The 71,544-nt window shown below is 47.5% G+C and overlaps 2 protein-coding genes across 4 annotated transcripts in view; one reads left to right on the top strand and one right to left on the bottom strand.

Moving 5' to 3' along the window:
• The first annotated feature begins 29,714 nt into the window (after positions 1-29,714).
• On the top strand, positions 29,715-59,231 carry LOC137443520 (fibrinogen-like protein 1). Its single transcript, XM_068143288.1, is given in 7 exon segments — positions 29,715-29,994; positions 30,892-31,110; positions 41,499-41,721; positions 51,928-52,065; positions 55,814-56,030; positions 57,765-57,960; positions 59,024-59,231. Coding segments are annotated over 7 exon segments (1,353 nt in total). The 5' UTR covers positions 29,715-29,781; the 3' UTR covers positions 59,171-59,231.
• Positions 59,232-69,993: 10,762 nt separating this feature from the next.
• Positions 69,994-71,544, bottom strand: part of STMN4 (stathmin 4) — a 6,306-nt gene continuing 4,755 nt past the window's right edge. For 2 of the 3 annotated variants that reach the window (XM_068143284.1, XM_068143286.1), the window contains exons 5-6: positions 71,299-71,490; positions 69,994-70,220 (exon numbers count right to left, since the gene is read on the bottom strand). In XM_068143284.1, the coding sequence (XP_067999385.1) occupies positions 70,161-70,220; positions 71,299-71,490 (252 nt within the window). In that variant the 3' untranslated portion in view covers positions 69,994-70,160. Of the gene's footprint in view, positions 70,221-70,298; positions 70,685-71,298; positions 71,491-71,544 lie in introns of those variants that run through there. The other variant, XM_068143287.1, reaches the window with a different exon arrangement.

Below are 71,544 nucleotides of genomic sequence, written 5' to 3'. Positions count from 1 at the left end.
TTCACCGAGCGAGTCATTCGTCATTGGTTGCCCAGGGAGGTGGTTGAGTCATCGACCCTGGAGGCGTTCAAGGGGAGATTGGACGTGGCACTTGGTGCCATGGTCTAGTCATGGGGTCTGTGTTGATAGGTTGGACTCGATGATCCTCAAGGTCCTTTCCAACCTAAGTGATACTGTGATACTGTGATACTGAGTATTCAGTATTCCTAAGGTTGGAAGGGACCTCAAAGATCATCAAGTCCAACCTGTCACCCCAGACCTCATGACTAGAGTAAGGAGGACACTACTGCCCACTGCAGGCCTTGAACTCACAACCTTCCCATTAAGGGTCTGATGCACTACCAACCGAGCCACTTGAAGGACCCTGAGTCATCGATTAAGGCAGACTCCACCCACCGATATCAATGGGTAGCCTGAAGGCATGCTTGAATCCTCAAGGCACTCTCTTCCCACTTAAATAGACTCATTGTGACATAGACTTGTGACATCTATAAGTCTATGGATGATATTCTGATTGCAACAAAAAGTTACATCGTAAGACAGTGCTGTCTGAGTTTCAGCAGCAAGCAGACTTGAAAGTCACACCGTCTTAGCCCTTGCAACTCCTCAATTAACTGACAATTCACCTGCAAATGCCTGAGAAGCCATGCCCCGGCAGCCAGCAGACTCTACGAGGTGTCACCATTAGCCATCTCGTTGGGGCGAGATCTTTGCCAGATCTTATCAGCAAATGCAGCTTCCTGAGAAGGCTTTGCAATTAAGTCAGGATGTAGTGATCAAAGGGTGGTCCACCATTCAGGACAATAACTCTGATCCTGTGTTTCTTATTACTGAGCAGGGTCTAACAGGGACACTTGGTTCCTTTGTCAATACCATCCCTTACATACGGCATTCAATACTAATTCAGACCTGACTCACGATATGAAGGTAGAAATGTGGATATTTTGGCATTTGACAATGCTAATGAAGAAACTAAACAGGTTCTCAGCATTTTATCAACAGGTGCCACTGCCTCATGACTGCAGGACCACAACGAATGAAGGCATCGACAAGCAGCAATGTATCTAGCTACGGCCATAGAAGCAGTCTTGAAATCATCATGCCTCTGAGAAACCTAGGTACCTTAAAGTGTCTGACTGCTGGACAGACTTGAAAGGGTCACAAATCTAATCATTTTACTCGAGATCGTCGCAGAAGCTCCTCCTGCAGCGTGAATATACCCCGCACGACGACACCCAACCAGGGTCCTTGGACCGCGCCCCCCCCCCCTTCCCCTCCCCCTCCCTCTACCCCCCCCCCCCCCCCCCCGGCAGCGCACAGCGGACCTGACAACAGCCGCATATCTCCTTTTGAATCCACAAAGCGTTGTCGAGTTTAACTGGCATGGTCCTTTGGGTCACAGACCCTCTGCTCTGTTAATTGGCAGACGACAGTCTATCTTTAGACAGGGCATTCTTGTAATTCCTGGTTCAATACATTCTGATTATGACTGGGCTATGAAAATTATGCTCGATACCATTGCCTCTCCTGTTAGCACTCTTGTTGGGACAGAAATTGCTTAGTTAATACCATCTGGGTCCCGAGTGCCTAAAACTTCTAACAGGATCCAAGGGCAAAAAAGCTCGGGTTCCACCGATATGCCTAATACCTTATTAGCCCTAAAAATCCAAAAGAGAAAACTGGAACACATTTTATCTGTCAGACACTCTTGTGGACAAATTATACAATTTTCAATTATTGTGGATACTGGAGACGATGTCATCATTATACCTAGTCATAAATGGAATGGTCACTAGTCATCGCTCATGGCAAATGTTGAAGTCATGTGTTTAAAAGGTATCCAAACAACCTGGGTTAGCAAAGAGCCAGTGCAATTAGCTTTTAACTACTGCAAATCAATCACTGTAAGACCGTACATGTTAACCCTTCCAGTTGCTCTATTGGGCTGATAAGCCTGAAGTCAACTAGGAGCAAAACTTGTTACCATTCCTTCTTTGTAGTGGCTACTAGTCAGCAACCAACCCTCAAATTAAAATGGAAAACACATAATCCAGTATGGGTGGAACAATGGTCGTTCAGACACGATAGGCTTCAAGTCGTTAAGACCCTAATACAGAAACAATAGCAACCGGGTCACACCTTGCTAGCCCCCTACCCCCACCCCCAAAAAAGGGAGGATTTTCTAGTACTACTCTTGCCAACCAAAGCTCTGCTTTGATTTAAAGTTACAGTGCTAATTTCTTAATTTCTGATTGCAATGTCCTTAAGAGATTTGTTATTTAGAGTTTTGCTAAGTTTTCCTGGTAAGCATAATGAATGGTAAGCATTTTATATTTACAGATACCTAGTACATAGTAATTGCAGTAAGGTGTAAGTACTTAGTAATGAGTTCACATTGTAAGATTTCTTTTGGTTTGAACCTTCTTAGTTGTGTGCCATGGCATTTCAAAGGAGCTCCATGTAATATAGTTAAGACTTGTAGTAAATAGGTATTAATTTTAAAAAGTATTCCTTAGCTAAGGTAATGTCTTTATATTTCCTTCTTAGACATAGACTAGAAAAAAAATACAAAAAATACAAAAAAATGAAAAAAAAAAAAGGTAAACAAAAAAAACATAGAAATATATAACGAAAGCACAAAAACTCTGGATACAAAAGATAGAGTGCTAAATAACAGAATAGTAATAAAAAAAAAAGAACAACAACAAAAATAAAATATTAAAAGCAAATATGACACATTGAAAAATCATAAAGATTACTGTTATAGATGACTCCAGGTAAAAGTTTTTGGTAACAGATTTATTGGCACTAAAAGATCATAAAAAGGCAATAAAAGCAATAAAAGCAAGCAAAGCAACCGGTTGGGCATGTGAGGGTACAAAACTTCACCCAAAAAGCAACCTTACAATAGTTTTCTTCATCTTATATAGTTACATCATCTACATAAGCAAACTTATGCTAAATAGAAGGCAGGCGTATGATAATTAGTCTTAGAATAGATGGTCAAATCCCTTCTCCCTACATTCAGTGTGGTAAGGGTCAAAGCATCCACTTTCACGCATGCCCAATTGTGCAGGCTTCTTATCTGAAGAAAACAAATTCCTAGTTCTGAATGTTTATCTTTAAGACAGCTCCTTCTCAGCCATGATGTCTCCAATTAACCAGACAGTATCCTTGCAAGTCTGCAAGATAGGTTTCTTTCCCTTTACCCTCTAAACAGGCCTCACAAGATCCTGACCCTTAATCCCAGTGCACTCTAAGTCTTACAATTTTAACACAAATCACCAATATATTCATAACAATCCCCCATTTTCTTTTTGTCACCATTGATTTGTGTTAAAATTTCCAGATATTTCAGAACCTTCTTAATTGGATCATAATTAAGTTCCTCTATTTTGATCACCTTCAGATCATAACCATCTGCTTGTAACTTATTGGCATAAACAATTTTACCTAAAGGTCTTACCATTTTAAACCAACAATTACAACGAATTACACAGATCAGTATTACAATTATTCCAACAGGTATTACAAACAATTTTTTAAAGCAACTTATATTCGATAAGCAAGAAGTTAACTTATCCCATATTTCTTTAAATCCAGAAGAAGTATCATCCAAAGAAATCTGATGTAATATTTGATTGTGATGTACAATCACTTAGCAAAACTACAGATTAACATAACTACAACAGCTTACATTTATGACCACACATACAACATGTAAGAAATCCAAAGCTAACCTGTTTTGAGAGACCATTGACTTCAAGCTATTGAGCTTTTATTGCATCTATGCTTGCATTCATCATAATTTCAGCTGTAGCAGAAAAATTTACCATCGCTTTTTCAAGTTCACTAACCCCAAGCCAAGGTAGAAAACTCCTAGCAAAACTATGAAACTTGTTATGCTTGGTTGGTAGTGGATTTGCTCCCCTCTTGGTTCTTCTTGCAAAGCTCCTGAGTAATTCCTGTGGCTGATTTACTATAAAGATATGAGGATAGGCCAGTCCCATAGCACATCTTCCTTACCAGCCTAAGGGTAATACCTTATAAGCATTTTTATCACATATCCAATACCATCCTGACCCAATAGGTATCAGCCATCCTTTAGGTATGTGTTCTTTCTTTCTGCTCTGATCATGGCTCCCCATATTTCCTTCTTCCTAACTAATAAATTGTGATCACTTTGATTACTGTCCTATAAAAATTACATTCCCACATCCAGGGTACAGGTATATTTACATCCAAGGGTTCTTCAAATTGTAATCTCCCCCTTAACTGAAATTGTGGAATCTTGGTACAATCCTCAAGTTGCTGGGCTTTTGGAATGCTTTTTGTATTTCTGTTACATCAGGAAAGACTGTCCCTATCAAAGGAAACCTGTATGCTGAATTCTCAGGGAGCTGGGAACATATCCAACAGTAAAAGGACACTACTGCCTGTCTGATGCAGGCTTGAACCCACGACCCTGAGATTAAGAGTCTCATGCTCTACCGACTGAGTTGACTGTGCTCCCTTTCAACAACTGCAGATAAGTGTTCTGTTCTCATACCTTTACTTCAGATGATGTTATAATCTTAGCTCCATAATGGCCTTTCAACCTACCTGTCATTACTAATATTAGAAGAGAATTTATCCACACATGGGAACATGGTCTTTGATTTTGATTGGACTCCTTATACAAAAATTGGGTTAGGATCAAGATTAGGCTCCACCAGTAGATGTTAACTCTGCCTCCTTAGCCTACTGGGTGCAACCAGCAGCCAGGTGTCATGTCTTCTTGGCAGCAGTTACATTCTTCAGGAGCCCCACAGATTCCTTAACCCACTTTAAGATTTCATTTGGAGTCTCTTCTCTGCTTCCTCAGTTAGCTTGTTTACCATTTCCCATTGTGCTTTTGTTATTTCAATTCCTCTTCCCTCAAAATCCTGTACAATACTTTTTCTTATGTCTTCCTTACTTTTTTTCCTTCTACTAACCCTTTCAATTTCAAAAACCTGATCTCCTCCTATGATCAGGTGACTGCCTGGTGGATGTGGGGAAGCCGGTGGATGTAGTCTACCTGGACCTCAGCAAGGCTTTTGACACTGTCCCCCACAGCAAACTCCTGGCCAAGCTGTCAGCCCATGGCTTGGACAGCAGCACGCTGAGCTGGGTTAGGAACTGGCTGGAGGCAGAGCCCAGAGAGTGGTGGTGAATGGTGCCACATCCAGCTGGCGGCCAGTCACTAGTGGTGTGCCCCAAGGATCAGTGCTGGGCCCCATGCTCTTTAACATCTTTATTTATGATCTGGATGAGGGCATTGAGTCCATCATCAGTAAATTTGCAAATGACACCAAGCTGGGGCAGAAGTTGATCTGCTGGAGGGTAGAGAGGCTTTGCAGAGGGACCTAGACAGATGGGCAGAATCCAACGGCATGAGATTTAACACATCCAAGTGCCAGGTTCTGCACATTGGTCACAGTAACCCCATGCAGTGCTACAGGCTGGGGTCAGAGTGGATGAGGAGTGGCCAGGCAGAGAGGGACCTGGGCGTGCTGGTAGGCTGAACATGAGCCTGTAGTGTGCCCAGGCAGCCAAGAGGGCCAATGGCATCCTGGCCTGCATTAAGAACAGTGTGGCCAGCAGGAGCAGGGAGGTCATTCTGCCCCTGTACACTGCACTGGTTAGGCCACACCTCGAGTACTGTGTCCAGTTCTGGGCCCCTCAGTTTAGGAAGGGTGTTGACTTGCTGGAGCGTGTCCAGAGAAGGGCAATGAAGTTGATGAGGGGTTTGGAGCACAAGCCCTATGAGGAGAGGCTGAGGGAGCTGGGGTTGCTTAGCCCGGAGAAGAGGAGACTCAGGGAAGACCTCCTTGCTCTCTACAACTACCTGAAGGAAGGTTGTAGACAGGCGGAGGTTGGTCTCTTCTCCCAGGCAGCCAGCACCAGAACAAGAGGACACAGTCCCAGGCTGTACCAGGGGAGGTTCAGGCTGGATGCCAGGAAGAAGTTCTATACAGAGAGAGTGACTGCCCACTGGAATGGGCCGCCCGGGGAGGTGGTGGAGTCACCACCACTGGAGGTGCCCAGGAGGAGACCCGATAGGGTGCTTGGTGCCATGGCCCAGTTGATCAGGTGGGTTGGATTGGTCAATAGGCCGGACGCGACGATCCCGAAGGTCTCCTCCAACCTGGCCTACTCCATTCCATTCTGTTCTATTCTAATTGTTCTTGGTATCCCTAACTAAAAATTTCTCTAGCCTTTATTTCCCACTTATGCCAATCCCTTTCAAGAATTTTCCATGGGGATTTAAATCCTTTTTCATTACCACAAAATAAGATCTCTATATTTATCAATCCAAACTGCCTATTTTCAGGCCTACTTTTACAGTTTTACAGTTACAGCATTCAGGACAAAATACTCCTCAGTTATAAGAGATACAAGACCATTTCTTACAACATTTAAAACATTTACAAGTTACCCATCCCCCATGAGTTCTATGATGCTTTATACACAGAATGAAATGGGGGTATTCCTCAATGTTCTCTTGCAACACAGATTCAATATCACACGCTATTGCATATATTTCAGGAGGTGGGTCTGTCTTGTAAGTTCCGGAGCTTTCAGACTGAGATGTTACAGTATTGCATCGAGTACTTATCTGTCAGCACTAACTGCAGTCTCGGAGATGCTTCCAATCATCTGTATAAGTGGCGTGGAATTCATGCTGATGTCAGTTTTGCTTTCTCTGTAGAGTCACTCTAGTCTCTCCAGGCTCAGAGGTTACTGTCCTTTTACTCGCGACACATGCGTCCACCCTTTTTCTGCAGTCTGGACTGCTGTAATCTGTTGTTGACTAAACAAAAAAAGATCTCTCCCAAGAGAGTGTATTCAGTCTCTGAAACAACTTACAAATCATTTAAACAAATCCTTTTCCAGATTCTATTTCTATAGTTTCAAGCAGGAGCACCTTAAAAGGTTCCCCTTTAGCTTCAATTACTGTTGCTGGGGTTTTTCCTTCTCAACCCTCTTAGGAGTCTTAGGAATCTTTTGTATAATCGACTTTTCTGCTCCCATATCTACCAAAAAAATTACCTCCTCCTTCTGGGGACTCATTTGATATTCTTGTCCCCAAAATATACAGCTCCTGACACCTTTATCCATGATCGATAGTACCCCAAAGGTCCGAGCAGCTACCTTATTTCTGACTTTCCCTTACAGCAGTTACAAGCAGTTTAGCCTCTGCTTTTTGTTTCTCTTCATCCTGCCTTACATATACTTTCTGAGCTTCCCATAGTAACTCCTCTAATCCCCTGTCTTGCCAATCCTCAATCTTTTCCAGTTTCTTTCTAATACCTCCCCATGATTTCACCACAAACTGTGTCCTGAGAAGTATCACTCCAACTGCAGGATTGGGGTCTATTCCAGAGTACATGTGCAAATCTTTCTTTAATCTTCCCATCCACTCCGTGGGAAATTCATCCTTCCTCTGTTGCTCTCTGAAAGCTTTATCAAAATTCTGTCCTCTAGGAACAGCTTCCCTAATTCCTTGTATTATTATAGTTCTCGGATCACTCATATTCTGTCTCCCTTGGGGCTGCTGATGGTCCCACCCAGGGTCTTGATTAGGCCACTTTTGATCTCCTGGTGGCCCCCCCTGGTTCTGCCTTTCCCATATTCTCATACCAGCCTGTCTAATCCTGTTTCTTTCCTCTGCAGTGAATAGAATACTCAAAATAGACTGCACCTCTTTCCAAGTATATGTATTGGGACCCAAAAATTGGTCCAGTCTCTCAGCTACACCTAAGGGATCATCCAGCAAGGTACCCATCTCTTTCTTAAAACTGCGGACATCTGATGTATTGAGAGGTACAGTCACAAACCCTATTCCTCCTTGCTGCCCCCCCATAGGCACTTCCCTGAGTGGATGGAATCCTACACTGTCTCCTTCTTGTTCATTCCTGTCATTCCTCACTCTGCTTCTTGTTTGGGTGGGTGAAGGAGAAGTTGGTTGCAGGGCTATTTGATTTAGGGGACCTTGACCCCTGTTCTGGTGAAAAGGTGGTGGTAGGTTATCCAGGGGTTCCCATTTCTCCTTCTCCTTGTCTTTGTCCTTATCCTCAGTTCTTAATATTGGAACAGGAGAGGGATGTGAGACCCTAATCCAAATAGCAACATATTCAGCTTCTTCCTTACTAAAACACTTTTTAGAATTCACATGATGGTTCAAAGCTTGGCAAATCCAATCCTCAAAAGATCCAAAAATAGGCCAAAACACATGTGGTCTTAATGATTCTTTTGGCCATACCTCCATACAGTAGTGAATCATTCTTTCTTTTGATTTCCCTTTTCTCTGTCCATCATCCTCCCAGTATTGAATGAGCATTCCTAACGGACTCTCTGGAGGAATAGAAGGTAACGCCTTCTTTCCATCCTGCCTTGATGACTTACTCTTCTTTTGTCCCATTTTCTCCTGACTACCACAAATATTACAAATAATAAACAAATAAAATAAAACTAAAATAAAATAAAACTAAAATAAAAAACTAAAAAAATCCAAAGAATTCCAAAAACTCATGCAAGTGGAACAGTCTAAACAATTCCTACTCACGAATACAATTCCTGGCTACTACAAAAACTCATGCGAGTGGAACAGCCTAAACTATTCCTACTCGCGAATACAATTCCTGGCTACCACAAATACTTAGGCAAGTGGAATAAACCACAAATACTCATTCAAGTGGAACAATACCACAAATAATCATGCAAGCAGAATAATCAAAATAATTCCTACTCACGAATACCCCTCTTCTTTACCAGCCAGAGCCACCGCGCCAGATCCACCGTACCTCCCCCCTTGCAGAACCTGAAACAGTGGACTCAAACACTCAAACTATGGTAGCTGAATACAAATGTAGCCGAATCCTTCCCCCCCCAAGCGGTATTCTCACCACTGTGGTCGTCGTCGCTTGGATCTCGTATACGAAGTTTTACGGGGTCCACGTCCTCCAATTGGACGTCAAACAACAAAACAGCACCAAAAAAAAAGAAAAAAAAAAGGAAAATAAAATAAAAGAAAAAAAAATTAAAAGAAAAAAAAAAATTATTTGCTTGCCTTTATTGAGTTCTGATCGTGCTGACCTTTCCGTCTTTTGACTACAATGAAGCCACAGAAAATGCTGTGGGGCGCCCCTTCATTTGCAGTTCAAAAGATGTGAAGGTTCAGACGATTCCCGGCCAACGCACCATTTGTTATAGATGACTCCAGGTAAAAGTTTTTGGTAACAGATTTATTGGCACTAAAAGATCATAAAAAGGCAATAAAAGCAATAAAAGCAAGCAAAGCAACCGGTTGGGCATGTGAGGGTACAAAACTTCACCCAAAAAGCAACCTTACAATAGTTTTCTTCATCTTATATAGTTACATCATCTACATAAGCAAACTTATGCTAAATAGAAGGCAGGCGTATGATAATTAGTCTTAGAATAGATGGTCAAATCCCTTCTCCCTACATTCAGTGTGGTAAGGGTCAAAGCATCCACTTTCACGCATGCCCAATTGTGCAGGCTTCTTATCTGAAGAAAACAAATTCCTAGTTCTGAATGTTTATCTTTAAGACAGCTCCTTCTCAGCCATGATGTCTCCAATTAACCAGACAGTATCCTTGCAAGTCTGCAAGATAGGTTTCTTTCCCTTTACCCTCTAAACAGGCCTCACAAGATCCTGACCCTTAATCCCAGTGCACTCTAAGTCTTACAATTTTAACACAAATCACCAATATATTCATAACAATTACTAACACAGAATAGCTATTAACAAAAAAAAAGACATAAGAATTGTTAGCAAAAAAATGAAAATAAGGAATATCAAGACTGCAAACAAAAAATTATACAAAGAAAAAGTTGAGAAAATTAAAATGAAAAATTATAATAGAAAAGAATTAATAGAAAAGGTTAAAAAATATAATAAAAAATAAAAAATGAAAATTAAAATAGAAAATAGATTATATAAAACAAACATGCAAAATAAAAAATAATTACAATAAAGAATATAAGATAAAAAATAAAATAGTAAACACTAGATAAAAAGAAAAAAAATAGAAATTACAAAAATAAAAGAAATTAAAAGAAAAAATTGATTAGAATAACAAATTAAAATACAGATTAAAAAATTACAATAAGAAGAAAAAAAAATTTAAAGAACAAAGAAAAATTAAAATACAAAATAACAAAAATTAATTGAAAAAAATATATAAAATTAGATTAAAATTAACAAAACAAACAAAAAGTTAACAAAAAATAATTAAAAAGTGAAAAAAAGGCAATAAAAAAAATTAAAACAATATAAAAATAATTTAAAAATGAAAATGAAAATTAATTAAAGATTAAACAAAAGAACTACATTAAAAGTAAAAATATTAAACATATCAAAATAATAAATTCATAATAGAAAACAATAACTAAAAATTAAATAAAATAACAAAATGAAACAAAAAAGAAATAATAAAAGAGATACTGGATGGCCATGATCAGGTCACCTCGAGCCTTCTTTTCTGCTAACTGCAATCATCGCAATAAACAATGGTGGAAGAATCAAGGCCATGAGGACACAGCATTTCCCATGCAGTCGAACATCAATCACAATAACTGCTATGATAATCTGGGATCAAACAGCATCACTCAGAAGAATGTACCACAGCATCATGTGAATTAGGACTGAATATTGTGGTTGCTTGATAACTTTGTATTCTCTCTTGTTAACTAAGTGTGCTTCTGAATGTAGACATCCTAGAGGATACAGTTTCATCTTTACATTTTGCTTAGTAGAGATTATTAACAAAAAAAAAAAAAAAAAAAAAAGGGGGAGAAAAGAGCGAATACCCCATAGCAAAAAATTAGCTCATGGCAACCCTAGAAATGCTGTAACCCTAGAAACATCAACCCTTGAAAGTGCTGTAACCCTAGAGATATCAACCCTAGAAAGTGTTGTAACCCTAGAAACATCAACTTTGCAATGTGCTGTAACCCTCTCACCACAAGACAGCACGAGCACGGCACAACTGTCATGAAAATGACAATCAGCAAACCTGCTTAGCACTGACCTCAACGACTGTCACGATAAACCAAGATGTCGACAGAAAGCATCTAACTTATAACTGAGTGTCGTGACTGCTTAACTGTTGTGTGAACATTAAGAGATCAGAATTACTAGGATGAGCAAAAACAAATTATTCTGTGTAATTTTATATTGGGCAATGCAATGAAGCTCTTTTTACTCTTGCTGCTTGCCTGCAAGTTTTCTGTCTATGAAGCTAGAGCCTGGCCAGATCTACCTTTACAGATTAAAGAAATCTTGCTACCATTAAACAATTCATTATTTTTGTCCATACTAGAGAAAATAAAGATGCAACATAATCCTAAAGCAGATCGCAAAAGACAGTGCTAAGGATTACATTTGTGCCTCAATCTCTGTGTGCGATGCATTCAGGCATAATCAAGTCTTCTCTGTCAATAAGAGGAGTGATATGTAAAGATCGGAACTGTTAAGATCTAAGTTCTTCTTTACAATGTTTGTTATCTTTGACCATGTATTATGCCATCTCTGTAGAGCATTGTAACTAGTTCAACTTAAGCTTTGTGCCTTGTATGGGTTACATCAGTCTGTTAGACATGCTGCACTACAGAACTCTTGCTTTTGCTACACAGCTTAGCTTTACCTTGCTTGCTTCTGTGTTTGCAGTAGCATCTTGTATGGGATGAGAAGAACTCCCATGACCAGATTGCTCACAAAAACAAAAAGGGGGATTTGTGGCAATGCCAGCGACGAGCAGTGTGAGCAATCTGGCAGTGCAGGCCTAGAGCCTGACATGATGGTAGGCCATGCTCAGCATAAATGCAGAGTCAGCTAGCAGTGGAGCAAAACAGTGCTGTGCCTGCAGCATGTAACTAAAACAAGACACTGGTAGCTATAAACATGGACAGTTATCTTGGGACAACAGGACATGCACCTGCATCAACAACCTCTTTGTATCATTAGTAGTTGGAGCAATAATCTGTAATAGTGCAATGTGTGGTCACTCAGAGGGAACCAATGGAGCTATGCCAACAGGGCACTCTGAGTTTATATAAGTTGTAGCAGTTGCCTTGCTACGCACTTCTGCCTTTCCTGTCTCCTGTTTCTTCTACACTTTACAGTGCTATACTTGCACTACAGGCCTGCTCCATAGGCCTGCACCTCAGGCCTGCACCATCGGCCTGCACCACTGGAACAATAAAGGAACAATACTCGATCACATTGGTCAGCCGTATTGATTCCCAATCTCCATCGTCTACAGTGGGGGACCCGGGTTCAGGAGTTATTCGTATCCTGCGGTCGGTTCCTTAGGGGACTTGAACTGTGGGGGCCCGTGGTGACTTAGAGAATGACACACAAGAGACTCAGTAAGTTTCTTGTATTATGCTTCTATTCTGGCACGCCTGACACAGGTAGAATCATTTCAAAAGACCTGTGTGTCTTCAGAGAGTTTTGGGCAAGCTTTTATACAAAAAGTTATCTGTCTATAATGACAGGGGTCCAGATGCTTCCTATCTATACAAAGCTTATCTATCCAGATGCTTCCTATCTATACAAAGCTTATCTATCTAAAAGAGCAGAAGTATACATATCATGTAGGTGTCCTTTATCTTATACAAAAGATCATCTTGTCCAAGACTAACAGAAGTAAATCACTGAAAAATCCTGCTATTCCTTATCTATCCAAAGGCTGTCTGCCAACCCCTCTCCCCCTCCCTGCATTCCAGCATTTCAGCTAACAAGCAGAAAATTCTTATCAACTCTGTTGTTCTGTTAATGAGACTTTTCTGTTCATCAATTCCCCCCTTTCTTACAGCCAAGAGTATATTCCTATACTATATTTTCTTAAAATAATGTCCTGTTTCCAGCTCATGCCTGAGTTTATAATTTTTATACTTATGGTAGGATTCTACACTACTCTTTCCAGTACACATAATTATCTCAATCAAAACTAGCAGTAATATTATTAATAAAACAATCATTACAATTCCCAGCAACAACTGTTTAAGCCAGCGTATATTGGGCATCCATGAGGTTAACTCTTCCCAGAGGTCTGATAATCCATATGATGTATCATCCTTGCTTACCTCATGTAATACTTTCCCCTGTTCCCATATATTTTGTACATCAGTTTTAATTTGTCCTGATCTATCTACATAGGTGCAACAAGTGGTGTTTATCAGGGTACACACCCCTCCCATTTCAGCTGTAATAATATCCAAAGCCAGCCTGTTTTGTAGTGACACACTGCTCGCAGACTTAACTTCCACCTGCAGATTCTGCACTGCATCAGCTGCTGAATTAGCAATGACTTCCATTGTAGCTGATATATTTACAATTGCTTTTTCAAGTTGTGCAATGCCTAATGCAGGGAACAATGCTCGAACAAAACTGTGATATCCAGTCCAAGCTTTCTGAGCTATCTTTCCCATGCTGACAATTGTGGAAGTTACTATCAGATGTAGTCATCCAGTCTGACGGCCCCCATGTCCAATTCATTGAGGCTACCCCAAATAAAGGGGTCCTCATTTGGCCTCGAGGAAGTTCAGTGCATATCCAACAGTTAGAAAGATTAGTTTGCAAAGCCAATTCTTGACTAACATTTAAGTACATATTGCCTTCCCATCCTTCAATAGTATTAACCAACAAACAAATCACGATTATCGATACAGCTTGAGCTTCAGGGGTCCCTGAGATTCGAGTTTCCATTCTCTTGCTGAAGTCTTCTTGACTCTGGTGTGGTGAATCCAAGCAGCTTGTTCCTTGATTTTGATGGCTGTGAAGGATGTCAATAACACCTGATATGGTCCGGTCCACTTGGGCTCCAGAGGGTTTTCTGAAAGAGATCTGACATAGACATAATCTCCAGGTTCCACATCATGGACTGGTCTGTCTAACCCTCTCACGTTGGTTCCAATCACCTGTTTGTTAACAATGCTCAGGTTCTTATAAATTTGCTGAACATACTTGTTCAACATTTCCTCTCTAAATTGCCCTGGTTCAGAAGGGTCCATAGTTCCTACTACATAAGGTCTTCCAAACAGGATTTCAAATGGGCTCAACCCTTCCTTTATTCTTTGCTTAGTTCGAATTCGCAACAGGGCAATTGGTAATGCTTGTGGCCAAGGAAGGTTTGCTTCCTGTCCAATTTTTACTATCTGGTTTTTGATTAAATGGTTCATTTTCTCCACTTGCCCACTCGAATGTGGATTGTAGGGGGTGTGGAGTTGCCAATCAATCCCTAAAATTTTGCTCACCTGTTGTACCACCTTGGCCACAAAATGAGGTCCCCTGTCTGAGGAAATAGCAGCAGGTACCCCAAAACGAGGTATTATTTCTTGTAACACTGCCTTAGTAACCTCCCGTGCTTTGTTTGTGCGACAGGGAAATGCTTCTGGCCAACCAGAGAAGGTGTCAGTGAGTACCAACAGGTACCTGTATCCCCCCTTTCTTGGGAGCTCAGTAAAATCAATTTGCCATTGTTGTCCTGGATAATTTCCTCTGCTAATTTGTCTCAGTCTAACTCCTCTTCTTACTTTGGGGTTAGCCTTAAGACACACCTCACATTGCCGGGTTACCTGTTCGACCGTGGTGTATAATTTCCGTGCTATACACTCCTGAACCAATTTTCGATACAGGGCTTCTGCTCCCCAGTGAGTCTTTGCATGTTCCATCTGAACAAAAGCCCAGAGAAGGTTCGTGGGAATGATTAATCTCCCATCCAGTGTCCTGGCCCAGCCCTTTCCTGTCCTATTCCCCAAAAGGTCTTTAATTAATTTCTGATCCTCTGTGCTATACACAGGTTCTGGCTCTTTTTGCTCAATTGACAGTTTACCATCTGGGATCAAAACAAACTCTGACACCTTTCTCCCCTCCCTGGCCACCCTTTTAGCTGTTTCATCTGCCAGTCTGTTGCCTCTTTCTTGACCAGTATTTCCTTTTTGGTGTGCTTTGCAGTGCATTATGGCAACTTTGCTTGGCTTCTGCACTGCTTCTAGCAGCCTCAGTATTTCTTCTGCATGTTTAATACCTTTTCCTTGAGATATCAACAGTCCTCTTTCTTTCCAAATGGCTCCATGGGCATGTACCACCCCAAAGGCATACTTGGAGTCAGTCCATATGTTTGCACTTTTCCCTCGGGAAAGCTCAAGAGCTCTGGTCAGTGCTATTATCTCTGCCTTTTGAGCGGAGGTGTTACTTGGTAGGGCTTCTGCCTCGATTACCTCTTCTCCTGTAGTTACAGCGTACCCAGCTTTTCTTTCTCCCTGGATCACAAAACTGCTTCCATCGGTGTACCAATTATGGTCTGCCTTTTCTAGGGGTTCTTCCTTCAGGTCAGGTCTGCTGGAATAAGTGGCCTCAATTGTTTCCAAACAATCATGAATAACTCGTTCTCCATCACCACCCTGGAGGAAAGAGGCTGGATTGACAAAGTTAGCAACTTTAATTTCTACATCATCCTGCTCTACTAGGATGGCTTGGTATTTAAGAAATCGTTGTGGAGACAGCCAGTGTCCTCCCTTGGCTTCTAGAACAGCAGAGATGGTGTGTGATACTAGGACTGTGATCTTCTGCCCCATTGTGAACTTTCGAGACTCTTGAATGTTAATTGCAACTGCTGCCACAGCCCTCAGGCATCCTGGCCATCCCTTGCTTACCTCATCCAGTTGTTCAGAGAGGTATGCCACCGCCCTTCGGTAGGGTCCTAAGGTTTGTGCTAGGACTCCGAGTGCTATCCCTTGGCTTTCATGGGAATACAATAAAAAAGGTTTAGTGACATCAGGTAGGCCTAGTGCTGGTGCCCTCATCAATTCCTTCTTTAAGGTACGGAAAGCTTGTTCAGCTTCTCCATTCCATTGCAAGTCCTTATCAGTCTCTTTCAATAATTCATAGAGGGGTTTCACAAGCAGGCCATAATTATAAATCCACAACCGGCACCACCCTGTCATTCCCAAAAAGGTTCAGAGTGCCTTTACTGTGTTTGGAAGTGGAATAGAACAGATGGCCTCCTTTCTTTCAGGGCCCAGCACTCGTTGTCCTGCTGTTAATTCATATCCCAAGTAGGTTACTTGCTGCTGTACTATTTGGGCCTTCTGTGGGGAAACTCGGTACCCATGAAGTCCCAGGAAATTCAGCATACTCACAGTCCATCTTTCACATTCCGCTCTGGTCTGGGTGGCCAGCAGGATGTCATCTACATACTGTAGCAGAGCCCCGTTGCCTTCTGGCCTGTTCCACTTCTCTAATTCTTTTGCGAGCTGATTTCCAAAGACAGTAGGGCTGTTCTTAAATCCTTGGGGCAAGACTGTCCAAGTTAATTGACACTTTCGGTTAGTTTCTGGGTTCTCCCATTCAAAGGCAAACAGTGGCTGGCTCTCAGGGGCCAGGGGTAAACAGAAAAAGGCATCCTTTAGATCCAAGACGGTAAACCATTCTAATTCTGTTCTCAATTGAGTCAAGAGGGTATATGGGTTTGCCACCACAGGATGGATATCCTTTGTTATTTTATTTATAGCCCTTAGGTCCTGCACTAACCGATACCCTCCAGCTGCTTTCCTTACAGGTAAAATTGGAGTATTGTAAGCTGATTCACACTCTGTTAGCAGCCCATACTTTAAGAATTTTTCTACAATAGGCAAAACTCCTTCCCTATCTTCTTTCCTTAAAGGATATTGTTTTAATCTAACAGGTTGAGCTCCAGGCTTAAGATCTATTATCACAGGTAGGGCATTTTTGGCCCTTCCAGGCTGCTCAGTGTCCCAAACCCCAGGATATACTTGATCTTTTATGCTTTCTTTTATTCCGTTTTTCTCTTGTTGAGGGCTCATTAATGCAAGACTTAAAACCTCAACCAACTGTTCCTCCCTTACTCTGAATTCTACCTTCCCCTTATTAAATTTAATTTCAGCTCCCAATGCTTCCAACAAATCCCTCCCCAGCAATGACTTTGGGGCATTTGGCATATATAAAAACTTATGTAAGCCCCAAGTTTTACCATATTTATATTTAAGAGGTTTAAAAAAATATGCCTTCTCAGTTTGACCTGTAGCCCCTACCACAGAAACATAGCTCTCATCCAGAGGCAGCAGTGCTTGATTTAAGACTGAAAAGGTTGCTCCTGTGTCAACTAGGAATTCCAGTTTATTTTCTTGTTCCCCTAGCTTCATTATAACCAGAGGATCTGCTAGGGTATTTATAGTCTCCTCCGGTCCTCCCTAATCATCCTCTTCTAGTTGTGCCTGTATTCTGTTTTTCTTTTTCCTCTCTGGACATTCTCTTTTCCAGTGTCCCTTCTTTCTACAAATCGCACACTGATCCTTTTCCAACCGCACTCTATTAGTCCCTTTAGTCTTCTTACTTTCCTGCAACGCTGCTACCAACATTCTCTTCTCTTTTCTCCTACTTTCTTCTTCCCTGTTAGAAAATACTCTCCATGCTACATCCAAAAGTGCCTCTAAATCCCTTCCCTGCGGGGGTGACAACTTTTGCAGCTTCTTTCTGATATCACTAGCAGATTGGCCAATAAATAGGGATACCAGTTGTTGTATACCTACTTCTGATCCGGGGTCAAGAGAGGTGTTTTTCCTCATTACTTCCCTCAGCTTATCCAAGAATTCTGAGGGTGATTCACCAGGTCCTTGTCTGACTGAGTATAACACAGACCAGTTAATTGCTTTCGGAATGGCTTTTTCTATTCCCCTGGCTACAAACTCCCGGTATTCCTCCAATCTAGTCCTTTGCAGCGCATTGTTTGTATTCCATTCCGGATTTTGGAGTGGAAATACATCTCCAATGTTTGCCCCCCCTCCCCGGGTTTGAATTCTTTCTGTTGCAAGCTCCAATCCATGTTTTTCAATTAATTGTTTCTCTGTTTCAGTCATTTGTTCTAATAATAACTGGATATCGTCCCAGTCTGGATTGTGCTGCCTAACCATGAATCGAAAATGTGTAGCTGTCCCTGTGGGATCATTACGATAATTTTTAGCCTTTTCTCTCCAACTATCCAAATCATGACTTGTAAAAGGCACCTTAATCCAGACTGGGTCCCCCTCAGGCCCTACTGCTTGTCGCAGGGGGGCTTGAATGAGTACCTGGGAAGCCGGGGCATTTGCTTGCTGTCCTCGGGTCCTTCTTGCCACTGGGCTTCCCTGAGCGTAGCTCTGGGAACTTACTCCAGTATCACTATCTGAATTGCTGCCACTCCCAAAACCTCCGACATTATTTTCCGAACTCTCTGTCACTACCTCTTGCAATTTTCCTGGAGATTGATAAAATTCAGGCAGGTCTTTTATTTCCTCAAGTTTAAGACACCTCTGCCCTATACTACACGCAGAGCAACACCTTTTCAACTGTGTCTGCTTCTTATTCTTGGCCTTGTTTTCTTTTTCAAGGGCCAAAACCATTGGATCTGAGGGAGCTCTAACACCACAGTCCCTTTGAAACTCCGGATGCTCTCGGAGATAGAAAAACATATCAGCATATATTGTCTCATCCCATTTCTTTTCTCTTCTTAAAAACAACATCAATTGCAGTAAAGTATCATACTCCAGACTCCCATTTACAGGCCATTTCTCTCCACCATCTAATTTATATAATGGCCACCACCGGGTACAAAATTTAATTAGAGTCTTTTGATTTGTTGACCCTCCTGGGGGTCCTCCAATTTCCCCCCAGTGGGCAAGTATACAACCAAGTGGGCTATGTCTTGGGATCTCACTACTTTGTCTCCCTCCCATTTTACACAATACAACACAGTACTTTCTTTTTACAGCACACAGAACACAAAACAAATACAAATACAACTACAACAATAATGACCGGTCCTTAGCACACAGTTATTGGCCACACACACTCAGCCACACATTCAAAACCTCTCGTACTTTATGTTCTTTAGGGACCCTCTTGGCCCCTCGCACACTTAAACGGTACTAATAATTCCCTTTGGGACCCCCCTGGTCCCACACTACAGACAATGTTCATGATACATAAACAATGCCTATAGTTACCTTTGGGACCCCCCTGGTCCCAACCCAAGAGCTCTTTTACCTAGGGGTGCAATAAATGCCTCTCTCCCGCGCAGGGCGTTCCCTCGCGACTTACGGAGCTACCCCTTTCATAGAAGCATACCTTCTCTGTGCTGGCAGTCTTGTCTGTTCCTGCAGCGATCTGATGAGCAGCGGAGCTCTCCTCGAGAATTTCTCGGCGGGCCCTGAGAGGTCCGGCTCCTCAGCAGGTCCTGCAGCCAAACAGAGTCGTCCTGCCACGGTCGCCAAATTGACTTAGAGAATGACACACAAGAGACTCAGTAAGTTTCTTGTATTATGCTTCTATTCTGGCGCGCCTGACACAGGTAGAATCATTTCAAAAGACCTGTGTGTCTTCAGAGAGTTTTGGGCAAGCTTTTATACAAAAAGTTATCTGTCTATAATGACAGGGGTCCAGATGCTTCCTATCTATACAAAGCTTATCTATCTAAAAGAGCAGAAGTATACATATCATGTAGGTGTCCTTTATCTTATACAAAAGATCATCTTGTCCAAGACTAACAGAAGTAAATCACTGAAAAATCCTGCTATTCCTTATCTATCCAAAGGCTGTCTGCCAACCCCTCTCCCCCTCCCTGCATTCCAGCATTTCAGCTAACAAGCAGAAAATTCTTATCAACTCTGTTGTTCTGTTAATGAGACTTTTCTGTTCATCAGTGGTGCGGTCACGCTCTCGGGTCTGACGTCCCGGTTTTTAGGGGGGGACCTCGGTTTGAGGGACCTGCTTTGGGAAGATTTTTTTCCGTGGTTTCAGGTCTCCGCAGGAGGGCAGGGACCTGGGCTGCGGCGGGTGAGGTTTTTTTGCAGTTTGACTTTGCAGGGGAAACTGGTTATTTAGATCGGCACAGTGAGGGGGGGTCGGTCGTTCGCAGGGAGAGGGCTAGTGGCTCGGAGCTTGGCGTTTCAACTGCCGCCGCTCAGTTTTGACCCCCGGGCAGTGATTAGTGATCAGGAGAATGGGACAAAAGCAAGTCATCAGAACTCCCTCCCATTCCCATCTCAGAGAGAGCCTTAGGGATCATATTATGAGTTGAGAAAAGGGAAAATCAAAGAAAAAAATGGTTTAAGTTGAATATGCTGCTGTTTGGATTAGGGCTTCACGCCCTACCCCTGTTCCCATATTTAAGGACAAAGACAAGGAAAAGGCAGACAGGCTGGTGTGAGAATATGGGAGAGGTAAAATCAGAGTGGGGGGGCCACCAAGAAATCAGAAGTGGCCTAATCAAGATCCTCAGTGGGGGACCATCAACAGCTTCAGGGGAGACAGAACATGGGACAAGGAATTGAAGAAGCTGTGCCCAGAAATTTTGATAAAGCCTATAGTGAGCATCAGAGGAAGCCTCCTATGGAGTGGATGGTAAGATTAAAGAGAAGTTTGCAGCTCTAATCTGGAATAGATCCCAGTTCTGCAGCTGGGGTGATACTTCTCAGGATTCAGTTTGTGGCAAAACCATAGGCAGATATTAGAAATTGGAAAAGATCGAGGATTGGCAAGACAGAGGTTTAGAGGAATTACTACGTGAAGCTCAGAAGGTGTTTGTAAGGAGGGATGAAGAGAAACAAGGCAAAAGCTAGAATGTTGGTAACTGCTGTAAGGGTACTGGTGATTATGGATAGAGAGGAAAAAAAGAGGTAAAAGTCTTATATGATAAATTAGCCCTCAATAGTAATATTAAATGGAGTCCAGAAGATGATGAGTGATTGGATAAATAAAAAGAATGTTGATTGATGCTCTGTTTTAAATTTGCCTGACATGGACAAATCATTTGATCTTTTTGTACATCTATATGGGGTGTTGACCCAGGACTGGACTGGAAGTAAAAATCCTGTAGGGCATTGTTCCAAGTTATTAGGTTCTGTAAGTAGGTGAGGGACAATTTGCTTATCAGCGGCCTTTATTAGTAGAGGAGGCCCAGAAAGCAGCTTTTTGTTTTGTTCTGGTCTCAGATCCCACCTTTGGGATTCCTGATGTATATGGGATTGAAGCTGGGAGTAAAGTGTTAATAACAACTTGGAAAGGAGAGTCACTAATTTCCCCCTGGGAAGGATCTTTTCTTGGTTTTGTTAACAACAGATACAGCTGTTCATACTGCAGAACAAGGGTGGACACATGCTTCGTGAGTAAAAGGACCACTTCAGGAACACCTCAGTCTGAAGGCTCTGGAACTAGCGAGACAAACCCACCTTTTGAAACATCTGAATCTGCATTGTAAGAAAATACCAAGGATTTCATTCTGTGTATAAAAGATCCTGGGACTTGATGTCATTGGGGATGGGTAAAGTGTAATAGTAATGGTAAACTGGTTATTTAGAAAAGTGATGGTAAATTTTTCTGCTGCACTACAATGATGTGCTGAGAGTGTGTGTATAAATGTATGCTGTTGTAGTTATGATTTGAAGTGATTAGGACAGAGGATTCATCTATGTTCTGTGTGTTAAAGTACCAGAAACTGTCTTCAGCTAGTGGGACCACAGAGACTGCAATACAGACAGCCAACATGCAATCAGAGTTAAAGGACTGGTGGATCCATCCACTGAATGGACCGTGGTACCCCAAATGGAGGACATGAGGATGAGTTCCAGTATCAGAATAGGAGTGGTAATGGTCCTTGCCTGAAAACATCACAAACTAGAAACAGGTCAGGGTTCAAAATTGGTACAATCTCCCTGGACAAGGGAAGGAGACACGGTCCGAGCAGAGCATTGGTGGGATTGAAGGAGGCAAGACCGGGTAGACCTCTGTAATTGCCACGAAGAAGATCTAGAACCATGGCTGTGGGCAGCAACCCCATAGGCCATGTGAGTGGAGTTGCAAGTCAAACGGGACTCCTAATTCCCAGGATTAACCACTCGGAGGGAGAAAGGTGTCACCCAGATAGTACCTATTAAAGAGGAAGCATTTTCAGGCAAGAACATCAGTTGTTCTCGCATTCCCTTTACCAGGAAGTTGAAATTGGGAATCCTTTTGCTTGTTGTAGAATTGTTGCTAAATTAGGTTATTATGGCTCAAGCCAAATGTAGTAAAAAAGAAGGGGAGGGATTGTGAGAAACTGGTTATAATATTTGGCTTTCGCAAGGGGAATTACTGGGGACCGGGCGGGCCGATCGTTGGCCTGGATCGTTGGGCTGGATTGTTGGGCTGATGGTCTATATTGTGTGGGGTATTGGGAGAGAAAGGGGAGGTGCCAACAGGTCTAAAGACCGGCCAGGTCAAAAGTGCAGGTTTTGTCTGTCCTGATGTAGAGAGGGGTGGGAGCGTGCCGGGGAATATATGAATATGTACGGTTTAACATATTAATATGTATGTTTGCTGTCTATATCAGTTCAACTCGTGTTGTTGGGGTGCGCCTCTAGCAAACTCACTATGCGCCCAGCGCTGTGTTGCCTTTATTTTAAAATAAACTGGTTATAAATTTTCAGCAGTGAGTTCGTTTCTCACAACTGGGACTGGGGGTCAGGAGCTTGCAGGGGCCTGTTTTGAGGACACAGGGGGAGCTGCATATTTTACAGACTTAAACAGAGACAGTGTGTTTGGCTAATTGGAGACACCAAGGCTGAGGAGAAGAACTGAGAATTTGTTTTCTTTCGATAAGAAGCCTGGGCAATTGAGCATGCGTGAAAGTGGATGCTTTGACCCCTACTACACAGAATGTAGGGAGAAGGGATTTCATCACCTATTCTGAAGGCTCATTATCATATGCCTGCCTTCTACTTAGCATAAGCGTGTTTATGTAGATGATGTAACTATATAAGATGAAAAATGCTATTGTAAAGCTGCTGTGGGGTGAAGTTTTGTACCCTCACATGCCCAACTGGTTGCTTTGCTTGCTTTTATTGCCTTTTATTACCTTCTTAAGATCTTTTAGTGCCAATAAAACTGTTACCAAAAACTTTTACCAGGAGTCATCTATAACAGATGGTGAATTGTCCGGGAATCGTCTGAACCTTTTGAACTCCAAATGAAGGGGTGCCCCACGGCATTTGCCGTGGCTTCATTGTAGTCAGAAGACAGAAAGGTCAGCACGATCAGAACTCAAATAAAAGCAAGCAAAGATTTTTTTTTTATTTTCCTTTTTTTTGTTGTTGTTATTTGTTGTCCAATTGGAGTACGTGGACCCCGTAAAACTTCATATACGAGATCCAAGCGATGATGACCACGGTGGTGAGAATACCGCTTGGGGGGGGAAGGATTCGGCTACATTGGGATTCGGATATGTAATGGGTTGGGGCAAACCCCCTCCCCACCACAGGGCAGAAACAACGACTCAGACAAAGGGATTGCAAAAGTGATGGAAAGTTTAAATAGAAAAAAAAAACAATTTAAAAACAAACAACAATGAAAGCTTTACAGAGAACCAAAAGCACCGTGACAAAGAGAGAAATCCCAGAACATGCCCAAGAACATCCCATCCCCACCTGGGGGTACACCCAAACCCCCCCAGGGCTCTTTCCTCCCCCCCAACCCAGCCTTGGGTCTGGGCAGGCCCAAGGGAGGCGGCTCACGCCATTTTACCTAGGCTGCAGCTGGGGACGAAAGAGGAAGTGAAGACCCCGCATGGACATTTTATAGGGGAGCAGGGCATTATGGGAAATGGAATACCTGCCTGTGACCACCCCCTGGGCTGGGCCCACCCCTTTGGGACTTCCCAGGTGTGATCTGTGCAGTGGCATCCGGGCCAGCACCCAGCCTAAACCACCACAAGCTACTTTAGTTTGAGTGTTTGACTCTGCTGTTTCAGGTTCCGCAAGGGGGGAGGTATGGTGGATCTGGCGCGGTGGATCTGGCTGGTGAAGAAGAGGGGCATTCGTGAGCAGGAATTATTTGGATTATTCCAATTGCATGATTATTTGTGGTACTGTTCCACTTGCATGAGTATTTGTGGTACTGTTCCACTTGCATGAGAATTTGTGGTTTATTCCACTTGCATGAGTATTTGTGGTAGCCAGAAATAGTATTCGTGAGTAGGAATTGTTTAGACTGTTCCACTTGCATGAGTATCTGTGGTAGCCAGGAATAGTATTCGTGAGTAGGAATTGTTTAGACTGTTCCACTCGCATGAGTATCTGTGGTAGCCAGGGTTAGTATTCCTGAGTAGGAATTTTTTGGATTATTCCACTTGCATAAATATTTGTGGTAGTCAGGAGAAAATGGGACAAAAGAAGAGTAAGTCATCAAAGCAGGACGGAGAGAAAGCTTTACCTTCTATTCCTCCAGAGAGTCCATTAGGGTTGCTCATTCAATATTGGGAGGATGATGGACAGAGAAAAAGGGAAATCAAAGGAAAGAATGATTCACTACTGTATGGAGGTATGGCCAAAAGAACCATTAAGACCACATGTGTTTTGGCCTATTTTTGGATCTTTTGAGGATTGGATTTGCCAAGCTTTGAACCATCATGTGAATTCTAAAAAGTGTTTTAGTAAGGAAGAAGCTGAATATGTTGCTATTTGGATTAGGGTCTCACATCCCTCTCCTGTTCCAGTATTAAGAACTGAGGATAAGGACAAAGACAAGGAGAAGGAGAAATGGGAACCCCTGGATAACCTACCACCACCTTTTCACCAGAACAGGGGTCAAGGTCCCCTAAATCAAATAGCCCTGCAACCAACTTCTCCTTCACCCACCCAAACAAGAAGCAGAGTGAGGAATGACAGGAATGAACAAGAAGGAGACAGTGTAGGATTCCATCCACTCAGGGAAGTGCCTATGGGGGGGCAGCAAGGAGGAATAGGGTTTGTGACTGTACCTCTCAATACATCAGATGTCCGCAGTTTTAAGAAAGAGATGGGTACCTTGCTGGATGATCCCTTAGGTGTAGCTGAGAGACTGGACCAATTTTTGGGTCCCAATACATATACTTGGAAAGAGATGCAGTCTATTTTGAGTATTTTATTCACTGCAGAGGAAAGAAACAGGATTAGACAGGCTGGTATGAGAATATGGGAGAGGCAGAATCGGGGGGGGGGGGGGGGGCACCAGGAGATCAAAAGTGGCCTAATCAAGATCCTGGGTGGGATCAGCAGCAGCTTCAAGGGAGACAGAATATGGGAGACCTGAGGACTATAATAATAGAAGGAATCAAAGAAGCTGTACCGAGGGGCCAGAATTTTGATAAAGCTTTTAGAGAGCAACAGAGGAAGGATGAATCTCCCACGGAGTGGATGGGAAGATTAAAGAAAGATTTGCACATGTACTCTGGAATAGACCCCAATCCTGCAGTTGGAGTGATACTTCTCAGGACACAGTTTGTGGCAAAATCATGGAGAGGTATTAGAAAGAAACTGGAAAAGATCGAGGATTGGCAAGACAGGGGATTAGAGGAGTTACTATGGGAAGCTCAGAAAGTATATGTAAGGAGGGATGAAGAGAAACAAAAAGCAGAGGCTAAACTGCTTGTAACTGCTGTAAGGGAAAGTCAGAAATCAGGCAGCTGCTCGGACCTTTGGGGTACTATCAATCATGGATAGAGGTGTCAGGGGCTGTATATTTTGGGGACAAGAATATCAAATGAGTCCCCAGAAGGAGGAGGTAATATTTTTTTTTTGGTAGATATGGGAGCAGAAAAGTCGATCATACAAAAGATTCCTAAGACGGTTGAGAAGGAAAAACCCCAGCAACAGTAATTGAAGCTAAAGGGGAACCTTTTAAGGTGCCCCTGCTTGAAACTATAGAAATAGAATCTGGAAAAGGATTTGTTTAAATGATTTGTTAGTTGTTTCAGAGACTAAATACACTCTCTTGGGAGAGATTCTTTTTGTTTTATCAACAACAGATTACAGCTGTCTGGACTGCAGAAAAAGGGTGGACGCATGTGTCGCGAGTAAAAGGACAGTAACTTCTGAGCCTGAAGAGATTAGAGTGACTCTACAGAGAAAGCAAAACTGACATCAGCATGAATTCCACGCCACTTATACAGATGATTGGAAGCATCTCCGAGACTGCAGTTAGTGCTGACAGATAAGTACTCGATGCAATACTGTAACATCTCAGTCTGAAAGCTCCGGAACTTACAAGACAGACCCACCTCCTGAAATATATGCAATAGCGTGTGATATTGAATCTGTGTTGCAAGAGAACATTGAGGAATATCCCCATTTCATTCTGTGTATAAAGCATCATAGAACTCATGGGGGATGAGTAACTTGTAAATGTTTTAAATGTTGTAAGAAATGGTCTTGTATCTCATATAACTGAGGAGTATTTTGTCCTGAATGCTGTAACTGTAAAACTGTAAAAGTAGGCCTGAAAATAGGCAGTTTGGATTGATAAATATAGAGATCTTATTTTGTGGTAATGAAAAAGGATTTAAATCCCCATGGAAAATGCTTGAAAGGGATTGGCATAAATGGGAAATAAAGGCTAGAGAAATTTTTAGTTAGGGATAGTTTCATAGTTTCATAGTTTCATTCAGGGTTGGAAGGGACCACAAGGATCATCTAGTTCCAACCCCCCTGCCATGGGCAGGGACACCCCACACTAGATCAGGCTGGACAGAGCCTCATCCAGCCTGCTCTTAAACACCCCCAGGGACGGGGCCTCGACCACCTCCCTGGACAACCCATTCCAGGGTTTCACCACTCTCATGGTGAAGAACCTCCTCCTCACATCTAGCCTGAATCTCCCCACCTCCAGCTTCATTCCATTCCCCCTAGTCCTATCACTACCTGAGATCCTGAGAAGTCCTTCCCCAGCCTTCCTGTAGGCCCCCTTCAGATACTGGAAGGCCACAATTAGGTCACCTCGGAGCCTTCTCTTCTGCAGACTGAACAGCCCCAACTCCTTCAGTCTGTCCTCATAGGAGAGGTGCTCCAGCCCTCTGATCATCCTTGTGGCCCTTCTCTGGACACGTTCCAGCACCTCCAGATCCCTCTTGTAATAGGGGCTCCAGAACTGGACACAGTACTCCAGGTGGGGTCTCACCAGGGCTGAGTAGAGGGGGAGGATCACCTCCCTCGACCTGCTAGCCACACTTCTCCTGATGCAGCCCAGGATCTGATTGGCTTTGCGGGCTGCAAGTGCACATTGAGAGCTCATGTTGAGCTTTTTGTCCACCAGCACCCCCAAGTCTCTCTTGTGCCCACCTCTCCAGCCTGTCAAGGTCCCTCTGGATGGCCTCCCTTCCCTCCAGCGCGTCTGCTGCACCACACAGCTTGGTGTCATCAGCAAACTTGCTGAGGGTGCACTCAATGCCACTGTCCATGCCAGCCACAAAGATGTTGAATAAGACAGGTCCCAGGACTGATCCCTGAGGGACTCCGCTTGTCACTGGCCTCCACTGGGACATGGAGCCATTGACAGCCACTCTTTGGGTGCGGCCATCAAGCCAGTTCCTTATCCATCTAGTGGTCCACCCATCAAACCCATGTGTCACCAGTTTGGAGACCAGGATGTGGTGCGGGACAGTGTCGAAGGCTTTGCTCAGGTCCAGGTAAATGACATCAGTTGCTCGCCCCTCATCTATTAATTTTGTCACCTGCTCATAGAAGGCAACCAGGTTGGTCAGGCAGGATTTGCCCTTGGCAAAGCCATGCTGACTGCTCCCAATCACCTCTTCACTATTCTTCTGAGCGAGTAGTGACTCCAGGAGGATCTGCTCCATGATCTTTCCAGGCACAGAGGTGAGACTGACTGGCCTGTAGTTCCCTGGTTCCTCCTTCTTACCCTTTTTGAAGATGGGGGCAATGTTTCCCCTTTTCCAGTCTGTGGGGACTTCACCAGATTGCCATGACTTTTGAAATATAATAGAGAGGGGTTTAGCAACCTCATCTGCCAGTTCTCTCAGTACCCGTGGGTGTATCTCGTCGGGTCCCATGGACTTGAACACTTTCAGGTTCTTCAGGTGATCACGAACCTGATCTGCACTTACAATGGGCAGTTCTTCCTCCCCGTCCCTGGCTTTGTCTTCCATAACATCAGGAGTGTGGCTAGAGGCCCTTGCAGTGAAGACTGAGGTAAAGAAGTTAATAAGTACCTCAGACTTTTCCTCATCACTTGTGACCATGTCACCATTTTCCTTTCTGAGGGGGCCCACACCTTCCCTAGTCGTCTTCTTCCCATTAATATACCTGTAGAAGTTCTTAGTATTCCCTTTAATCTCCCTGGCTAGATTCAATTCAAAATCTGCTTTGGCTTTCCTAACCAGGACTCTTGCTGCTCGGGCAGCTACCTTATATTCCCCCTGTTCTACCTGTCCTTCCCTCCACTTCCTGTAGAGTTTCCTTTTAAGTAATAGTGTGTCCAGTAGCTCCTTGCTCATCCAGGCAGGCCTCCTAGCATTCTTACCTGCTTTTCTCTTTGTTGGTATGCAGAGCTCCTGGACACAGAGGAGGTGGTCCTTGAATACTGACCAGCTGTCCTGGGTCCCTCTTCCCTCCAGGGCTGTGTCCCACAACACTTTGGCTAGCAGATCCCTGAAGCGATCAAAATCTGCACGCCTAAAGTCTAGGGTCGTAAGCTTGGAATACTTCCTCCTGATTGCCCTGAGGATATTAAATTCAACTGCTTCATGGTCACTGCAGCCAAGGCCGTCTATGAGCCTCACATTGCTTACCAGCCCTTCCCTGTTGGTGAGAACAAGGTCCAGCATAGCACCATTTCTTGTTGGTTCCTCTACCATTTGGAGGAGGAAGTTGTCTTCTATGCAGTCCAGGAACATCCTGGATCGCTGGTGCCTTGCTGTGTTGTCCCTCCAGCAGATGTCTAGGTGGTTGAAATCACCCATGAGGACCAGGGCTTGTGACCTGGAAGCTGCTTCTATTTGCCTGTGGAGGGCCTCATCTGCTTGGTTCTGCTGGTCAGGTGGCCTGTAGGAGACCCCCACAGTAATATCTCCTTCCCCTGTCCTGCCTTTAATTTTAACCCATACGCTCTCAACTAGCTCATCATCCCTCCCCAGGTGGAGCTCCACTGATTCCAACTGGCTATTGACATAGAGGGCAACACCTCCTCCTCTCCTTCCCTGCCTATCCTTCCTAAAGAGTTTATACCCATCTATGCCTACATTCCAGTCATGGGATTCATCCCACCAAGTTTCAGTAACAGCCACTATGTCGTGGCATCCCAGCAGCACAGTGGCCCTTAACTCATCCTGTTTGTTGCCCAAGCTGCGCGCATTCGCATAGAAGCACTTCAGCTGGGCTGGCCCTGTCCTCCTCTTGTGCCAATACCAAGAACAATTAGAATAGAATAGAATGGAATGGAGTAGGCCAGGTTGGAGGAGACCTTCGGGGTCATCGCGTCCGGCCTATCAACCAATCCAACCCACCTGATCAACTGGGCTATGGCACCAAGCACCCTATCGGGTCTCCTCCTGGGCACCTCCAGTGGTGGTGACTCCATCACCTCCCCGGGCAGCCCATTCCAATGGGCAATCACTCTCTCTGTATAGAACTTCTTCCTAACATCCAACCTGAACCTCCCCTGGTGCAGCCTGAGACTGTGTCCTCTTGTTCTTGTATTGGGTGCCTGGGAGAAGAGACCAACCTCTGCCTGTCTACAACCTCCCTTCAGGTAGTTGTAGAGAGTAATAAGGTCACCCCTGAGTCTCCTCCTCTCCAGGCTAAGCAATCCCAGCTTCCTCAGTCTCTCCTCATAGGGCTTGTGTTCCGAACACCTCACCAACTGGTGAAGACCTGGTGTTATGCCCTGGGGGTTGCCACCTTTCTCCCCACCGTTGTTTGCTGATGGCACACTTGGCATCATCCTTGGGGCCCATCCTCACCTGCCTGATGAAGGCTGACCCCATCACCAGCTCTGCTGGGGTGGGCTTGCTGCTCCTCATCCTCCTGGCCGTGCTGAGCAGCCTCTCGCTGCAGAAATCCCTGCCTGCAGCCTACCGAGCCCAGGAGGCTCCCCAGGAGAGCCCAGGCTTGATCCAGTGTGGAGAGTATCACAGTATCACAGTATCACAGTATCACTTAGGTTGGAAAGGACCTCGAGGATCATCGAGTCCAACCTATCAACACAGACCCCATGACTAGACCATGGCACCAAGTGCCACGTCCAATCTCCCCTTGAACGCCTCCAGGGTCGATGACTCAACCACCTCCCTGGGCAACCCGTTCCAATGCCGAATGACTCGCTCGGTGAAGAACTTCCTCCTCACCTCGAGTCTGAACCTCCCCTGGCGCAGCTTGAGACTGTGTCCCCTTGTTCTGGTGCTGGTTGCCTGGGAGAAGAGGCCAACCCCCTCCTGGCTACAACCACCTTTCAGGTAGTTGTAGAGGGCAATGAGGTCACCCCTGAGCCTCCTCTTCTCCAGGCTAAACAATCCCAGCTCCCTCAGCCTCTCCTCATAGGGCTTGTGTTCAAGGCCTCTCACCAGCCTTGTTGCCCTTCTCTGGACACACTCAAGTGTTTCAATGTCCTTCTTAAACTGAGGAGCCCAGAACTGGACACAGTACTCAAGGTGCGGCCTAACCAGAGCAGAGTACAGGGGCACTATGACCTCCCTGCTCCTGCTGGCCACACTATTCCTAATGCAGGCCAGTATGCTATTGGCCCTCCTGGCCACCTGGGCACACTGCTGGCTCATATTCAGGTGGCTGTCGATCAGCACACCCAGGTCCCTCTCTGTTTGGGAGCTCTCCAGCCACTCCGACCCCAGCCTATAGCTCTGCATGGGATTGCCGTAGCCAAAGTGCAGCACTCGGCACTTGGACTTGTTGAAAGCCATCCCATTGGACTCTGCCCATCTGTCCAGTCGGTCGAGGTCCCTCTGCAGAGCCTTTCTACCCTCTAACTGACTAACATCTGCCCCTAACTTTGTGTCATCTGCAAACTTGCTGAACAACCAGGTGCTGCCCAACGGGCGCTGCAAGATCGTGGCCACGCTGCCGCAGGGGGACGAGCAGCGCTGCCCGGACATGTTCCGCTGCACCGACGAGGTGTCCTACTGGCTCCACGAGAACGAGGAGAGGAAGCAGCAGATCCTGGAGCTGCGGGAGCTCATTTCAGAGCTACAGGAGGAGCTGAGGAACCACCGGCACCGCATCAAAGTCCTTGAGCTCCAGGTAAAGGGCCGCCCCTTCGCGGACCCCCGCCATGCAGGCGCCGCTGTCCCTCCCCGTGGTTCCTTCCAGCTCCCTGCAGCTTGCAGGGGGAGGACTCCCGGTGAAGCATATGGTGTGGGATAACCATTAAGCCCCAGCTGCTCCCACTGGGATGTCTGAGGAGCCTCCCAGGGCTGGCCTTAACAACCCCCTCAGTATTTCGTCTGTGCTGTCTCCTCCAACTTCAGGCCTGCCTAGGAGAGGTTGCTGAGGGGCACCAGGCACAAGCTGGAGTACAGCAAGTCCCACCTGAACATGATGGAAAATCTCATTTCCTGTGAGGGTGCTGAAGAGAGGTGGTGGAGTCTCCTCCTCTGCAGAGATTCCAAACCTGTCTGGCTGTGACCCTGGGCAACCTGCTCTGGGTGACCCTGCTTTAGCAGGAGAGCTGGACTAGAAGGTTTCCAGAGATCCCTTCCAAGCCCCACCATGCTGGGAGTCAGCTGCCCAGGGAGGTGGTAGAGTCACCATTCCTGGAGGTGTTCAAGAGGCGATTGGACATGGCACTTGATGCTGTGGTTTAGTAGTCATGAGGTCTTGGGTGACAGGTTGGACTTGATGATCTTTGAGGTCTCTTCCAACCTTATTGATTCTATGAGATGGTGGCTGTAGGGGGGGGCTGAGCTGATGGCCTCAAAGATGTTCAGACAAGGGAACTGCATGTGTAGTGTGAGCCACTTGTCCAACATCCATGCCAAGATCCTGCATCTTCTTACCCTGCTGATTTCCTTCTGCTCATCAGCTGGTCTAGCTCCAAGTTTGCTAGGGAGCTGTACACACTGTTGAATTCAATGGGCAAATGCAAACACTCCCAGCTCTTTCCAACCAGGAGTGTTTAGACCTTTCATAGTTTCATTCAGGGTTGGAAGGGACCACAAGGATCATCTAGTTCCAACCCCCCTGCCATGGGCAGGGACACCCCACATTAGATCAGGCTGGCCAGAGCCTCATCCAGCCTGCTCTTAAACACCCCCAGGGACGGGGCCTTGACCACCTCCCTGGACAACCCATTCCAGGGTTTCACCACTCTCATGGTGAAGAACCTCCTCCTCGCATCTAGCCTGAATCTCCCCACCTCCAGCTTCATTCCATTCCCCCTAGTCCTATCACTACCTGAGATCCTGAGAAGTCCTTCCCCAGCCTTCCTGTAGGCCCCCCTCAGATACTGGAAGGCCACAATGAGGTCACCTCGGAGCCTTCTCTTCTGCAGACTGAACAGCCCCAACTCCTTCAGTCTGTCCTCATAGGAGAGGTGCTCCAGCCCTCTGATCATCCTTGTGGCCCTTCTCTGGACACGTTCCAGCACCTCCACATCCCTCTTGTAATAGGGGCTCCAGAACTGGACGCAGTACTCCAGGTGGGGTCTCACCAGGGCTGAGTAGAGGGGGAGGATCACCTCCCTCGACCTGCTAGCCACACTTCTCCTGATGCAGCCCAGGATCTGATTGGCTTTGCGGGCTGCAAGTGCACACTGAGAGCTCATGTTGAGCTTTTTGTCCACCAGCACCCCCAAGTCTCTCTCCTCAGGGCTACTTTCCAGCCAGTCACTGCCCAGCCTGTATTTGTGCCTGGGATTGCCTCGACCCAGATGCAGGACCCTGCACTTGCTCTTATTGAACGTCATGAGGTTGGCTTGTGCCCACCTCTCCAGCCTGTCAAGGTCCCTCTGGATGGCCTCCCTTCCCTCCAGCGTGTCTGCTGCACCACACAGCTTGGTGTCATCAGCAAACTTGCTGAGGGTGCACTCAATGCCACTGTCCATGCCAGCCACAAAGATGTTGAATAAGACAGGTCCCAGGACTGATCCCTGAGGGACTCCGCTTGTCACTGGCCTCCACTGGGACATGGAGCCATTGACAGCCACTCTTTGGGTGCGGCCATCAAGCCAGTTCCTTATCCATCTAGTGGTCCACCCATCAAACCCATGTGTCACCAGTTTGGAGACCAGGATGTGGTGCGGGACAGTGTCAAAGGCTTTGCTCAGGTCCAGGTAAATGACATCAGTTGCTCGCCCCTCATCTATTAATTTTGTCACCTGCTCATAGAAGGCCACCAGGTTGGTCAGGCAGGATTTGCCCTTGGCAAAGCCATGCTGACTGTTCCCAATCACCTCTTCACTATTCTTTTGAGCGAGTAGTGACTCCAGGAGGATCTGCTCCATGATCTTTCCAGGCACAGAGGTGAGACTGGCCTGTAGTTCCCTCGTTCCTCCTTCTTACCCTTTTTGAAGATGGGGGCAATGTTTCCCCTTTTCCAGTCTGTGGGGACTTCACCAGATTGCTATGACTTTTGAAATATAATAGAGAGGGGTTTAGCAACCTCATCTGCCAGTTCTCTCAGTACCCGTGGGTGTATCCCGTTGGTCCCATGGACTTGAACACTTTCAGGTTCTTCAGGTGATCACAAACCTGCATACATGCACCAGCAGATGTCCTGCACTTGTGTCAGAACACCCCCATGAAAGCCCCAGGCTTGGGGAATGGTGAATGAAAACTGTCTAGAAGAAAAAGACCTGGGCAGAGTGGTTGACAGCTGCCTGCAGATGAGTCTGGGTGTGCCTGGGTGGCCAGATCACCACCAAACCATGGCCCTCAGCACCACAACTCCACATCCTGTAAATCCCTCCAGAGATGGGGACTCCACCACTTTCCTGGGCAGCCTGTTCAAGGCTGAACATCCCATAACCCGTTTTGCACAGTCCCACAAACCCAGAATACTCCTTGTAATTGTTTCTCCCTTCTTATCAACTGCACTGTTCAGGTGGAGCCTCTTTAAGGCCACATCCAGCAGATCCCTCCCTGGCCCATTTTATTGTCTTCCTTAGTACTTTCTGTGTCTTCTTGCTTAGTCTATGATCCCTTTCCTTGCTCTTTGATATTTTTGTCCTGAATCACTCTTGGACAGACAGTGAATGCTTTCACATCATACCCTGGCTGGCTTCTGGGGACAAGCTGTCGGATGGAGATGCTTCTGGAACAGAAAGAATAGAATCAATGAGGTTGGAAGAGACCTTCGAGATCGAGTCCAACCTATCACCCAATACCATCTAATCAACTAAACCATGGCACCAAGCACCCCATCCAGTCTCCTCCTGAACACCTCCAGTGATGGTGACTCCACCGCCTCCCTGGGCAGTCCATTCCAATGGCCAATCACTCTTTCTGGGAAAAACTTCTTCCTAACCTCCAGCCTAAATTTCCCCAGTACAGCTTGAGACTGGTGCTGGTTGCCTGGGAGAAGAGACCAACCCCCACCTGGCTACAACTTCCCTTCAGGTAGTTGTAGACAGCAAGAAGGTCTCCCCTGAGCCTCCTCTTCTCCAGGCTAAGCAACCCCAGCTCCCTCAGCCTCTCCTCATAGGGCTTGTGCTCCAAAAGGAAGGATGGAATTCCTCTTCCTTGACTCCAGTGCCAAGGATCTCTATGAAATCCAGCTGATCTCTGGTCAGTGAATGCAGACATAGATGCTCTTGGATTGGATGAGTTGAGAGAGAGCTTGTTTCTCCTCAGTGGGAGCCTAGTCAGGCAGCTCAGATGTCTGCCCTCAAGTGCTGCTGGGCTCCTCATGCTACAAGGAAAGCAGAGGGACACAGGATGCATCCAGGTGGTCTGGAGCAGACAGGTCCCAGGTCCTATCTAGGTGTCTCCAGGTGGTCTATACCTGAGGAACAGTGCATCTGTGCCACCAAGATCCTGCCACACTCAGAATAGGGACACCCTCTGGGATCTTTTGACATTGTTTGTAGAGTTTCAGACCTTGACTGGAAAAGACCTTGAGCAATAGAATTCAGCTTGGATCCAGGCCTACTTCCTGCAGAGGAGTGGGTTGCAGTCCTCCAGCCATTTCTTCTAGCTCTTTATTTTTTCTTCCCCCCCCATGAATCTAAAACCACAGAGAGATGAGAGGCCCAGAAGAAGGAAAAAGCCTGGTTAGGTCTCCTCCACCTCTGTTCCTCCCACCAAGGAGGGTATAACTCCCTTAATCCACCTTCACAAATCAGCCTCTTGCTGGTTGATCCCTATAGTGGGTTGAGAGAGAAGGCCTAGCTCTCCCTCCCCCACAAAGAGGAAAAAAAACACAGCTAACTCAGTTGGAAAAGCAAAAGGGATGCTATATTTACAGGCAATGTGGAAATGCAGGTTGTATATATACACAATAACACACACAATATACAAGCCCTATGAGGAAAGACTGAGGGAGCTGGGGTTGCTCAGCCTGGAGAAGAGGAGACTCAGGGGTGACCTTATCACTCTCTACAACTACCTGAAGGGAGGTTGTAGACAGGCGGATGATGGTCTCTTCTCCCAGGCACCCAGTACCAGAACAAGAGGACACAGTCTCAGGCTGTGCCAGGGGAGGTTCAGGTTGGATGTTAGAAGTTCTATACAGAAAGAGTGATTGCCCATTGGAATGGGCTGCCCAGGGAGGTGGTGGAGTCGCCGTCATTGGAGGTGTTCAGGAGGAGACTTGATGGGGTACTTGGTGCCATGTGTTAGCTGTTTGGGTGGGTTGGATTGGTTGATGGGTTGGACACGATGATCTTGAAGGTCTCTTCCAACCTGGTTTGGTTTATTCTGAAATTCTAAATCAGTATTTCTTCAGGAGCTCAGCATGGGCTTGTCTATCCAAGCAGTGATATGTCTCTGAGCTGAGTGAGAGCAAAAGGCTCTTCCAGGTCACAGCTCCTCTTCAGGTAATGGGGACAGCCCAATTCATAGAATAGAACCATAGAGTGGTTTGGGTTGGAAGGTCATCTGGTTCCAGCTCACCTGAAGTAAGCAGAGCCCTCTTCCACTAGATTAGGTTGTTCAGAGCCCCATCCAACATTACCTGGAGGGATGGGACATGGGATCTACCTGAGGGTACTGAGAGAGCTGGCAGAAGTGTTCACCAAGGCACTTTTTAATCACTTACCAGCAGTCTTGGCTAACTGGGAAGGTCAAGTTTACTGGTTGCTAGCAAATGTGGTGCCCACCTGTGCACTCACAGTAAGGAAATGGCCTCAAGCTGCACAAGGGGAGGTTTAGGTTGGACACAAGGAACAATTTCTTCCCTGAAAGGGCAGCCAAGCCCTGGAACAGGCTGCCCAGGGCAGTGGTGGAGTCCCCACCCCTGGAGGGATTGAAAAGCTGTGTAGATGTGGTGCTGAGGGACATGGTTTAGTGGTGACCTGGCAGTGCTGGGTTAATGCTTAGACTCAATGATCTTAAAGGTCTCTTTCAACCAAAATGATTCTGTGATGCTATCTACCACCTCTCTGAGCAATCTGTTCCAGTGCCTGGGCACTCATTGGGTCAGATGAGTTGACCCCATCTCTGCCACACTTCCCTCCTAGTGCAATATACAGACCAAAGGGAATCTCCTCATCCAGCCTTTGCTGTGCACTTCCAGCCCTACCATTTTTGCACAGCTGGGTATGCACTGAACAAGATCCCCAACAGCACAGTCCTGATAGAAAGGGATACAGGATCTGCCCAGAGAAGTCTTAGAATCATCTGTGGAGATATTCCAAACCCACCTAGACACAATTCTGGGCGAACTGCTCTGGGTGATCCTGCTTTAGCAGGGGGGTTGGTCTAGATGGTCTCCAGAGGTCCCTTCCAACCCCCTGCCTCCCCCTCAAGATTCTGTGAAGGGAGCAGCATCAGGGTACTCTCCTGGTGGCCAGGCTGTGCTGGGTTTAATCAGCAGCAGGAAATATCAGCTGTGGAGGAGGGGACTGTCTGGGAGGAAGCATCATGGGGTTTACTTGGAGAGCTGCTGTGTGGGTGAAGGCAGCTGGAAGAAGTCTGTATCAGTCACAGCTCACAGAGCAGGTTGATTTATGGTAGAGATGGAGACATTGCAGCCCTGAGGAGGAAAGCACCATGTCATGGCACCCAGAATTCCCACTTTGTTGGCCCTCTGCCTATCCAGCTGGTGTGGATTTTGGGATGTGGGCAGCCTTGGTGGGCTTCTAGCAGGGCCATGCAATGCTCAGGCGGCACTGGGAAGAATATAGAGCTGCCAAAACCCAGCAGTAGTGATGCCATCTCCTGGGAACAGTGACCTGAGAACTGTCTTCCCAGGGATGGGGACCAAGGTGTGAGCTGGGTCCTGGGAGCAGCTGGAAGGGGAGAAAACATACTCTGGGCATCTGCCAGCTGAAGGAAATCATGGCCCTCAGGAGCAGTTCTGCAGGCAGTGACGAGTCAAGATCTCCATCCCCACCTGAAAAATCCAGGTCTGATGCTGGAGACAGGGGGGGGTGAAAGAAGCAACTCACTTATTTTGAGGCTCTTAGTGTGACTTCTGACAATGATGTGGAGGAGATGGCCAGGGAAGGGCAGTGGAGAACCAGCATCCCCCCACCACAGGTAGGGGGCCTGGGATTGGCCAACCCTCGGAGAGACTGGGGAATAGAATAGAATAGAATAGAATAGAATAGAATAGAATAGAATAGACCAGACCAGGTTGGAAGAGACCTTCAAGATCATCGTGTCCAACCCATCAACCAATCCAGCCCACCTAATCAACTAACCCATGGCACCAAGCACCCCATCAAGTCTCCTCCTGAACACCTCCAATGATGGTGACTCCACCACCTCCCCGGGCAGCCCATTCCAATGGGCAATCACTCTCTCTGTATAGAACTTCTTCCTAACATCCAGCCTAAACCTCCCCTGGTGCAGCCTGAGACTGTGTCCTCTTGTTCTGGTACTGGCTGCCTGGGAGAAGAGACCAACCTCCACCTGGCTACAACCTCCCTTCAGGTAGTTGTAGAGAGCAATAAGGTCACCCCTGAGTCTCCTCTTCTCCAGGCTAAGCAACCCTAGCTCCCTCAGTCTGTCCTCATAGGGCTTGTGTTCCAAACCCCTCACCAATTTTGTTGCCAAGCAGGGAGTGGAGATGTTACCATGCCCAGAGGAGGGAGGTAGGGGTTTCCAGGATGATGTGAGGGTTTGGAGGTGCTGCTCAAGGCCTGCTCTGCCATCTAATGGACAGGGAGCACTGAACAACCAGAGGCAAGGGTGCCCATCTCCTGCTACCAGCTGTGGGCATCTCCAGCCAGCTCCTGTGTAAGTATTATACAGGATTAGAGCCTGATTGTCACACAATCATTGAACCACAGAATGGTTTGGGTTGGAAGGGACACTCAAAGGTCACCCAGTTCAACTCCTTTACAGTGAGGACATCTTCCACCCAATCAGGTTACTCAGAGCCCTGTCCAACCTCACCAGTGGTTTCCAGGGATGGGACATCTACCAGCTCTCTGGGCAACCTGGGCCAGTGTCTCACCACCCTCAGTGTAAACAATTTCTTCTTCCTGTCTAGTCTAAATTTCCTCTTCTGGTTTTAATCCACCAGCCCTCTCACAACAGGCCTTGCTAAAAAGTCTGTCCCCATATTTTTTTATCAAGCACTGAAGTACTGGAAGGCCAGTGCCAAACTGAACAACCCCAATTTTCTCAACCTGTCCTCACAGCAAAGGCATTCCAGTCCTCTAATCATTTGTGTGTCCCCATCTGGACCCATTCCAGCAGGTCCAGGTCTTTCTTGTGCAAAGCTTGTTCTAAAAGCAAACAGCAAAAGGGTCCTGAAAGGGGCTCTGGGGTCCTGTATCATGCTTGCTCCTTGCCTAGCATGGCTGTGGTCCTTGCTGTTTAGAGGACACCAGCTGCTGACCAACAAGCTGGAGATGGCTCATTATGCAACATGTTGGCAAGCTATGGAACTCTTTATGTGTTCTGAAACATGATATGGCTCAAGGGGAGACTGAATATGTTTTTGGAAGGAAAACCCAGCTGTGGTGGCATTGCTAAATACATAGAGGCCACATCCACCTTTCATCAGGGTGCAGACTGAGGGGTGTTTGGAGAGGAGCCCTTGCCTACTTCCACCAAATCCTGGGAATCATAGAATCAATGAGGTTGGAAGAGACCTCAAAGATCATCAAGTCCAACCTTTCACCCAACACCTCATGACTACTAGATCATGGCACCTAGTGCCATGTCCAATCCCCTCTTGAACACCTCCAGGGATGGGGACTTGTGGTAATGGTTGTAACAAGCAGTGTGAGCAATCTGGCAGTGTAGGCCTAGAGCCTGACATGGTGGTAGGCCGTGCCCAGCATGAGCGCGGAAGTGGCTAGCAGTATAGCAGAACAGTGCTGTGCCTGCACTGTGTAACCAAAGCAGGGCACTGGTAGCCATAAACATAGAGAGTTATCTTGGAATAACAGGACGCACACATATATCAACAATCCCGCGTGCTAACCAATAATCCACAGTAGTACAGTGTGTGGTCACTCGTGAGGGGCCAATGAAGCCATGCCAGCAATGCCCCCCGAGCTTATATAAGTTGTAAAGTTTTTCTTAATACGCACTTCTGCGCGCTCCTTACTAGCCTGTCAGCTCTACTGTCTGCTTTGCACTATGCTTGCTTTATAACGGAACAATGCTGAAGCAATAAAGGAACAATACTAGATCATATTGATCAGCCGTATTGATTCCCATCTCCGTCGTCCCCAGAGGGACTCCACCACCTCCCTGGGCAGCACATTCCAATGGCTAACAACTCTCTCTGTGAAGAGCTTTCTCCTTGAGCCTAAACTTCCCCTGGTGCAGCTTGAGACTGTGTCCTCTTGTTCTGGTGCTCTTCTGAGAGAAGAGACCAACCCCCACCTGTCTACAACCTCCCTTCAGGTAGCTGTAGAGAGCAATAAGGTCTTGCCTGAGCCTCCTCTTCTCCAGCCTAAACAATCCCAGCAATAAAACAAAGCATAACAGACTCAGCATGGTGGGGGTTGAAAGGGAGTTCTAGAGATAATCTAGTCCAAACCCCCTGCTAAAGCAGGAGCACTCACAGCAGATTGCCTAGGTGAATTTGGAATCTCTCCAGAGCAAGCTCCCCAATCTCTCTGGACAGCCTGGTCCAGGGCTCTGGCACCCTCACAGCAAAGAAGATTTTCCTCATGTTCAGATGGAACCTTCTAGGTTCTGGTTTGTGCTCATTGCCCCTTGTCCTGTTGCTGAAAAGAGCCTGGCCCCATCCTCTTGACACCCTCCCTTTAACATTAAGAAGTTCCTCCCAGTCTTCTCCAGGTTAAACAGCCCCAGGTCTCAGCTTTTCCTCCTCATCAGAGAGATGCTCTGCTCCCCTCTGCATCTTTGTAGCCTCCATTGGACTCTCTCCAGTATTTCTTTGTCTCTCTTGAGTCTGGAAACCCAAAACTAGACCAAATACTCCAAATGTGACCTCATTCGGGCAGAATAGAGAAGGAGAAGAACTTCCCTCAACCTGCTGGCCACACTTTTATTAATGCACCCCAGGAGACTATGATGGCATGGTTAGGCCATACCTTGAGTACTGTTCTGGGCTCCTCAATTTAAGAAGGACATTGAGATACTTAAACATGTCCAGAGAAGGGCAAAGAGGCTGGGGAGAGGCCTCGACACAAGCCCTATGAGGAGAGGGAGCTGGAGTTGCTTAGCCTGAAGGAGAGGAGGCTTATTGCTGTCTACAACTATCTGAAGGGAGGTTGTAGCCAGGTGGGGGTTGGTCTCTTCTCCCAGGCAACCAGCACCAGAACAAGAGGACACAGTCTCAAGCTGCACCAGGGGAAGTTTAGGCTGGAGGTGAGGAGAAAGTTCTTCACAAAGAGAGTTGTTAGCCATTGGAATGTGCTGCCCAGGGAGGTGGTGGAGTCCCCATCCCTGGAGGTGTTCAAGAGGGGATTGGACGTGGCACTTGGTGCCATGGTTTAGTAGTCATGAGGTGTTGGGTGACAGGTTGGACTTGATGATCTTTGAGGTCTTTTCCAACCTTATTGTTTCTATGATTCTTCTTGGCTGAGACCTTGCTGGCTCATGGGGAACTTGCTCTCCCCAGGAACTCCCTGTTCTTCTCTGTGGAGCTGCTTTCCAGCAGGTCAATCCCTAACCTGTGCTGCTGCAGGTGGTTATTCCTCCCTAGATACAAGACTCAAGACAGTCCTTAGCCTGTCCAGGCCTTGCTACCTGTGGCTCCCATGGTGAGGGGCTGTAGGGGGGAGGGTGAAGGTTCAGGCACCATTGCTGGAGTTCACAGAATCACAGAGTGTTAGGGGTTGGAAGGGACCTCGAAGGATCATCCAGTCAAACCCCCCTGCCAGAGCAGGATCACCTACCCCAGATCACAGAGGAGTGCATCCAGGTGAGTCTGGAATATCTCCAGAGGGGGGAGATGTTCTTGGTCTCTTGTTGCACCCATCATGTGCTCCTCTGCCCGCTTGCTCCCTACCTGCTTTCCCCATCCATGGGAGGGTGGTTCTTGGGGCCGTGCTGGTGTCCAGGCATCCTCATCTCATCCCCCCCTCTCTGTGTCTGCAGCACGAGGAGGCAGCCGGCCGCAACCACAGCTTGGCCCAGTGGGTGCAGGACCTGGAGCATCGGTACAGTGAGGCCAGCACCCTGCAGCACATCCAGGCCACGCTGCTCTACAACATGCAGGCACAGATCAACAACATCTCTGTCCTCGCCGACTGGGCCTGGTGCAACCCCACCTGCCTCGGCCCCGCCGAGATGAGGCTGCAAGAGGAGATGCACCAGCCAGGTGCTGGGCAGCGCTGGGAGGGCATGCTTCAGCCCTGCAGAGAATGCTTTGGCTTAGGAGTACGTCAAAAAGCACCTAGATTCCTGGAGTGGTTTAGGTTGGAAGGGACCTTGAAGATCTAGTTCCAACCTCCTGCCATGGGCAGGGACATAGATTCCTGGAGTGGTTTAGGTTGGAAGGGACCTTGAAGATCTAGTTCCAACCTCCTGCCATGGGCAGGGACATAGATTCCTGGAGTGGTTTAGGTTGAAAGGGACCTTGAAGATCATCTAGTTCCAACTTCCTGACATGGGAAGGGACAGAGCTTCCTAGATTCATAAAATGGTTTGGGTTAGAAAGGATCTTGAGGATCATTTAGTTTCAACCACCTGCCATGGGCAGGGACAGGGATTCCTGGATTCCTAGAATGGTTGAGGTTGGAAGGGACCTTGAAGATCATCTAGTTCCAACCTGCTGCCATGGGCAGGGACACCTTCAACCAGTCTAGTTTGCTCCAAGCCTGTGGAGGGTTAGAGAGAAAGTCTCAGCCTTCTCCCCCCCCACAAAGAGAAGAAAATAAAAAATAACCACAGCTAGCCAACCGGAGGAGCAAAAGGGAATGCTATATTTACAAGCAATTTTTAGGGAATGCAGGATATATATACACAATTTACAGTATTTACAATTGTGGCCAGTTGACGCTGTCCCCTTAAGAAAGGGAATATGGTGGACGGAAGTTGGTAAACGGAAAGAGTAATCTAAACTAATTTCATTGGTGAAGTGGGAGGAAGCACCTTCTGAAATGGGAGTGAACTGGGCATTTCCAGCACTTCTCTGTCAGTCTTGCTTCTGCCTCTCCACGGTGCAGCAGCTCTCTCTGTGCTGGGCTTTCTGCCAAGGCTCCGGCCTTGAAAAACTGATAAGGCCTGTATTAACTCCTTTCCAATTAACACAAGTGCTTCTAACTTTTTTTTTTTCTCTCTTTTCTTTCTCTTTCTATCCCACTCTGGGGCAGGGGGAAAGAGGGGAGAGCGGAGGTGGGAAACCCCCCTCAGTAGAGGGGGGGAACTCTCATTTCTGTGCTACTTTGTTGTATATCTTTGTATATATTGTACATATTGTAAATTTATATATATATTCCCCTGCATACCCTACATTGCTTTGTAAATATAAAGCTCCACTGCTTTGCTAATTCAGCTTGTGAGTTTTTTTTTCCCTTTCCCTTCAATTTTTCTTTCCCCTTACTTACAAGGGGGAAGGGAGGAGGCTTCTTGGCCTTACCTTTCCAACCCACCACATTTTTTTATTGGCGTACCCAACGTGCGGCAGATAATTAGTTTAATTTATTACTTGATTGATTTAGTGTTTTCCAGCTGAATTAGCAAACATGAAGGTATTGTGGTTTGTGGAGCGATTATTCTTTTCAATTTTTGGGGCTCTGGTTTACAGATATTGTTTGGGTTTGATTTTGGATTACCTGGGTAAATATTTGGTGTGGACAATTTATATGTGGGTTATGTATAGAGTTAAATTATGGTATGGAAAATGTATTAATATCTTATGGCCAGTGAGATACAGGAATGTTACCTCCACCACTCTCCCAATTGAGCTAAAGGGTTTTAAGATTCCGCCTGAGGAGAGAGCAACTTTAGGTGATGCCTGGGATCCAAAGGTGATTTATTTCATGTCTATAATTCTGCTGCTGGTGATAATTATCGTGTATCTCCTGATTTCTTTGCGGCGAGAGAGAAAGGTGTCCAGAGCTTGTTTTGTTATTAAAACTAGATCAAAAAGAAAACGCCGTGGCTCTCGATCAGTCCCAGAGTCATCTAGTGACGAGGACTGTGCAGAATCCGTGTCAGTCAAAAAGAAGGCTAAAAAGTTAATTGGTAAGGCAGCTCTAAATGACTTTTCTGCTGATTCTAGCAAGCAGCCAAGGGCATCGGCTGGTATCAACATGGCGCCTACTCCTTCTCCCACTCCTTCTCCTTCTTCTTCTTCTCCGTCGGCCAGTAATGGAGCAACGTCACTTCCACCCACTCCCTCAGTGGGACCAGAAGTCACTGCCCCAGCAGCTGATTTATCTCAGGACCTGTCAGCTTCCATTAAGGTGGCTGTAAATTCAAACACAGCTCCAGTTAAGGTGGCTACTTTAAAGACTAGAAGTGGAAAGGCCAAAGATGGAGAAGAAGAGGTGGAGACTGATCCTGGTGAGGGGCCCTCTACTCTAAAAGATCCTGCTCAGGAGGAAGAGAAGGTTTGTTTTAAAGATCTAGCTAACCTAGTGAGATCAAAGCAGGATACAGATGAAGTTAGGAAAGCAGCTGGCAAAGGTGGTTCTCAGCTTAAAGAGATCCTTAGGAGAATGACAGCAGGATTATATGGGCAAAGAATTCAGGGAGACGAGGAAGATGATATTTCAGAGTGTTCGTCACCACGGGAGGAATTGTGAAATGTCCGTAAAGATTTCACCAGGGCAGATAAGGAGCCAGTTCTAGCTTGGCTTAGTAGGTGTTATGATACAGGTGCTCCAGCTCTAACAGTTGGAGACAAGTCAGCAGCTCAGTTAGGAACTCTCTCAAGGGACAATGGAATAGATAGACATCTAGGCAGAGCTCTCAGTAAGGTTAATCTTTGGATACGCCTTTTAATGGCGGTTGCCTTAAGATACCCTTCCCGAGATGATCTTCCCTGGAATCCTAAACCCTGGACTACCATAGATGAGGGAATTAAGCGCTTGAGAGAATTTGCTGTTAGAGAACTACTCTATGGTGAACATGAAACTCTGAATCCTGATGACATTCTTGTGGGTATTGGTCTTGCTAAAAAGATCATCAAACTTGCTCCTTCTAATTATGCAAACATTCTGGCAAGCAGAATTGTGTCAAGAAATTATGGTGGAGCTTCTCCCACGGTTGGCCAATTCAGTGATCAAATGAGACAATTGGAGGATAGCATGACACGTGGTTCTTTGGTTTCAGCCATTGAAACTCTGTCTGGAAAGATTGAGAATTGCATGAAGGATCTGAAAGATTCCATATACCAATTGGCACAGAAGGATAATTTCAATTCTTCCTCCAGGTGGATACAAGTTTCATCTGTGAGGAATACACGTCCTCCAAGAAGGTCATTCCAAAACAGGTCATTCCAAAACAGGTCATTCCAAAACAGACCACCAAGGCAATCACATAGAACTATTTGGATAACTCTGCGTGATCAGTTTGGTGAGAACATGAACCGCTGGGATGGCCAACCAACTTCTAATCTTTTCAGGAGACTGAGGGAACTGCAAAGTGGCAGAACCCGAGGTAGCAATACCAGAAGGGTAGCTGTTACTTCCACAGTTCCCCAGAACGACTCTTATGGCTCCAACAGTGGCTCCAGTTATAACATGCAAAGTTATAACCCTGCACAATATGTGCAATGCACATGTGCGCATGTTCCCCATAACTAGGGGTGCCCTGCCTCCCGCCAGGGGGAGGAGAGTGATAACAGAGATAACAGAATCTATTGGGATGTGTACATCCAGTGGCCTGGCACTTCACAATTTCGGAAGTACAGGGCCTTGGTTGACACAGGAGCTCAGTGCACCATAATGCCATCAAATTATCAGGGATCAGAGTCTATAACTATTCTGGGAGTCAGTGGTGGATCTCAAGAGTTAAGTAAGGTAGAGGTTAATATAAGTTTAACTGGTAAACAATGGAGGAAGCATACAGTTGTGACCGGAGCTGATGCACCTTGTATTTTGGGAATTGATTTTCTGAGAGAAGGGTGTTTCAAAGACCCTAGAGATTACAAATGGGCTTTTGGAGTAGCTTCAGTAGAAATTGATGGACAAAAATTGAAGCTGTCTGCCAGACCTGAGCTTTCTGATGAATCTGCAGTTGTGGGACAACATAAGATACAGGACATTAAATTGCCGGTTGCTTCTCAGACTGTGCATCACAGACAATACAGAACCAACCGTGACTCTTTGTTGCCCATTCAGAATCTGATTCATCAGTTGGAAAGTCAGAAATTTGTCAGCAAAACTCATTCACCTTTCAACAGTCCAGTGTGGCCTGTGCGGAAGCAGAATGGAGACTGGCGTCTGACGGTAGACTACCGAGCCCTAAACGAAGTAACACCACCTATGAGTGCAGCAGTACCAGACATGATGGAGCTACAGTATGAGCTGGAATCCAAAGAGGCCAAATGGTATGCTACCATAGACATTGCTAATGCATTTTTCTCTATTCCCATAGCAGAGGAATGCAGGCCTCAGTTTGCTTTCACCTGGAGAGGAATCCAGTACACTTTCAACAGACTGCCAATGGGCTGGATCCACAGCTCAAGCATCTGTCATGCAGTGATCCATGATGCTCTGGAGAAAGGCGGTGCTCCAGAACACATCCAGTTCATCGATGATATCATCGTCTGGGGTAAAACTGCTGAGGAAGTCTTCGAGAAAGGTAACAAAATCATTGACATTCTTCTGGATGCAGGTTTTGCCATCAAACGAGACAATGTGAAAGGACCTACCACAGAGATTCAGTTTCTGGGAGTGCGGTGGCAGGATGGACGCCGACACATTCCAGTGGATGTGGTAAATAGAGTCTCTACCATGGCAAGTCCCACCAACAAGCAAGAGACCCTACGTTTCTTGGGGATAGTGGGATTTTGGAGACTGCACATTCCTGGATACAGTCAGATTGTGAAACCTCTGTATGATGTGACTCGAAAGAGAAACCATTTCCACTGGGGACCTGAACAACAAGCAGCCTTTGACCAGATAAAGCAAGAGGTAGTTCAAGCAATGGGTCTGGGACCTGTCCGAGATGGTCCAGACATTAAGAACATTTTGTACACGGCTGCAAGTGACAATGGTCCAACCTGGTGCTTGTGGCAAAAAGCTCCAGGTGAGACACGTGGACGACCTCTTGGTTTCTGGAGTCGAGGTTACAGAGGTTCAGAGGCTAATTATACTCCAACAGAGAAAGAAATTTTAGCTGCCTATGAAGGAGTGAAAGCATCTTCTGAAGTGATTGGAACTGAATCACAACTTCTCTTAGCTCCCAGATTACCAGTTTTGAATTGGATGTTCAAAGGCAAAGGCTCCACACCTCATCATGCCACAGACTCAACATGGTCCAAGTGGATGGCTCTGATAACACGGAGAGCTCGAATGGGAAATCTTGAAAGACCTGGTCTAGTGGAGGTGATCTCAAGTTGACCTGAAGGTGTTAACTGTGCCAAACCTCCAGAGGAGAAAGTAACTCGTGCTGAGGAAGCTCCTCCTTACAATGACCTTTCTGATGATGAAAAGAAATATGCTTTGTTCACAGACGGTTCCTGTCGTCTTGTTGGAAACAAGCGAAGGTGGAAGTCTGCAGTGTGGAGTCCAACACGCCGAGTTGCAGAGGCGAAAGATGGAGAAGGAGAATCCAGTCAGTTCGCAGAGGTAAAAGCTGTCCAGCTAGCTCTCGACGTAGCTGAACGTGAGAGATGGCCAAAGCTTTATCTCTACACCGACTCGTGGATGGTAGCCAATGCTCTATGGGGTTGGCTAAAGAACTGGAAAAAGAGTGGTTGGCAGAGAAAAGGAAAACCCATTTGGGCAGCAGACCTGTGGCAGGACATTGCTGATCGAATCAAGAGAATTCCAGGGAAAGTGAGACACATCGATGCTCACATTCCTAAGAGCAAAGCTACTGAGGAACAGCAACACAACCATCAGGCAGATCTAGCTGCAAGAGTTTCTCAAGTAGACATGGACTCTAATCTTGATCTCGACAGGAGACACCGAGGTGAGATATTCTTAGCTCGGTGGGCTCATGATTCGTCAGGACATCAAGGCAGAGATGCAACATACCAATGGGCTCGTGACAGATCCATAGACATTTCCATGGATGCTATCACGCAAGTCATCCATGACTGTGACATTTATGCTGCTATTAAGCAGGCAAAACGCCTTAAGCCCTTGTGGTATGGTGACAGATGGTCCAAGTACAAGTATGGTGAAGCTTGGCAGATTGACTACATCACTCTACCACGTTCTCGTTCTGGTAAGCAGTACGTGCTTACTATGGTAGAGGCAAACACTGGATGGTTGGAAACTTATCCAGTTCCACATGCAACTGCACGCAACACCATTCTCGGTCTGGAGAGACAGATCCTGTGGAGACACGGAACTCCAGAGAGGATTGAGTCAGACAACGGAACTCATTTCCAGAACAACCTTGTAAAGAGCTGGGCAAAAGAGCACGGTGTTGAGTGGATATTCCATATTCCCTACTATGCACCAGCTTCAGGGAAGATTGAACGCTACAATGGTTTGTTGAAGACCACTCTTAAAGCCATGGGGTGTGGATCTTTGAAAAACTGGGAAAAGCATTTAGCACAAGCAACCTGGCTGGTAAATAGTAGAGGTTCAGTGAACCGAGCTGGACCTGCACATTCAGATTTGCTACGGAAAGTAGAAGGTGATAGAGTTCCTGTTGTTAGAGAAAAGAACCTGTTAGGTAAAACTGTTTGGGTATTTTCGCCCTCAGGAGAGGCTAAACCTGTCCGAGGGGTGGTTTCAGCTGAAGGTCCGGGTCATACTTATTGGGTAATGCAAGAGAATGGTGAAATTCAGTGTATTCCACAAAGAAATTTAACTTTAGCTGAAAGAGGTTAATTTTAAACTGTTGTATAGTTGCATATTGTCCAGAGGAAGAATCAACAAGGAATCTACGGTGCACGAACCCTGAGATCCCTGAGAGCCCTGAGTCAACTAAGAGACCCTGAGATTTCCCTGTTTCCCTTTTCTTTGCTTCGTCAGTGAAGAAATGAACTGTTTTCCATTTTTCTCATTTTCTGATTTTCTTGGACTTTTGAATCATCTACATCTGAGCATAGCCAGAATGGACTATGAACTTTACTCACGAACTGTAAATATCGTTTTGGATTGGATGGACAGTATGAACAGCCAATGAAATTGTTTAGAAGGGGTGGACTGTGGCCGGTTGACGCTGTCCCCTTAAGAAAGGGAATATGGTGGACGGAAGTTGGTAAACGGAAAGAGTAATCTAAACTAATTTCATTGGTGAAGTGGGAGGAAGCACCTTCTGAAATGGGAGTGAACTGGGCATTTCCAGCACTTCTCTGTCAGTCTTGCTTCTGCCTCTCCACGGTGCAGCAGCTCTCTCTGTGCTGGGCTTTCTGCCAAGGCTCCGGCCTTGAAAAACTGATAAGGCCTGTATTAACTCCTTTCCAATTAACACAAGTGCTTCTAACTTTTTTTTTTCTCTCTTTTCTTTCTCTTTCTATCCCACTCTGGGGCAGGGGGAAAGAGGGGAGAGCGGAGGTGGGAAACCCCCCTCAGTAGAGGGGGGGAACTCTCATTTCTGTGCTACTTTGTTGTATATCTTTGTATATATTGTACATATTGTAAATTTATATATATATTCCCCTGCATACCCTACATTGCTTTGTAAATATAAAGCTCCACTGCTTTGCTAATTCAGCTTGTGAGTTTTTTTTTCCCTTTCCCTTCAATTTTTCTTTCCCCTTACTTACAAGGGGGAAGGGAGGAGGCTTCTTGGCCTTACCCTTCCAACCCACCACAACAATATATACACAGAAATATACAGAAAAGTAAAAGAACAATAATACAGGAACCCCAAAGAGGGTTAGAAAGAGAGAAAAAGAGCAGTTGTTAATAAAAGCAGTTATAAATTAAAGCAAAGTGTTATTAGGCCACACGTTTATCTGTCCAAGGTCAGTCTGTCAGAGAGCCTAGAAGCAGACGAGCTGGAAAGGAGGAGGGAAGAGCGAACTGAGGAAAGTCCCAGTCATACTCAAAACTTAAAGTTGCATTCTACCAATCTACCAATGAAATTTGTTTAGACCTGTCTTTTGTTTACAAAACATTCAGCCATAGTGCCCCAGTATTGTCCTTTTCTTAAAGGCACAGCCTCAAATGGTCACAAAGCCCCATCCAACCTGGTCTTGAACACATCCAGGGGCTTCCACAATTTCTCTGGACAACCTTTTTTTCAAGGGGAGGTTGAAAGAAAATGCTGCAGAAGTGGTTTAAAAGCCCTTTGCATCAGCCAGGAGGATGATCTCACCCACCCAGCCTTTCCAAGGCAGCCAAGAGGGCTCCTCAGAGCAATGGACACCTCTGGGATGGCTTCCAGTCTGTCTAGGAGAACGGTGCTGTCTCTCACTGCTGCTTTTTTCCACTTCATGGATGGTGTGAGATGATTGCAGGGCCCAGCTGAGGCTCTGCCAGCCAGGCTGGCGCTGCTTGCAACAGTCATCTGTGTGAGCCTTTCTCCCAGATCCAGGGACTGGGTTCCCACCACAAAAAGCTTACAAAACACCACACATTAAGGCTTTTTTCCTTGCCTTTCAGATTTCACAGCAAGGGCTTTGGTGAAAATCCACAGCTTTGAGAACCAAATCTTTTCTGTGAGTTCTCACATGCTCTATTTTTAATAAACTAATTCCCCCCCCCCCTCCCCCCCCCAGGATTTTGGTTGTTTTCCTTCTTAATCCCTGGACAATTTTCTTTGGATTTTAGCAAACCTGAACATTTTTCAATGCTTCAATTCTTTAATTTGAGGTTCAGTTTGGCTGACACCCCACCCCCATCTCCTCCCCAATTTTCTGCCAAAGAACCCACTGCTGTTCAAACAGTTTTAGCAGGCTCTACCACAGCCAGGATCCTTAAAGCTCAGTCTTAAGGTGCTGGAAAGGCAGTTGAGGTGCTTTTGCAATGTGTTGGGGTCCATGGCAAGGGGATGGTGGCCTTTGAGAAGACAACCCTAAATGTGCCAAACTGGTCCCTGTGCCCCAAATCTTGGCTCCCACAGCAGATGCCCAGGAGTAGCATTGGAGAAGGATGAAGCAACACTTGGAACCATAGACTCTCAGAATCGTTTGGGTTGGAAGAGACCTTTAAGGCCATCAAGTCCAACTGTTAGCACTGCCAGGTCACCATTAAACCATATCCCTCAGCACCACTTCTACACAGCCTTTAAACTCCTCCAGGGATGGGAAATCCACCACTTCCCTAGGCAGCCTGTTCCAGAGCTTGACAACACTTTTGGGGAAGAAATTATTCCTCATGTCCAACTTAAACCTCCTCTGGCACAACTGGAGGATGTTTCCTTCTCCTTGTTAGAAGAGACCAGCCCCCACCTGGCTCCAACCTCCTCTCAGGGAGTTGTAGGGAGTGAGAAGGTCTCCCCTGAGACTCCTTTTCTCCAGGCTAAACAACCCCAGTTCCCTCAGCTGCTTCCCACAAGAGTGGTGCTCTAGACCCTTCACCAGCTTTGTTGTCCTTCAGCTTCAGAAGAAGGTCTGGCTCCAGGATTATTTGTGGTGAGACACTGGAACAGGTTGCCCAGGGAGGTGGTGGAAGCCTGTCATAGGGTTGGAAGGGTAAGGCCAAAAAGCCTCCTCCCTCCCCCCTGTAAAGTAAAGGGAAAGAAAATTGAAGGGAAAGGAAAAAAAAAACCTCACAGCTGAATTAGCAAAGCAGTGGAGCTGTATATTTACAAAGCAATATAGGATATGCAGGGGAATTTACAGAATTTACAATATTAACAACATATACAAAAATATACAACAAAGTAGCACAGAAATGAGAGTTCCCCCCTCTGCTGAGGGGGTTCCCCACCTCCGATCCCCCCTCTCTCCCCCTTTCCCCAGAGCGGGTTAGAAAAGAGAGAAAAGAGGAAAAAGAAGCAGTTATGTGTTAATTGGAAAGCAGTTAATACAGGCCTTGCAGCTTATCAATTTCAAGGTCAATCCTTGGCTGAAAGCCCAGGACAGAGAGCTGCTGCCCAAAGGACGAGCGGAAGAAAGACTGATAGAAAAGTGCCGTAATGCCCAGGATACCCTCCTGCACTCCCAGTTCAGAAGGTGCTTCCTCCCAATCTACCAATGAAATTAGTTTAGATCCATCTTTTCATTTACCAACATCCATCCACCATATTCCCTTTCTTAAGGGGACAGCCTCAACCGGTCACAAAGCCTCATCCCTGGATGTTTTTAAGGCCAGTCTGGATGTGGCTGTGAGCAACCTGATCTAGTGTGAGGTGTCCCTGGCCGTGGCAGGGGGCTTGGAACTGGGTGATCCTTGAGGTCCCTTCCAACCCTGACAATCCTATGATTACAATTGCCACCTGTGGTTGTGTGCCCCTTTCTCCAGGCCATGCCCTAAACCCCAGGTTTCTCTGCTTTGTCTCCCAGAGGTGAAGCATGGCAGGAACTGCCCCATCGACTGTGCCTCTGTTTACTACAATGGGCTCCGGCGCTCTGGCATCTACAACATCATGCCTTCGGTTGGAGGGATGCCTATCGAGGTGCTGTGTGAGATGGACACTGAAGGTACTATGAAGAGGCCACCTACCACATCTTCCAACAGTGCTTTGGGTGGGATTTGTCTAACCTGAGAGCTGCATTTTGTATCTGAGCTGTTTCTAAGCTTCTTTAGAGTCAATGAGAGCAGCACCTCCAGAATAGAATAGAACAGACCAAGTTGGAAAAGACCTTTGAGGTCATTGAGTCCAAGCTATCATCCAGCACCATCTAATCAACTAAACCATGGCACCAAGCACCCCAGCCAGTCTCTTCCTAAACACCTCCAGTGATGGTGACTCCACCACTTCCCTGGGCAGCACATTCCAATGGGCAATCACTCTCTCTGTATAGAACTTCTTCCTAACATCTGTCTTGGTCCGGAGACACAGTTCTTTTAAATATTCCCGTGTTGTGAAATTAGAGGCACAAACGAGGCCAAAATATCAACAGCTAGACTATTTATTACATAAATAAAGTAGACTTAAGAAGGGGAGAGGGAGAAAATAGAGAGGGAGAGAGAGGAGAGAGAGAGAGAGAAGAGGAAAGGAATTATATTACCACACCCCTCATCCCCCCCAAGACAGTTTGAGTCTGTGGAGGAAAGGTGCTGCAGGAGATGTTGGGTTGGTACAGGAACGGTGCTGAGTCTCTAGCTGGAGAAGAGCTGTGGTCCTACAGGAACGGTGCTGAGGCTCTGGCTGAAGAAGAGCGGTGGTCCTCTGGGCAGCTTGGGTCTGTAGAGAAAGGGTGCTGAGGCTTTGGCTGGAGAAGAGCTGTGGTCCTCTGGGCAGCCTCTTTTCTCCGGAGCAGCATTGTCCCGACTTTCCCTTCTCAGCGGCATGGTCCGTCTCCTGTGTTTTCCTTCATCTCCATTTTTCTCCTCCTTTAATAATCCAGTCCGGGAGACACAGTCCCCCACATTTTCCTTCTGCGTTTTTCTTCTTCCTACTAGCCAGTAGTGGCTCCAGTCTTTTATACAGTTTTTAGTATGTGTCCAAGTATTGTCCCTCAGGAATTCCAGGGGCAGAAAATAATCCTTAGGTAAACATCCAGGTATCATTTCCCCGGAAATCTTTCTGTGCATTTCTGTGTGTTTGGGCAAGAGATCTGGATGGGGGGTGGAGGGGGGCCCTCCATCCAGACAAACCCCCCACACTCATTACACATCATTGTCTACCCTTTCCAGGGTACTTGATGGGTGGAGATTATCTTGTCCTGAAGGCGTGAATGGCTGGGTCATTGTTGTAGGCCAGCTGTGGCCCAGTGAGCAATGTTATCTTTGCACCTTCCAAGAGTCGTTCCAGTGGCTCTGTCAGATATTGTCTGTGCAAGCAGCAAGTGATTTTATCTTTGTTGACTCACACCAAGAGAGACAAACTTTTGGTCTCTCACAACATCCAGCCTAAACCTCCCCTGGCACAGCTTGAGACTGTGTCCTCTTGTTCTGCTGCTGGTTGCCTGGGAGAAGAGACCAACCCCCACCTGGCTACAACCTCCCTTCAGGTAGTTGTAGACAGCAAGAAGGTCTCCTCTGAGCCTCCTCTTCTCCAGGCTAAGCAACCCCAGCTCCCTCAGCCTCCCAACCTGCCATGGTTTAGTTGATTAGATGGTGTTGGGTGATAGGTTGGACTTGATGATCTCAGAGGTCTCTTCCGTCCTTGTTTATTCTATTCTATTCTATTCTATTCTATTCTATTCTATTCTATTCTATTCTATTCTATTCTATTCTATTCTATTCTATTCTATTCTATTCTATTCTATTCTGTAGGGGGGGGAGGTAGATCCTCTCCCACAGACATTTTGAAGTGTAAATGAATGAGCAGGTGACCTCCCACTCCCTTAATGTCTAAATATCCATAGGGAGCACACTGGTGTCATCCTGGGAAGGAATAATAAGCTGCATCTGGGAAGGAATAATAAACTGCACCAGTACAGGTCAGGAGGTGATCTGCTGGAGAGCAGCCCCGTGGAGAAGGTCCTGGGAGTCCTGGTGGATAAGAAGTTATCCCTGGGACAGCAATGCGCTCTGGTGGCCAATAGAGCCAGTGGGATCCTGGGGTGCATTAAGAGGAGAGTGTCCAGCAGATTGAGGGAGGTTCTCCTCCCCCTCTACTCTGCCCTGTTGAGACCTCACCTGGAATATTGCATCCAGTTTTGGGCTCCCCAGTTCAAGAGGGACAGGGATCTGCTGGAGAGAGTCCAACAGAGAGCTACCAGGATGCTAAAGGGACTGGAGCACTGCCTGGTTAGGAGAGGCTGAGTGCCCTGGGGCTGTTTACTCTGAAGAAGAGAAGAGTGAGAGGGGATTTAATAAATGTTTATCAATATCTGAGGGCTGGGTGTCAAGAGGGAGGGGACAGGCTCTGCTCAGTTGCACCCTTTGATGGGACAAGGGGCAATGGATAGAAACTACAGCACAGGAGGTTCCACCTCAACATGAGGAGGAACTTCTTCAGTGGGAGGGTCCCAGAGCACTGGAACAGGCTGCCCAGAGAGGTTGTGGAGTCTCCTTCTCTGGAGACTTTCCAGACCCATCTGGATGCATACCTGTTTAACCTGTGCTGGATTCTATGGCCCTGCTCTGGCAGGGGGCTTGGACTTGATGATCTCTGGAGGTGCTTTCCAACCCCTAGCATCCTGTGGTCCTGTGATCCTGAGGTGCAACCTTATCAACAAAATTAGCTCTCAGCATCTGAGTTTTGGAAGAACAACAAAAAAGTCATCAGGGACATGAGGTGATGGATTGTCAGTTCCTTGCCCCATGTTGGTTACATCAACATGTCCCACGCTGGAGGAAGGAGTTCATCTCCTCACATGTTGGCATCTCACCTCTTGGAGGATCTACAGGTGATGGCAGCCTTGGGATCCACGTGGTTGTTACAAAGCAAGATGCTCAGTGTGGTCTCTGTTATGTCATGACTATTATCTGCACAGCCATCAGCAAGCCCTTGGACACTGCCTAGTGACAGGCTGTACAAACACAGAATGAATGATGGCCCCGGTCCCCTCTGCCCTGTGTCCCGAATTGCCCCCAACCCCAGCCCCAAGCTTGCAGTGTTGGAATGAAAAAAGAGAGAAGAGAGGGATTTGGACAGATGGGAGAGCAGATGGACAGTGAGACAATCCTGGGAGAGCTCCTGTGCCTCTGTGGTACTGCAGGAACAGTACATAATCATCTCCAGACTCCAGGATCTCTGCTTTGTTCCAGTCCCAAAATTTCAGGAGGTTTTGCCTCCTGAAAACTACTCTCTCTGTCTCATTTTAAACCACCTCAAGGTCTGGAATGACCATCTGACAGCCAGCAAGGGAACACCATCATGAGCCAGCATGGAAGAGGTGGAGGCCTCTTGCTGTGGGTTGTGATGGGCATCATCATGTTTTATCCCCATGCAGCAAGGGATGCTATGTTTTGCCAGTTGGTGAGAGGACACATGAGAAGGAGAGACCTTGCTGAGCTGCAGATGGATCCTCAGAGGTGACATCAGTAAGGGGTCTGTCTGGGATGCTTGGATGTTCCCTGGATACTCCCACTTTATCCCCCTAAAATCACAGCATGGTGGAGGTTGGATCATCTAGTCCAACCCCTGGCTAAAGCAGGGTCACTCACAGCAGGTTACCCAGGATCCTGTCCAGGCAGGTTTGGAATCTCCCCAGAGAAGCAGACACTCCACAAGCTGCCTGGGCAGCCTGGTCCAGTGCTCCAGCACCCTCAAAATAAAGAAGTTTTCCCTCCTGTTCAAATGGAACCTCCTATTGCTTATCTTTCTGCTGGCAGGTGGAGGCTGGACAGTCATCCAGAGACATCAGGATGGCTCAGTTGACTTTAACCGGACCTGGAATGAGTACAAGGAGGGCTTTGGAGACCTGAATGGTGAATTCTGGCTTGGCAATGAGAACATCCACAAGCTGACCAGCCAAGGGGACTACTCCCTGCGCATTGACCTGGAGGACTGGAACAACAAGCACAAGCATGCCTTCTACCAGGTCTTCAGGTAGAAAGTGGGATGTCCTTCCCTGGTTCTCATGGACACTCATGGACAATGCTTTAGCTTGGAAGGGACCTTTAAAGGTCATCCAGCCCAACTCATGTGTGGTGACCAGGGACATCCTCAACTACAGCAGGTTGCTCAGAGCCCCATCCAACGTGACCTGGAATGTTTCCAGGGATGAGGCATCTACCACCTCTCTGGGCAACCTGGGCCAGGGTCTCATCACCCTCAATGTAAACAATCTCTTCCTTCTATCTACTCTGAATCTCCCCTCTTTTAGTTTAGAATCATAGAATCAATAAAGTTGGAAAAGACCTCAAAGATCATCAAGTCCAACCTGTCACCCAACACCTCATGACTACTAAACCATGGCTTCAAGTGCCACATCCAATCCCTTTTTGAACACCTCCAGGGATGGTGACTCCACCACCTCCCTGGTTTAAAACCATCACCCCTTGTCCTCTTCACAGCAGGCCCTGACAAAAGTCTGTCTCCAGCTTTCTTATGGCCCCTCTAAGTACTGAAAGGCCACAAGAAGGTCTCCCTGGATCCTTCTCTTCTCCAGACTGAACAACTCTGTCAGCCTGACCTCACAGGCAAGGTGCTCCAGCCCTCAGAGCACCAATGTCTGGAGACCTTCAGGTGTGTGAACTCCACTGAGGGCAGAGTGATTCTGCCTAGAGATGGGGCCCAGGTTGTCTATCCTTTCTTCCTCAGCTGGATTTCACCATCAAATTTTGCTCCAGGTGGCGGCCTGGGTGCAAGCCAGCCAATGTGCAGTGTCATTCACCATGGCCAACAGCCACAGCCCCAGGGGAAGGCAGCTGTAGGACACAATGGACAGTCCCCAGATGCTTGGGGATGGGTTTTTTGTGCCAAAATTATTGACCTCTGGGTGAAAACCAGGGTCTTGCTGAGCAGCTCCAGCATCCATCTGGCTTAGGGACATGCTTTGATTTTTGCCCTGTCTACTTATGGCTTTTACTTATTGGAGCTGCTGTAATGTCCTTCAGTGTCTACAGCTCTTCCCCTCCTCTGCTGTTCTATTTATCCACACCACACCAGCCACATCCTTTCTTAACCAGGGCTGACCAAATCTGGCTAGACTGTCCCAGATGAAACACTTCCCTGTCTCTACTGGAAATGCTTGTGGATGACTGTGGAGTAATCCATCACAGGAGGATGCCCAAGGGACACCTTATGGAAACCTGAAGCTGGAGGGCTTCAAGTAGAGCTCAGATCTACTGAAACTGAAGGTGCCTTGCAGCATCTTCCACCAGCAAATGTGTGCTCTGAGTGGTCACTCCAACTTTTCTCCTCAGATGTTGCCACATGCAACGGCAACAGACCTTCAGCCTTTGCTAGCCCAGAGGAAGTGACTAATTAGCTCATTCTAGGTGAAGTGCTGGGTGCTTGTTTCAGGGAGAGGGGGTGGTGCTGTGTAATTAGAGGGATTGTCTTGACAAAGCCACCGCAGTCCTCTGTTGTGTTCTTTGTTGTGGTTTGAGAGTCACCGCCTGTCCAGTTCAGACCTCTAACAAGTGCTCTGAGTCATGACAAGATCATGCACATCCCACAGAAGAGAAAAAGACAACTTTGGCTTCTGGAGGGGATGAATCATAGTAAGGAGGCTGGCCAGAGTGGCTGGATGACTGTGAAGTGTCCACCCTAGGAATCCAGGCTGGACAGGAGACACAAACACTCCCCATTAAATTGTCCTGCCTTTGCCTCTTGCAGCGTTGAGGATGAGGAGAACTATTACCGCCTGCATGTGGATGGCTTCAGCGGGACCGTGGAGGATTCCTTTGCCTGGTACCACAACAAGAGGAGCTTCAGCACCCCTGACTCAGGGAACATCTGTGCTGAGATCTCCCACGGAGGCTGGTGGTACCACTAGTGTTTTTTCTCCAACCTCAATGGGGTGTACTACAAGGTAAAGTGGAGGGACAATGATGCAAGGTGCTGCTTCTCATAGGATTGTTTTGATTGGGAGAGACCTTGAGAATCATCTGTTCCAACCATTAACCCAGCACTGCCAGGGCACCACAGTAACCACAGGTCTCCAAACACTGCTTTTCCGTAGCAGCTGGACTTGATGACCATAGAATCATAGAATGGGCTGGATTGGAAGAGACCTCCAAAGGTCACCCAGTCCAACCCCCTCTGCAGTCAGCAGGGGCATCCTCAACTAGATCAGGTTACCCAGAGCCCTGTCAAGCCTCACCTTGAATATCTCCAGGGATGGGTTCTCAACCACCTTCCTGGGCAACTTGTTCCAGTGTTCCACCACCCTCATAGTAAAGAATCTGTTCCTAACACCCAATCTAAATCTGCTCTTCTCTACTTTGAAGCCATTGCCCCTCATCCTATCCCCACAGGCCTTTGTAAACAGTCTCTCTCCATCCTTCCTGTAGGCCCCCTGGAAGGCTGCTATTAGATCTCCCTGGAGCCTCCTACTCCTGATCTTCCAACCCAAAAGGAGGGCTTGATGTCCCTTCTCACCCAAATGATTCCTTGAATCTATGGTTCCCCAAGCTCAATGGGTTGTGCTGCAAGGAAAGGTGGGGGGATGAGGAGGCAGATGATAGCACACAAGGCTGGGGCTGGGAGGAGGCTGTTGGTCCTCACATCATACCAATCCTTCCTGGCTTTGACCAGGTTCTGCTCTCCAAGAAGGGAGCAAAACAAGTGCTGGGCACCAAGGGAGTTCAAAGCTTTCAGTGCCATGGGCCAGGCATGAGGGTTTGAGGACACCTCTGCATGCTGAAGTTTGGGAACACATGGTGAACTCACACAGCCCGAGTCAGACAGGCACCAGCTCCACTGGGACCCTCTGACACATGCTGGGCTTTGTGTGCTGTTTTCACCACATCATCGCCAAGCTCTCGGCTCTGGTGTCGCAGAGCTGAGTGATTCTCAGATGCTCCCATGCAGCTGATGGGAGCTTCCATGTGTTTTCCATCACCCCTGACCACCCTCCTTTCTCTGCCTGGCAGGGTGGCAGGTACTCCCTCAAAAACCGCAAGCTGCTGGGGCCGGATGGGATTGTGTGGTACTCCTGGAAGGACACAGACTACTACTCCTTGAGGAAGGTGGTGATGATGATCCGACCACGCACTTTCCGGCCCCACCTCTTCCCCTGAAGGAGCCTGAGGTGTTCCTCGTTTCACCTCACCTTGAACCTGGGGACAGAGGGCTGGAAAGAGTTTGAGCACAAACTGATTGCTGGAGATCCTGGAAGCACTGAGCTGCCACACGTGTTTGCTCTCAAGAGAATTGAACCGAGAACAGAGGTGTCAAGACCTTCATTCTTCCCAGAAAGAGAGATGGGCCATTGGAATGGGCTGCCCAGGGAGGTGGTGGAGTCACCATCACTGGAGGTGTTTAGGAAGAGACTGAATGGGGTGCTTGGTGCCATGGTTTAGTTGATTAGATGGTGTTGGGTGATAGGTTGGACTCGATGATCTCAAAGGTCTCTTCCAACCTGGTAAATTCCATTCCATTCTATCCTATCCTATCCTATTTTAAAGACATGGAGGTGATTTTTGAGCTTTGCAGAGACAAGCATGTAGCAGCAGTTCTTGGCAGGCTTGGGCATCCCTGAGGCATGAGGCTAAATCCAATTGGCTCATGATGGGACTCAGCCATGCACTGAGGCTGAACCTTCTGCTGAATGGAGATGTTGAGTGCTCTGTCTACCAACCCAAGGGTATTTTAGAGGGAAGCCAAGAACCAGCAATCTTGTGTGAGTTTTCCGTATGGGATGTGGTGGACTGGTTCTTGTGCTGTAAGATGAGCATCTCTCAGATCTTGGCAGGCAGAGTTTCTCTGTTCACATCACCTCATCTCTAGGTCCACCACCTGAGGGGTGTGCTAGGGGTGGCTTCAAGGTGCTGAGATGGGCCTGAGGAAAGCCAGGAGTGACAACACATATTGCCTAGGGTTGGAGTCATAGGGAAATGGAGAGGGAGGTCTGCAGTGGACTTTGCCTTCTCTGTCAGGGATTGTCTTATACAAGTAAGCCATTAGGTAGCTGTAATAACAATCCTCCAGGTGGAAAGATTTTGAAATAAGAAATGCCAAAGGTTTCCCATTTTCCATTCCAATCTCACTTTTCCATCTCTTCCCTGGCAAAGAACTTTGGATGAATTGTCTGGTCTGCAGAAGTGGTCTGCAGGAAGGATCAGCCATGATTTGAACTCTTTCTTTACTGCCTTACTCCACATAAAGAAGATTCATTGCTGGTGTCTTTTAATTTCCCCTTTGTAGCCACTGAGAGAGACCTTCCTTTTCTCCTGGCTTTGCCTCCTCCCAGCATCAGGAGATGGAGGCTGGACCCTGGCCTCAGCCCTGCTTGTGTCTGATGATGGATGCTTAATTAAATGATCTTTTGCCTGTTTCATGACCACAGATGGGTTCAAAGAGGGTTCAGCAAAGGGGAAAGGCAGATGGATTAGCGGCAAAGCACTGCTCCTCCCAACTGCTTGTCTCCTGCTTGTGGTGTGCTGCTGGCTCCCTCATGGTTTCTGTAGCTTTCACACTATTCAGAACTGTGTTTTGCTTGGAACTTCATTTTTTTTTTCAGGAGCAAACCAAGTGGAAAAGTTACCTTCTAAGCATCATGCAAACTAATATCCCCATGCTAATAAACCATCATCATTTGTCTTTCCTCCTGCTCGATTTGCCTTGATAGCCTTTGTGCTCCTGAGACAAATCCAGTGGTGGTTAGGACTTGTGGTGGGCTGGTCTGTGCTACTAGTGGATCATCATCACTTGTCACTGACATCTGGGCACCATAAGTGGTGGGAGGAGAGCTTTCTGGCCTCATGGCATCCACATCTTGGGTATAAAACCATTCATTCACCACCTGACCTTCCCTCTTTGGACTGCAGGCATTCGAAAGTCTGTGATGGTTCTCCTGGTTACCCCACTAAGAGGCTAATAAATTGCCTGAAGAAGAAACAACCTAATGAATGAATGATCACATTATTAAGATCTGATCAGATTTTGCATACTGTTAAACCCACCAACCCCAGAATCCCAGGATAATGGGGTTTGGAAGCGACCTCTTACAGACATAGCCCTGATGGAGAGTCCAGGGACACAAAATTGATCCAGGGGCTGGAACCTCTGTGCTGTGAGGACAAGCTGAGAGTTGGGGTTGTTCAGCCTGGAGAAAAGAAGGCTGCAGGGAGACCTTACTGTGGCCTTTCAGTACTTCAGGGCACTTGACAAAAAAGCTGGAGACAGGCTTTTTAGCAGGGCCTTTTTTGAGAGGACAAGGGCTGATGGGTTTAAATGAAAAGAGGAGAAATTCAGCCTAGAGAAGGAAGAAATTGTTTACACTGAGTGTGGTGAGACACTGGCCCAAGCTGCCCAGAGAGGTAGTAGGTGGCCTTCTCAGGTCATATTGGATGGGACTCTGAGCAGCCTGCTCTAGTTGAATGTGTCACTGCTCACTGCAAGGCTAAGAGCAGCCTTGCAAGGCTCTCCCAGAAAAGCTAAGAGTAGCCTGAGTCTCCTTACTGCCAGTCTCAAGTCCAGCTGGAGGGTGCCTGAGGTGCTTCCAGGAAGGAGAGAGAAGTGAGATTGCAGAAGGAGATCTACTGGAGAGAGGGAATAGTAGAATCAGAATGATAGCATCACACAATGGTTTGGGTTAGAAGGGATATTAAAGTTCACTTAGTCAAACCCCTCTGCCATGGGCAGGGATATCTTCCACTAGATCAGACTGCTCAAAGCCCTGTCCAGCCTGGCCTTGAACACTTCCAGGGATGGGTGTCCAGGTTTTGTCTGGGATAGAGTCAACTTTCTTCCTAGTAGTTGGCACGGTGCTGTGTTTTGGATTTAGTGGGAGAGGAAGGTTGTTGATGGCACACTGATGTTTTGAGCTGTTTTGTCCTTCATGATTATCCTGAGTCAAGGATCTTTCAGTCTTGCATGTTCTGCCACCAAGCAGATGTTGAACCACAACAATGGGGCACCCACAACCTCTCTGGACAACCTCACAGCAAGGGCTTTTTCCCTTACAGCTAGTTTAAATCCTCTTTCAATTTAAAACCATCACCCCTTGTCCTATCCCCATGTGTCCTTGTGAAAAGTCCCTCTCCAGACTTCTTGAAGGCTCCTTCAGGTACTGGAAGGCTGCAATAAAGTCTGCCCAGAGCCTTTTCTTCTCCAGAATGAACGACCCCAACTTCCTCAGCTTGTGTCATCTTACCTTCCTCTTGAGCCTGCAGCTTCTTCTCCCTTCTTTGGTGTAAGAAACTCATGGACCCTCCTCAGGTCCTCTCCCGTGTACCCTCCTCAGGTTCTCTCCCATGTGGCTTTTGGGCTTTGTTAACTCATGTCCCACTGGTTGTCAGGACTCAATGATCTCAGAGGTCTTTTCTAGCCCCAATAACTCTGTGATTCTTATGACCCTGGTGGACACTGCCACCTCAACATTGGTTCCATGTCCTTTTTTAGCATGGTCAGTTTTGCTACGGTGCCTTTGCTGTTACGCCTAGGCTAGCTGGGAACCCCTGAGTGCAGTTTCTGTGTCCACAGGGAGGTTTGGATCCCCTCCTGGGATTTGTCTTAATGTTGGCATCAAATCCCACATTTATGAGACCACCAGTTCCTTGGCTTTACACTCAGCTTCCAAGGCTTCACAGGATCAGAGGGAGCCTCCTTAACCCAGGTATCACAATATCACAGTATCGCCAAGGTTGGAAGAGACCTCAAGGATCATTGAGTCCAACCTGTCACCACAGACCTCATGACTAGACCATGGCATGAAGTGCCACGTCCAATCCCCTCTTGAACACCTCGAGGGATGGTGATTCCACCACCTCCATGGGCAGCCCATTCCAATGACTAATGACTCTCTTGGTGAAGAACTTTCTCCTCACCTCGAGCCTAAACTTCCCCTGGCACAGATTGAGACTGTGTCCCCTTGTTCTGGTGCTGGCTGCCTGGGAGAATTACCAACCCCCTCCTGGCTACAACCACCTTTCAGATAGTTGTAGAGGGCAATGAGGTCAGCCCTGAGCCTCCTCTTCTCCAGGCTAAACAATCCCAGCTCCCTCAGCCTCTCCTCATAGGGCTTGTGTTCAAGGCCTCTCACCAGCCTTGTTGCCCTTCTCTGGACACGTTCAAGTGTCTCAATGTCCTTCTTAAACTGAGGGGCCCAGAACTGGACACAGTACTCAAGGTGCGGCCTAACCAATGCAGAGTACAGGGGCACAATGACCTCCCTGCTCCTGCTGGCCACACTATTCCTAATGCAGGCCAGGATGCCATTGGCCCTCTTGGCCACCTGGGCACACTGCTGGCTCATATTCAGGTGGCCGTCGATCAGTACCCCGAGGTCCCTCTCTGTTTGGCAGCTCTCCAGCCACTCTGACCCCAGCCTATAGCTCTGCATGGGATTGCCATAGCCAAAGTGCAGCACTCGGCACTTGGACTTGTTGAATGACATACCGCTGGACATCCGCCCATCTGTCCAGTCGGTCGAGGTCCCTCTGCAGAGCCCTTCCACCCTCTAACTGACTAACATCTGCTCCTAACTTGGTGTCATCTGCAAATTTGCTGATGACTGACTCGACCCCCTCATCCAGATCATCAATGTAGATGTTAAAGAGGATGGGGCCCAGCACTGATCCCTGGGGGATGCCACTGGTGACTGGCCTCCAGCTGGATGTGGCACCATTCACCACCACTCTCTGGGCTCAGCCCTCCAGCCAGTTCCTAACCCAGCACAGAGTGTTGCTGTCCAAGCCACGAGCTGACAGCTTAGCCAGCAGTTTGCTGTGGGGGACGGTATCAACGGCCTTGCTGAAGTCCAAGTAGACCACATCCACAGGCCTCCCCACGTCCACCAGATGGGTCACCTGATCATAGAAGAGATCAGATTGGAGAGGCAGGACCTGCCCTTCCTAAATCCATGTTGGCTGGACCCGAGCCCTTGGCCATCCTTCAGGTGCGCAGTTATTGCTGCCAGGATAATCTGCTCCATCATTTTCCCTGGCACTGAGGTCAGGCTGACTGGCCTGTAGTTTCCAGGTTCCTCCATCCGACCTTTCTTATGGATGGGGACCACATTGGCCAGTTTCCAGTCACCTGGGACCTCACCGGTGAGCCAGGACTGGAGGAAAATGATGGAGAGTGGCTTGGCCAGCTCATCTGGCAGCTCTCTCAGCACCCTAGGATGGATCCAATCCGGTCCCATGGACTTGTGAGTGTCCAAGTGGCTCAGCAGGTCCCGAATTAATTCCTCATGGATTACCGGGGCACTACATTGCTCCCCGACCCCGTCACCCACCTCAGGAGGCCACTCGTCCTGAACTCCTGCCTTGCTGTTAAAAATTGAGGCAAAGAAGGTGTTCAGGACCTCAGCCTTTTCCTCATCTTCAGTCACCGTGTTCCCCTCCAGGTCCAATAAGGGGTGGAGGTTCTTCCTGCCCTTCTTCTTATTGTTAATATATTTATAAAAATGCTTTTTATTATCTTTCACAGAAGTGGCCAGCTTCAGTTCCAGCTGGGCCTTTGCCTCTCTAATATTTTTCCTACATAATCTAACAACTTCCTTCAACATACCTCGAGAAGCCTTCCCCTCCTTCCACAGGTGATACAGCCTCTTTTTTCCCATTAAATCCTCCAGGAGCTGCTTGCTCATCCAGGCCGGTCGCCTTCCCCACAGGCTTGTCTTCCGGCACGTGGGAACTGCCACTTCCTGTGCCTTCAAGAGCTCCTGTTTGAAGTAGGTCCAACCCTCCTGGACCCCTCGGTTCTTGAGGGCTCCTACCCAGGGAATTTTACAAATAAATTTCTTAAACAGGCTGAAGTTTGCCCTCCGGAAGTCCAAGGTGAAGGTTCTGTTGGTGCTCCTCCCTATCTCCCTGCATATTGAAAACTTCACTATCTCGTGGTCACTGCACCCTAGGCAGCCTCCCACAATCACGTCTCCCACCAGCCCTTCTCTATTGGAGAACAGCAGGTCAAGCAGAGCCTGGCCTCTGGTAGGCTAGCTTAACAGCTACATCAGGAAGCAGTCCTCCATTCGCTCCAGGAATCTTCTGGACTGCCTCCTCTCTGCTGAATTAAGTTCCCAGCAGATATCTGGCAGGTTGAAGTTACTGACAAGGACAAGATCTGATGATCTTGAGACAGCCTCCAACTGCTTGTAGAACAATTCATCAGCCTCCTCATCCTGGTTGGGTGGTCTGTAACAGATTCCAACCAGGATGTCAGATTAGTTAGGCTGCCCTCTGATTTTAACCCATAGGCTCTCAATCCCTTCTTTCTCCACCTCAAGTTCTGTGGCAGAGAGTGACTCCCTAATATACAAAGCCACCCCTCCTCCTCTTCTCCCTCACCTGTCTCTCCTAAAGAGCCTGTAATCCCCCCGTGTAGCACTCCAATCATGCGTGTTATCCCACCATGTTTCTGAGATGGCGACTAGATCATAGTCACCCTGGTGGACCAGGACTTCCAGCTCCTCTTGCTTATTGCCCAGGCTGCGTGCATTGGTGTACATGCACTTCATCTGGGCTCCCGACTTCTCAATTGCCCCTAATTTGTGCCCTACTCTTTCCTCTGCAGAGGGACCGATATCCTCACCCACCCCATTCAGACCTAGTTTAAAGCCCTCCCAATGAGCCCTGCGAACTCTAGTTGTAGGACTCTCTTACCCTTTCTAGATAAATGCACCCCATCAGGACCCAGCAGGTCAGGTGCAGTAAAAGTTGTCCCATGATCAAAGAAACCAAAATTCTGCTGCTGGCAGCATCCCTTGAGCCAGTTCATAGAATCATAGAATCAATACAGTTATGAGATACCTCAAATATCATCAAGTCCAACCTGTCACCCAAGACCTCATGTCTACTAAACCATGGCACCAAGTACCATGTCAATCCCCTCTTGAACACCTCCAGGGATGGTGACTCCACCACCTCCCTGGGCAGCGCATTCCAATGGCTAACAACTCTCTCTGTAAAGCACTTTCTCCTCACCTCCAGTCTAAACTTCCCCTGGCACAGCTTGAGACTGTGTCCTCTTGTTCTGGTGCTGGTTGCTTGATGGTATGGGTTCTCCCATTCCTCTCAGTGTACACCCCTGCTGCTGAGGGAACTGAGCAGAATACCACTTGAGCTCCTGCCCCATCAATCAATTGTCCAAGGGCCTTGAATTCTTTTTTAATCACCCTGGTGCCCTTCTTGTCAATCTCATCACTCCCAGCCTGTATTACCAGCAGAGGGTAATAGTCAGTGGTCTGGATTAATTTAGGGAGTCTCCTTGCGATGTCCCTAACCCGCGCCCCGGGTAGGGAGCAGACCTCCCTGTGGGATGGGTCGGGATGACATATGGGTCCCTCAGTACCCCCCAGGAGAGAGTCCCCAATAACTATAACCCTTCTCCTTTTCTTTGTGGAGCTGGTCATTATAGCTGGTGGGGACTGCTTGGGCCCTAGGCACCTCCCCAGATGGCTGCTCCTCAGCCCTCTCATCCCCACTGCTCTTGGCCTGCAGGGCCTCATACTTATTATGCAAGGGCAGCAGAGGAGTGGGAGAGGGCCGGGATGGATTTCTCTTGCCACCCCTGGCAGCGACCTGTATCCATCCCTCCCCGTTTCTGGGGACCCTTCCCTCAGCAGGGGAGATCTGCAGAGCCTTCTCCCACAAATCTAACTCCCTTTCGCTTTCCCTTATTGTCCTCAGCCTAGACACCTCCTCTTTCAGCTCGGCCACTTCATCCTTCAGCTCTGCCACCAGGCTGAGGAGAAAGTTCACCTGGTCACACCTGACACAGGTGTCCTCTCCCTCCCCCTCTATTCCAAGTGCCAGGCTGAAGCACTCTCTGCAGCTGGGAGCCTGGACTCCATCATGCTGATGAAGCAACTTTGTCTGGGTAGATGGTGTTTTTCTACCCTTCGTCCAAGTGACGACCATAGTTCAAAGTTTGGTTTTGGGGTTTTTTGTGTTTATGTTTTGTTTTGTTTTTTTTTTTTTTACGCAACCAGCAGAAAGGCTCCCGAACCAAAATGGCGCCGCACGCACAGCCCAGGCAGGATTTAAACCTCCTGCGGCTGACGTCAGGCTCCCGTTCCTGTGCAGGCTCGCAAGAGCACGATCCTGCCGGACCCCCCCTACCAGGAGTCCTCCCAACCCGTGAAACCCCAAAAGGAAGGCGAAAAGCCGAGCAGAAAATTCACAGTTCAAGCGGAGGGGTCTCGAGCACCGGGTCCGATCGGCTCCCGAACCAAAATGGCCACATAGAACCAGATAGAACAGTGAAATTTTGTGAAGATCTGGTAGCAGAAGATCAGGTCAGGGAGGATGTCCTTGGCCCACAAGTAATGGAAATTTGGCTGCCCTGGGAGGCTGGTCCTAAATTTTGGTGCTATCACCTCTCTCAAGTCAAGGAAAGATGAGTGATGAAGTGGTGCTGTTTCCTTCTTAGGGCTGGAGAAAATGTGCCCTGGTTCTTCTCCTGACCCTGAGGACCAGACATCTTGCTGTTGCCTGGTGCATGCATAGATAGGTGGATCATCTGGCCTCAGTGTAGACCTTGACTCATGTCCTGCCTCCATGCTTCCTCACCATGGTGGGCAGCTCCTCATCTCCCAGTATAGGGCTGACATTTGCCTCCAGGTCCAAGGTGGGGGGAACATAACTGCTGTGTGCCCTGGGGTGGGTGCACAGGATAAGCCTGGGGTGCACAGCTGGGTGCTGGAGGACCAAGGGAGCCCAAATCTGCTGCAGTCCTACCAGGATGTTGTTGTTTGGGACATTGGGCTGAACCAGACCCATCCCCTTGATGCACAGGCTACCTCCCACCCTAGTTTCCAACCCCCTTCCCCACGCTCCCCCTCCAATTCCTTTCCGCTTCCCAGTGCAAGTGTGATCGGTTGACGTTGTCCCCTTAAGAAAGGGAATATGGTGGACGGAAGTTGGTAAACGGAAAGAATAATCTAAACTAATTTCATTGGTAAAGTGGGAGGAAGCACCTTCTGAACTGGGAGTGAACTGGGCACTCCAGCACTTTTATCTTCAGTCTTGCTTCCGCCTCTTCTTTGGGCAGCAGCTCTCTCTGTGCTGGGCTTTCTGCCAAGACTTCGGCCTTGAAGCCGATAAGATACCAGGCCTGTATTAACTCCTTTCCAATTAACACGAAACTGCCTCTAACTTTTTTTTTTCCTCTTTCTCTCTCTTTTCTGATCTACTCTGGGGAAGGGGGGGAAGAGAGGGGAGAGCGGAGGTGGGGAACCCCCTCTGCAAGGGGGGGGGTTACTCTCATTTCTGTGTTACTTTATTGTATATCTTTGTATATATTGTAAATATTGTAAATTTGTATATATTCCCCCGCATACCCTACATTGCTTGTAAATATAAAGCTCCACTGCATTGCTAATTCAGCTTGTGAGTTTTTTTTTCCCTTTCCCTTCAATTTTTCTTTCCCCTTACTTACAGGGGGGAGGGAAGAGGCTTCTTGGCTTTACCCTTCCAACCCACCACAGCAAGCCACACTGGGATTCCCTCTCCCTAAACCCCCAGCTCCCCACACACAAGACACTTCAGAGATGATGAGAAAACAAAAGAAATGCCAAGGCAGTTTATTTACAAGGGTTGTGTACAAAAGAAGGACAGCTGGTGCCACAGCTAGACCAGCCCTCTCCAGCTCCTTCACCCACCGCCCGCTCCCCTGCTCCCTGCTCCGGGAGCCCGGCGGGCCTCTTGTGGCACAAAGAAAGGGACATGGTTCCCTCCAGACCTTCAGTCAGAGCTTGGAAAGCCTTATCTGGCCATAGTGGAGACCAAACCCTTTGTTAGCATCAGACCTGGAGGGTGATGAGGTGCCAGGGTACCGTAGCACTGGGACCACTGTCTGTTGGCAACTGGGAGATGAGGGGATGTAGCCACCCCCTAGATCTCTCTGCTTCACTCATCCTCCCTGGTGGCAAAGATCAGCCAGGGGATTGCACAGTAGCTCCCACAAAGTGCTTTCTGGGCTGGTCATAAGCTGTTGGTGGGGTACCAAAGTGACCTTCCTCCTGCCCTGGTGTCGCCAAGAAGTGCCATATTTGTCCCCAGGGGCTCCCTATGGCCATTGTCTTCTCCTGTTCTCCAGAGAGGCTTCTTCATCCCCACCTCTGGCTCTCCAACCTCTGCTCTCCCATCTCCTCCTTCCCTCTTGTTTTCCCCCGTGCCTTCCATCACGGTTACCACAGCCCTGCCTTGCTTTTCCTCTCCTGCTCTCACTCTCCATGGGGGGGGGTGATCTCCCCTTTCAAACAACCACCTCTAAAAGCTGATAGGTTTCCAGCTGCTCTACAGCAGAAAAGAGGATTTCATCCAAGAGTTACCACAAAGATGACTCTCAGGAGGTCTTTATAAAAAAAAAAATTTAAAAAAAAAGCAGCTTTTGGGGAAGTCACTTTTTAATTTCACCCTTGAAAAAGATCATCAGCATCTCTTACAGCTGGATAAAGTCTTTGAAGCAAGCAAGCGTCACTCTGTGATCACCTCCAAGGGGGGGGAGGATCTCTTCTCCCCCTTCCCCAGTATGGTTCTGTGAGGTCTATGGCCAATTAACACCCACTCTGGGCAAGAGGCCCTGAACCCAGGCAGGACAAAGGGACAGAAGGACACCAAGAGACGCTGTTGCCCATTGATGGGGTGGGATGGAGGAGAAGAAAGAAATCAGAGGGATACCCACCTGCCCACCCTGCCTGCCCAGCACCAAATTAAACTCACACATGACACACATTTCCCCCTCCCCACCCCCACCCCCCTTTTTCCCTCCCCACCTGCTCTCTATCAGACCCACCCCCCCCAGCTTTTGCCTGCCAGGGGGTCACCTTCTCTGCTTCACCAACCCTTGGCTGTCTCCTCCAGACCTGGTCGACGGGCAGCGGTGCACGAGACCCACCAAGGAGGTGGACGTCCCAAAGCTGGCACCCTCCCGCCCGCCCTCCCTCCTGTCTCCTCCCTCCCCACCCCTCCCCCAAACAAATAGGATGGCTTCACTGGTCAACTCTTTACATTCACAAACAAAGAAAGCAGAGGAACTTCCACCCTTCCACACCATCGGACCTTGCACTGCAGCAGCCTCCGCCGCCTCCCCGGAGCTGTCAGTCCAATCATCTCCTCTTTATCTGGAGGCTTCTTCCTTCAGCTCCTTGTTTTTCCTCACTTCTTCCGCGTGTTTGTCCTGTGAGAGGTGGGGTGGGAGGGGAGGAGGGGAGGGGGGAGGGGGAACATGTGTTAGCTCGGCAGGCTTCGGGGTCCCCACGGGCTGGCGGGTGGCTTCAGAGGGGTTCGAAGGCACGAGGGAGTTTGCCAGGTTCGTCCCTTCGAGGGACACCACCAATGGGTCAACAGCGTCCTCTCCTCCCTTGGGGTGTTTTTAAGGACTGTGGAGGCACTCAGGGACAGATTGTCCTTGCCCTCTAGCTAGGAGGTAGACGTCAAGCAGACGGGCTGGAGCGGGAGCCCCAAGGAGCTGGGCTTAGCTCGGATTGTCCTTCATTATCTCGTGCTCTCTGCCTCTGACCCAAGGCTAGCTGAGGCATTTGGAGAAGGGCACTGGGCGAGCTCCTTGCAGAAGGGATGTTTTGGAGGGAGCTGGAGATGGTGAGGGTGGGACCTTCCATGCTGAGGTTGGGAACAGACCTGCTTCAAGGAGAGAGAAGAGGTCTGCACAGGCTGGCAGGGTGGAAGCATCTCTTAAGCATGGCAGCACAGATCCCTCCAGCTCTACCACTGAGCTGATGGCTCCATGGCTTCTGGGGAAGGGGCCAAGGGAAGATCTGCCACCCAGGAGGTGGAAAAATGGCAAGTAGTTGGTTAAGGCCATAGTGGTGGGACACGGGGAAGGCAAAGACTTTGCAGGGCTGTGGACAAGATACAGGTCCCAGCTCTCCACCCACCAAACACTTGGGAGCCTATGGACACACTGGGCTTGGCGGGTCCCCAGGAAGGAGCCCAGACCCTAGGCTGGATCTTGCTTTGGGGTATTGCTGAGGGAAGGGGAAGGGGAAGGGGAAGGGGAAGGGGAAGGGGAAGGGGAAGGGGAAGGGAAGGGGAAAGGGAAAGGGAAGGGGAAGGGGAAAGGGAAAGGGAGGGGGAAGGGGAAGGGGAAGGGGAGGGGGAGGGGGAAGTTCCCCCTCTGGTGGTGTCCCAAGGGGCTAAAGCCACCTGAAGAACCATGCAGGGTGCCCATGTGTCCTATGACACCCTCCTGGACTAGTGTCTCAGCATGTCCCCCCTGCTCCACAGCAGGCTCTCACCTTCTCCTGCAAGCGCTCCAGCATGGCTGCTAAGTGGGCCTCGCGGTTTTCCTTGTTGGACTCCATCTTCTGTGCCAGCTTCTCTTTGGCCATTTTAATGAAGTTGTTGTTCTCCTCGATAGCCTTCTGAATGACCTCCCGCTCATGCTCCCGCTTCTCTGCCAGGTGCTTCAGCAGCTCAGCCTCTTGGTACTGCAGGAGCAAAGAGGACACAATGGCCACGGGTCCCTTCCCCTCCTGGCCCCA

The sequence above is a fragment of the Melanerpes formicivorus genome, unplaced genomic scaffold (genome assembly GCF_026170545.1).
Source record: "Melanerpes formicivorus ecotype bairdi unplaced genomic scaffold, bMelFor1.0.p_v2 SCAF_9, whole genome shotgun sequence".
NCBI classification, from domain to species: Eukaryota; Metazoa; Chordata; class Aves; order Piciformes; family Picidae; genus Melanerpes; species Melanerpes formicivorus.
The sequence above is the reverse complement of the archived record's forward strand: the minus strand, read 5'-3'. Positions and strand labels throughout refer to the sequence as shown.